The sequence below is a fragment of the Magallana gigas genome, chromosome 10 (assembly GCF_963853765.1).
Source record: "Magallana gigas chromosome 10, xbMagGiga1.1, whole genome shotgun sequence".
In the NCBI taxonomy this organism is placed as follows: Eukaryota; Metazoa; Mollusca; class Bivalvia; order Ostreida; family Ostreidae; genus Magallana; species Magallana gigas.
In genome coordinates, this window is record NC_088862.1 from 33,221,913 (window position 1) to 33,274,800 (window position 52,888).

The window sequence follows — 52,888 nt, forward strand, 5'->3', positions numbered from 1 at the left end:
GTAAGGATTTTAAGGAAGTTGTTCTTTTTTCTCCCCTCAAGGTCAGGTAAATTTGGCCCATCTACAGGAAACAGATAACTAATGAATGATGTAGTTAATGATCAACACAACATGATATCACTCAAATGAGGACAGTATCAGCAAAACAAGATATCTGTGAGTCAATGCTCATTAGTAATACCCCCGCTCTGATGTCAATATACAAAATAAGCAAAGTTGACTTTAACAGGAAGTTGACGTCTTATTGGTACAAAAATAGATCCCAACGTATGGCATGCCTAAAAAAAGAGTGTGTAAAATATCAAGCATTTGCGATGAATAGTTGCTGAGAAATCTTTTACGAAAATTTGTTTGAAAATTTAGGCTATATATAAACACTCACCATTAAACAGGAAATCAATGTCCGCAAAAATAGATTCCATATGCCTTAACAAAGAGTGTATTAATATTTCAAGCACCTGCAATGAATAGTTGCTGAGAAAAATGTGACAAATTTTTGATACAAACAGACAGAATGACGGCCAGACAGACAGAAACACAAGGGTAAAACAGTATACCCCCCTCTCCTTCAGAACGCCGGTATGATAACCAAATGTTCAAATTGATAAAGATCTATTACAATATTTAATTATTCTGTTTTTCCCCCCCTTTTTTTATTATTCAGTTATTATAGACTTCATATGAATATCTCTTTTGTGTTTATGTTAATCCATATTCAGCAAAGTAAAATTTGTATAACATATTTCTCACTCAGCAACAGACAGCCATGTTTGGATGATCACAAAGTGTGAAATAAACAGGAGTCAGTATTACAGTCCATGTGAATTATACACAGCTCAATTTCAGCTGCAGATGTTGAACAAAGTGACATTTTAAACAACATGTGTGGTTTTGAGAACAGACTAGATTTGTACAGAAACATTTACAACCTGTCAATATCCAAGCTATCTCCATTCTACGGCTGATGTTGAGCTGGACAAGACCTCCCCATCAGGATGGAGTGTGTGTTCATCTACAACAAGTCATTAATTAACCGTTAATTAATTAACATCATACAGGTTATGTAATGATAGAGCTACATCAGTCTAAAAATTAAAAGTTTAACTGATTACATTGACACATGTATATGCTTTAATATTTACAGGCATCTAATTAATTAAACCAATTCAATTGACTTGTAACAAACTAACTAATTACAAGTACATGCCTCATCATATTAATTACAATGATTTTTTATTCTAATTAACTACAGACAATAAAATGTAACTGTACATCTAATAAATGAAATAGATACAGCTAACCCTGTAATTATAACAATGAGCTGTTCATATTGACAAACTATCACACAGATAAACATGTCTTACATGTATCTTATTGACTGATACATGTAATTAACACGGACTGTGTGTCTTAGTTAGCTATATCTAATTAATGTGAATGATAATGACTTAGACTTACCTGTCAGAGCGTCCTGTCTGGTGATATACCTGTATATAACCACCCTGTTGTTGTCCTGTGATCCGACCCAGAGACGGTGAGTGTTGACATCATAACTCAGGCTGTATGGTGAGAATATCCCTGATGGTCTTATCAGTAGATGTGATAGGAACTGACCATCCCTGTCTATCATCTGTACTGTGTCGGTTTTACCATCACACACCAGGATGTGTGACAGCGCGTCAGTACAGATTCCACATTGCCCTAGTCCTGATCCTGATGGATGTCCTGTGTAGGAGAAACGATGTCTTCCTCCACGCTCTGTCACCACTACAGCACCAGACTGAGAGAGAAAGGCATAGTCAGACACCACGACATCCCCATTGTTGTTCTCTGTTATATAGATAGGTTTACTATACAGTCCCAGTCCTGTGTTGTCATGTTCTATGGTTTGTGTCAGTTGTCCACTCTGGTTGTACCGGGCTACCTTGCCTGTCATATAGTTATACATCCCGATCAGTAGATCCCCAGTGGACAGGGACCAGTACACACACCATGGTTTCCATGTAGAGTCTGTTCTCTCTATAAATGTGGTGGTTGTTTTCATATCCTTTGACAGTTTGTTGATGTTATAATACCAATCTATATAAATCAGTTCACTCTCACTGTTCACTGTGTGTAATCCAAATAAATAATCACTACCTGAATCATCCACACGATGTAGAGGGACACCTGTTGCGTCCATCAAGACGAGATTGTATCTATTACTGACCCAGACCCGGTCTGATGTCACACAAGAAATGTGTAAACAACCATCAACACCTGTCACTGTGAGAGAGTGAAGTAACTCAGGGGGAGACATCAGTTTCAGCAGACACTGGTTTCCTTGCTGTGGTTTTTCTGTCCCTGTGGTTGCGATTTCACTCAGTGACTCCATCACATCAGCAGTGGCTGGATTCAGATCTACAAACATCAGACACAAACAGTCAGATGGAACAGATTGATTACAAACATCACGTCTTGTATAATGATTGATACAGCAATGTTTGTCTGTTATAATGTATCAATACAGACTCTTTATTAATTAATAACAAACATAAACTGGTAAAGGTACCTAATTAATCTATTAATTAAGAAATTGTCAACATATTCATGTATCTAAGTAATTGATCTATTACAGACAAGTAATGTATTTGCATCTCATTAAATGCATGTGATGTTGACTGTCTATACACAAATATGTACTTACACTTTATTGACAAATGATAAAGATCTCATCCTATATATGTCTGACTTGTAACTACATATCATATAATTTACAATGATAATGACTAAGACTTACCTGTCAGAGCGTCCTGTCTGGTGATATACCTGTATATAACCACCGTGTTGTTGTCCTGTGATCCGACCCAGAGACGGTGAGTGTTGACATCATAACTCAGGCTTTGTGGTGAGAATATCCCTGATGGTCTTATCAGTAGATGTGATAGGAACTGACCGTCCTTATTTATCATCTGTACTGTGTCGGTTTTACCATCACACACCAGGATGTGTGACAGCGCGTCAGTACAGATTTCATGTGGCCGTAGTCCTGATCCTGATGGATGTCCTGTGTAGGAGAAACGATGTCTTCCTCCACGCTCTGTCACCACTACAGCACCAGACATAAAAGATATACAGACAGACACCACGACATCCCCATTGTTGTTCTCTGTTATATAGTAAGGTCTACTATACAGTTCCCGTCCTGTGTTGTCATGTTGTATGGTTTGTGTGAGTTGTCCACTCTGGTTGTGCCGGTTTACCTTGCCTGTCTTTGTATGTATATAACACATCCCGACCAGTAGATCCCCAGTGGACGGGGACCAGTACACACACCTTGGTCTCCATGTAGAGTCTGTTCTCTCTATAAATGTGGTGGTTGTTTTCATATCCTTTGACAGTTTGTTGATGTCATCATTCCTATGTATATAAATCAGTTCACTCTCACTGTTCACTGTGTGTGATCCATCACCACTCGATGAATCCTCCACACGATGTAGAAGGACACCTGTTGCGTCTGTCAAGATGAGATTGCGTTGATCATCACTGACCCAAACCCGGTCTGATGTCACACAGGAAATGTGATAACAATGATAAAAACCTTTCACTGTGAGAGATTGATGGAGCTCAGCACCAGACGTCAGTTTCAGCAGACACTGGTTTCCTACGCATCGGTTTCCTCTCTCTTTGATTTGGATTGCACTCAGTGACTCCATCACATCCTCCTTGTTGAGTGACTCAGTCATGGAGAGCTGGCTGGTGTGGAGTGTAAGATGTATCTGGGGGAGGGTTGTCTTTATGGAGGAGAGGAATTGTAGTGCACTGAATGTGAATGCTGGCTGTACATATCTGTGTTCATATTCCTGAAGGCTGACAATATGTCTGCTCATTTTTATCATCTGTTTTAAACATCTGTGTTTGAAGTCAAAGTCACAAAACACATTGTACATGAAATCTTTTCTCGCTTTATTTATGAGATGCTTCAGTGTCTGGGCCTTTGTTGATATCTCTGATTGAAAGAGGGAGAATTCTGTGTGACATGTTTTGACATCAGTTTTGATTCCTGTCAGGAGAACAGGTCTGTAAAAGAGAGCCTCACTTCTGATGGTGTGAATGGTTCCTCTATGTTGTTGTCGCTTTGTTTTATAGGCTGTTCTAACATCTATCTTCTTGTGTTTTTTATGTTGTTGGCATTTATTACAGGCAGGAACTTGACAAGGTTCACAGTACTTTGTATAAACATGGCCAGGATGTCTCACACAGATCTCTTGTGTTGGGATGTACCGGTAGTTGATTTTATCACGGTGTGACACAACATCATGGTCTATTGTTTGGAGATCTTTTACATGGTTCTCTTTACACTGGGGACACAGATCACAAGGACACGATACACAATGGTACTCTGTGTCCCCCGGACACTTAGAACACTGATGTACTTTACATGGGGAGCTTGCTCTGTCCATGTCTAATCTTTGAATCACAACCTGTTAAATAAAAATAAAGTGTTTTAGAATTTTGTCAACCACATTCTTTCAAAACTATTTAATGATATAATAAATTTATACAATATCATTATATAATATCATTTTGTGTGTAAGGAATATATCAATTTAAATCAGACTTTATTTTGAAATAATAACGTATTTTCATTCATAGACAAATAATGGTCTATTATCATTAGATAATAAAACCACTCGACCAGTAGATAATTTTTTGTTAAAACTCTAAAAAATCTCTTTCTGACATCCTTTGCCAAACATTGGTGACTTTCTCCCTCTCTCTTTTTTCTCCATCTGTATCATACATTCACTGCTAAGAATGCTCTCTCTCTCTCTCACAGTTTAACATGTACTCTTCCTCTTTCTCTCTATCTCTCTCTCTCTCCAAAATATGTACTTTCTCTTTCCCTTCTGTAATTCCCTTTCCTCAGCAACATGTACGGTACTCCTGCTGTATTTGTCTTTTTATCTTTGACATTCTACAATAAACATTATCTCTCCTCTTTCTCTCTCAAACATTATTTTCAGAAATTCTCTGCTAAGGAAATACAAGTGCTCTTTCTTCCAGTCTTTCCCACCAATGTATGCCAGCTTTCTGTGTCTATTTCTCTCTCATGCAGATTTATGCTCTCTCTCTCTCTCTCTCCTCAATATATACTTTCTCTTTGTTTCTCTCTTTCTCTCTCATTCAATTGTCTGAAAACTCTTACTCTCTTTGTCTCACTATCTCTGCCGTTCTTCATTAAACTCTCTCTTTCTCTCTCTAACATTCACTGTTTAATGTTCTCTTGCTCTTTCTCTCACTCTCTCTCTCTCCAAAATATGTACTTTATCTTTCTCTCATTCTTTCTCTAATTCCCTTTGCTGATCAACAGACACTCTTGCTCTTTTTGTCTCACTATCTCTGATATTCTTCAGTAATCTCTCTCTCCTCTCCTCTCTCTCTCTCTCTCTCTCTCTCTTAGACATTTACTATTTTCAGACATTCACTGCGAGGGAAATTCAAGTGCTTTTCATTCCAGTCTTTCCACCTAAGTATGCCAGCTTTCTGAGTCCATTTATCTCTTGTGCAGACTTATGTACTTCCTCTCTTTCTCTCTAACAACTTTCCCTACCTAACATTTATTTACCAAGTAATCGCTGCTAAATATGCACGCTCTTGCTCTTCTTTATTTCTTTCTTTCTCTCTTTCACTTTTTCCCACCATTTACTCTCTCTTTCAGTACCCTGTCTTCTTCTGCTTAACATGTACTCTTGCTACTCTCTTTTACTTCTTTGCTTCACCAGAACTTTTGCTCTTTTTCTATTTCACTTATTTTAGCAACATGTTCTCTTTATGTTTGTGATCTCTCTCTCTCTCTCTCTCTCTCTCTCAAACTTTTTCTGTTAAATATTTACTTTGCCTCTTCTACATATGTACTCTCTTTCTCTGTGTTACACCATCATTCTCTCTCCATACCTCTGTAAAACATGCACTTTTGTTTTTACACTCTCTATCTTTCTCTCTCTCTCTCTCTCTGCTAAACTCTTGTACTCTTGCTGCTCTGTCTTTTACTTCTTCAATATATTTAAAATGGGAACTTTCCAAATTATGTATGAGGTCATTAATATTAACTACTGGCTTTTGACATATGATTGGCTATCCCCCTTACCTTGGCTGATTATTCGAATCGCTCCCAGGAAGATAATCAGACAATATCCCAGGCCTGACATTACCACAAGAATATGTTTTTCTTGTTTACAGATTTATCATCAAATGGGGATGAGGGCAATAGTCAGTTCATTGGTAAGAAATTGATGCAGTCCTTGACCTAGGCCTTACCCCAGGACTAACACAATGACTACTGCCCTCATACCCATTTAAAAGATGAGTACTATATTGTCTATGAATGACACGACAACAAACTTGTGATAGCAAAAAGGTCTCCTGAGTGACTCAGGTGACCTAAAAATACAGAGTTTAGCTACATAATACATGTAATAGTAACAATACATGACTACTATACCACATATGTAGTCTTTCATTAATCAATTAGTTTACTGCATCCCATCACACCAGGAACCTGTAAAGAGACCACATAATATTACATACTGGTATATTTTAAATAAATATTTCAGTGGCAATATCATATTAATTTCCATTTTTTCAAACTCAGATATTGAGTAATAAAGGTCAACATTGAGTCATGAATGTATTTACATAAACATTTAAGTTGATATTGTCCTTAAGTTCAACCTCAATACTGTAGATTCCTAATTAATTGTGAGAAATTAATAGACCATCTCACAGATTTCAAAATCTTGCTTTTATTTTATGGACAGATGTAAATTAACTAAATGGAACTATGATAAAAATTTGGCGTTCACAATTCTATACTCTGACGATTTGATGCAAAACAGTTCAATCGTGAAATTAACTCCGTAAATACGGAATTTACAGTATAACATGAACACAGTGGTGTAATAGTCTATATAACTTTATGCTTTAGTGGTAATATAGTAATCATTTTCTATTTTTTTTTCAAACTGACATTAGTAAGGAAGGCCGACATTGATTCATGTATTTTCATAAACGTTTAGTCTGTCAACTTAAAGAATAAATAGTACTCATGATTTAGACTAATGAAATCCGACAACACATTGGCCAGTGACTTCGACAACATTTCCAAAAGGAGAATACTTTTTTTCCATATATATTTTTTAAACATCATTGCATGGAGGCAATCTTATATCAAGGGGTCTGGGGGTCACCCAAGGTCACAAGTAGGTCTGGGGCAGAGTGGTTCTGTCTGATGATTGGTCATTCTGAGATCAAGGAGATCTACATGTACCGGTATATGTTGTTTGTTGACATACATGTAATGATAAAACAACTTAACCCCTTCCCCTTAACACTTATTTTATCTGACACTAGCTACAGTACCGATCAGACCCGACATAACAGAAAGTAAACCCCAACTAAACCCTGGGTTTACTTTCTGGGTTTACTTTGGGTTTACTAGAGTGGACCCAGAGTAAACCCAAAGTAAACCCAGAGTGGACACAGAGAGTAAACCCAGTCAGACGTATACCCCTGAAAGCAGACGCTAACTGTGTATTCGGAATATACAAAGGGTAGGAATTACAGGCAGTAGGATGGTAAGATAAAATACTAGTCTGCTTCATACTTCAGTGCATACAGTTGACCTCCAAAGCAATTTCAAAGTAAACCCACACTAAACCCAGAGTAAACGAAAGTGGACCCAAATTTTCAAAAACTAAACCCAGAGTAAACCCCAAGTAAACCCAAAAAGTAAACCCAGGGTTTAGTTGGGGTTTACTCTGGTGTTAGGTTGGGTCTGACCGGTACTGTAGTATACATTAATTTACTTCAAAAATGATTTAAAACCAGAACACTGGCCCAAAGCTAACAGAAATTATGTAGCATGATGACTAAGTCTGTCTTTTTCTTCCACTCAACCACTGTATCTTTGTAAAACATGTACTGGTATTGTACCAGTTATCGGCTAAACTGAGAGTTCGGGTTTATAGAACACGACAATCCAAGATTTTTTAATTCAGTCGTCTGTTTCGAATAAAGAAAAGTAAGTTTCCTTGAACATTTCTTGAATTTGTTTCAAACATGAGCTGAAACGATCATTGTTTACCGCTGATTTACATCTTTGCACTCAGCAGTGGGGGAAGTGACGTAATAAGTTAAAAATAGAATGATACGTTATTATATCCCCTTTTTGATTTGGCACATAATATCAATACATATAACATATATATAAACAAAAGGAATAAACTAAATTCCGAGAGATTCATAGCGTTGATCGCCTGTTTGCACAATTAAGTATTGAATAGTGTACGATTTTGCGTATAACCGTATAATAATAAACGAATAATTTTATGTGTTTTGTTTATGTATCAAAACCCCTACGACCTTTAGTCTTATCCCACAACGGGCATAATTCAAAATACATTTAGCAGATTATAAAATCAACATGTACAGGGATTTTACTATGTTATTATCACGAAGCCGATAACTGGTACAGTAAATCGTAAAAACTCGGGACGTGCTAAAAAGCACAAAAACAAGATGACTCCAGAAATCAAGATAATCTCGAACATAACTTTCTAAGCATGAAGGCTTTAGTAATATAACCATAACTCCATGACTCAGTCGTTGTGTTGGAGCGTTAGGTCCCCCACAATAGGTCTAAATGTTAGATCTTCTGGTTTAATACAATTAATGTATGCCTTATTTTGCGTTTTGGTGGGATTCGTAATTGGTTTAGACTTCTTAGTATGTATCTTAGGAAGTCCATGAAAGACACTTTCCCGGAAATCAAAATCCGTTAAAAAATCCACTAATCGGGAAAAAACGGAAAAGTTTGTAGACAATTACTAGTATAATATGTAGTTTACATGCAGCAATTTTGTTTGCATATTGCATATCTATATGTTCTCTGTACATGTAGATTGTCCATGTATAACATAGTCATATAACACACGTTTAAAAAGAGTGTATGTTCATATATCAGATAGACATGTTAAAAAACAGTTTATTCACATGCAATACTAAATTTTCTTCACATTTCCTGTTTTATATTCAGCCACATATAGATTGTCTTTGGTGTCCACACTTAAACCCCATGGAGTCTGTAGATAACAGTTGTCAATGTAGCGGAGGAACTGTCCGTCCTGGTCTAGGATGTGGATACGGTGGTTGTTAATGTCTGCTGTCAGGATCCGACTCTGGCTGTCTGTTGTGATTCCGTAAGGTACAAATGATCCCTTGGTAGTAGACGGAGGACCACTGTAGGTAAATCGCAGTTTCCCGGCCTGATTGACCACTACTATTGCATGGGCTCCATTATCGGAAACACAGATATCTAGGTTCTTGTTCTCAGTGATGTATTTAGTGTCATTAGATGAATGGAGAGGTTTTCCTCTGTCATTGTATTGAATAATTTGTGTCTCTATAGAGCCAGAGTAACGCACAACTTTTGTTGGTTTATAATCATCACTGTTCATGATAACTAAGAGATCACCAAAGAAGGTGCTACAGACACCGAGAGGTTTCCACCCCTGTAGTGTGATCACTGTTTGTATCTGTGCATTCAACATCTTTACTTTATTTACAGTTTTATGTTCTTCCTCAGTATAAACAAGATCTCCATTCATTGTCACTGCTATGTCTAGTGGCCGCATCCTTGACTTGGTTTGGATGGACATAACTAGATACCCCCAGATGTTGTAGAGCTTTATCATGTTATCACCACCATGCGTCCATATCTCTGCATCATTTAGACACGTCACACCATATAATTCATAGTTATACCATCTCTTAAGACTTGTGATGAGCTGGGGTTCATCTATCAGTGACCGGTCTGGGGTAGAGGACTCCGCTCCCTGTATCGTCATTCTGTAGTCTTGCTCCACTGTTGTAAAAGATAATTCTGAGAGAGAACCAAACTGCTCAATCATCCGATCTGTATTGATTTCCTGAGGCCTAAAGTTTGGTAAGGACACTTTGAGTTTAGGAGGCAATCGTCTAAATTCGGCATTCCTGGATTTGTGTTCGGAGACACGACAAACATCTTTAGAGTCTAGTAACTTCTTCAGATCAGCAATGCTTTTTGTGATTTCAGAAATTGTGTGTGTGATTTCATCTTCCTCTTTAGTTAGGACAACCAGATGTTTGGACTCCATTTCCTCCACCTTAGATATTAAGTTTTTGATGATGGTGTCTACTTCTCTGTGCCAGAATTCTCCGTGTTTGTTGATGGCTGTTGACAATATCTTAGAGATTTTACCAAGATCATCTTTTTGCACTGAGATATTGGATGCCATCTCTTTGTATTTGGGATAAATTGATTTTTCTAATTCTTGCAACTCTCTGTGTAGAGCTTCTTTCTTGATTATACCCGCACTTTCTAAAGAAAGTTCGGGTATATTGTTGTTACCCTGTTCCGTCCGTCCGTCCGTCTGTCCGTCCGTCCGTCCGTCCGTCTGTCACGTTTTACTTTCTCAAACTGCTCTTACATCTTATAAACCAGCAAACTGAACTCTTGGAGTTTGATTTGGGGTATCATGTTGTTTTGTAAAAAGGTTTCAAAAATTCTCTGTTAGTCCTGGGGGTCAAATAATAAGTAAAAAATGACGTTTTTTCACAAAAAACCTTCTTCCTCGAACTCCTCCTACATTTTCAACAGTAGACAAATCATCTTTTGGAATATGTTTTAGGGTATCCTATAGATGCGCAATAAGGTTTCGGAATTTTCAATTTTGTCCTAGGGGTCATTTAATGGCTGAAAAATGACGTTTTTTTACAAAAATACTGGTTTCAAAAACGTCTTTTTTTTTGGCAGTAGCCAAATGATCTTCTAGAATATGATTGGGGGTGTCATATTGAGGCGTGATCAGGTTCTAGAATTTTTTTTTTAATTAAGGGGATCAGTGGGCAACAAAAAATGACGTTTTTTTGCAAATAAAATATGGTTCCCAGAACTCCTCTTACAACTTTTGGAGTAGCTACGTCATCTCTTGGGATATAATTGGGGCTGTCCTATAGATGTGCAATAAGGTTTTAAAAATTTAAATTTCATCCAGGGAGTCAAATAGTAGCAGAAAATTGACGTTTATCACTAAAAAAAAACCATAGATCCAAGAGCTCCTCTTATGATTTAATGGATAGACAATCATATCTTGGGATATGATAGGAACTGTTCTATAGATGTGCAGTAAAGTTTTAAAAATTTAAATTTCATCCAGGGAGTCAAAAAGTAGCAGAAAAATGACGTTTATCACTTCAAAAAAACATAGATCCTAGAACTCCTTTTATGATTAAATGGATAGACACATCATATCTTGGGATATGATAAGAACTGTTCCATAGATGTGCATTACGGTTTTGAAAAATTAAATTTAACCCTGAGGCCCATTACCTACCGGTACATACCTTTTGATGCCCTTTAAGGATCAAGAATATATATGGTTAAGGGGTGGGGATCTCAACCGTTTTCGAGATATTCGTGCACTTCCTGTTCAAGGGGGGTCATGACCACCCCAGGGGCCCATGACCTACTAGCATTTGATGCCCCTTGACACAAGGAACAAGAATATATATGGTTTAAGGGTGGGGATCTCAACTGTTTTGAAGATATTAAGGGACTTGCTGTTTGAGGGGGTCAGGACCACTCACAGGGCCCATGACCTACTAGCATTTGATGCCCCTTGACATCAGAAACATGAATATAAATGGTTTAGGGGTCATGATTATAACAGTTTCTGAGATATATGGTAATTTCAAATTCCTGGGGGGTGGGGATGACCCCAGGGGTCAGATCTAATAAACCCTATATATTGCCTGTAACAGCCAATATATGATTATGAAAACCCTATATTATTATCTTTGTCCGTTTTCAAGTTACCATTTACAATAGAGTCTACGATTCTTCCTACAAGGTTCAATGTTAGACCCCACACCCTTTTGACACCCCCCCCCTCCCCCGAAAAGTGGTTGTCTAACCCAAAATGAGAAAAATCAAACCAGGGTGCACAACTAGATTTGCAGGCCTAGAGTTTTGTACAATTATGTTCAGCCATCTCTGAGAAACAAGTTCAGAGCGGGAAAGAAGAAAAGTAAGATGAAGAATAATAATAATACATGTATTAAGAACCGTACAAAAAAATAAGTCTCCAAATTTTATTCAGGAGACTTAATAATTAATAAAGATTAAATAGAGATAGGATCATCAAACATCAATAATTTAAAGATAATTGACAATTACTGATTCTAAGGGGGTCAGGATGACCCCTTAGGGTCATGACTTACATGCCATAATGATCTGATGCGCCTGCATGACCTAAGGAGGAATAATATCTTTGGATTAAGGTGGGGATCTCAATGGTTTTTATGATATTTGATAATTTCAGGAAGAGCACTTGGGATCATGACCTACATACCATCTTAAATGCCTTGAACAAAGAAACAATAATATAATATGTACATGATATATGATTCAATTTAAGAACCCAGATATTATAGATCAATCATCTGTTTTGTAATACTTCCTATGTATATATACATGTACATGTATTAGTTTGTGTTTTGTTCTATAATACTATTCATGTCTGTAGTATGGCTTAGTCTTATTTTAAATTACATTAAAAAATTGTCAAATATATGACTTGGAACTCCCACCCCCAAACAAACTCAAATATAAACTGTTCTCCCCCCCCCCTTAATTGTCGAATGATCAGAATTAAAATCAAAATATAATTTGGGTGTCTAAAAACTTTTATAAACTGGTAAAAAATGTTATTCTTAAAAATCACCTTGCATAATTGACAAATGATCTATTGAGATACGATCAGAGGTCATATTTCTACCTTGGGATCAATAAGTAGTATTCATTGACAAGTTAAAATTAATTAATAACAATAAATGATTCAAATTATAAATGCTTATACTCCACATTCATCCCCCCCCCCCCCCAATCTAACCTGCTTATAAAGATTCAGTCTTCTTAATACATTCTTACATGTGTACAGTAGCAAATTTTAAATCATTTCTTGATTGCTTTTTCTCTCGTGATTCACATTAACATTTTGGAAATTGCTTAATTCAATTTTTTAAGATTTATAAACAAAATGTTATATGCATCACTGCCATGTGTATTCACCTATTTGGGGCAATTGTAAAGTCTCCTAAACAAAGCAGTGACATCATTAGGCTAGGAATTACCCACATGGATCAAACACTACTGTATAACATATGAATAAGATAAAAGACATTATCATTTCTAGTTCTAAAATGTCAGGGTGTCTCCAAGGGGGCATAATCTTACAATACAATTTTACGCGCAATGACACAAAGAGCAAAAATAAATTAAACGGTTTAGGGATGAGGATCTCAGATCTCAGAATTTAACAAAATATACAGTGTATCATATCATTTCCTATTTCATAAAGGCAGGGTGGGGGTGGGGGTGGGGGGAGGGGGGGGGGTTAAAGACAACACATGGGGGTCATTAATGTACTTTACACCAGTTGATGCATCATAATGACTTTAGAAGATATTTTGTATTTTCCTGTTTCGTGGGGTCAGAACAGTCCCATAAGGTCATGACCTACATTGTATTTGATGCATTATAATTATACATTAAGAAAGAAATACTCCTTCCTTCCTATTATAACTCATATAAAAAATATAAGTGTCTACACTTACTTACATATGTAATACACAAATTTAATAAGAAATTGTTTATACAGGGTCAATATGGGTCAACTCAACAGTGCATGCAGTCTGACAAATGAAAAAAATAACTTTTGCAACTAAAATGACAGAAACTTTACAAATGCGATAGGATAGGTAACGATGATAAGCTTATTTAAATATTAAAAGATGATGATACAGTATGCTGTCAAAGGGAGATTACATTTAGAAAGTGAAAGTAGAACTTATATACATGTGATGTGTATGTATGCTTGCAGGAATCCCATGCTGGCATCTCATTATATTGTGCTACTGCTACTACATGTATTATGCTTACCTAAATTGGTCAACATCATAATGATAATCCAATCAAAACACAACTAGATGCTGTCATTAGACAGTAATACCCGCACCATGTGTTTGCCCCTAAATAACACTGTTTTGTACCAGTTTAATTAAAAATGAAGGCTACATGCAAACTCCGGTAATACATCTAAAAATTATAATTTTCATAACTGCAGGATGAGATCCCTGCCCATATGATAATACACATCGTGACATGAGCAGCACTTTATGTGCAATTTAGGGTAGAACTGTTTGCAGTGAATTTTCAGTTAATCAATAATCTTAACATTTTATGTCATAGGAAGTATAATGGTCTATATAATTATTACAAACAAAATTAAAAATTAAATTATGCCCCCTCCCCGTGGCGGTTGCCGGTTTTAGATTTGCTTCTGTGTGCCTACATGAACAATCATCGTGTGCACAGATTTAGAGAAGGGGTGGGAGTGAGGGGTCCAGACCCCCCCCCCCCTCCCCATGAAAATTCGTAAATTACCAAAAATACACCTTGGACCCCAATGCTCTTACAGACATGTAAACGCTCTAACCCATTGCGCTTCAATGTTAGGTAACATTATTTGGGGGGTAAATATTTAATCAATATTCAACATACTTTATTGTTTATCTCAATAGGAAGTATACATGTACATCACAATATGCAGGTGTCCTGCACCACCTTAAAGCTGTTATTTACCTAATAAAATAGTGCAAGTGGATTTGAAGAATAGGTCATAAAAATACATGCATGTTACAAATGACTGATCTTTGTCTGAAGTTACGTACACAACACAGGTTTGCATGTCTCATTAGCGGGTACTAGTTTTACCCAGCTCTTCGATTAGATGGGTTCACGTGTATACATACATGGGTGTTGCTAAAACGCGGAACGGAAAACGGAACAGAAGGAAAACGGAAAATCTTATCTAATGTTATTTACCTCATAGATTTGTTAAGTATGCTAAAACGATATACTTTATGTACCTTTTTAATTTTTTTTAAAGATTAGCAATATTAGATTATTTATTCAAGAATGTTTATTTCCTCAAAATTAACAGTACATGCATTGACCACTATATTCTGTCCCAAAATATCCTCGATTCACTTTTTGCTGTATATTTATATATACCTCAGGGTTCAAGCGATTCTCTTTTAGAAGCATTAAACATTCTCATTATTCTTTCTTTAAAACATCCTCTCTAGCTTATCAGCTGGTATAAATACACGGCTAAAAATAAAGAAGTCTACGGGGTTTTGCATTTTAACAGACCCGGATGATAGTGTTGAAAAATTGTGCAAGGTCTTCTGAGTGACTTCCAAATGGAGAAAAGATGTCAACATTTTCCATTATAAATCGTCCAAATGTGCTGCATGAATATTTTGGGATCGACAGACTATAGTCCCAATATATAATCGGAAAATCAAACCAGGCAACGTCTAGAGCTCTCTATTCGGATCATATGTATATAGCTGCTGGAATAAACAACTGCATGCTTTGTAATGCAAACGTAAACAAAATTGCATTGCTAAAAATACTAGTTTCACAAATTACTAGTTTCACAAATTACCGGGTATTTTAATGTTTACTGTATTTTAATTTTTTAATGTCGTCAGTCCTACAGTTTTTTTCTTCCATCTCAATGATACTGTATTGTCTGTATGATAAAAGATCGTCTAGAACACCGAAAATTCAATTTTGATGTAAGTATATACATGTACATCATATTTGAAAATAATATAAAAATACTCAAAACACGCATAAAACGCTTTCACTAACTGCGTACGTTACGCTAATATGCCAGCAATACCATATAAGAGAAATAAGTAAAAAGGTATAGCTAATTTGCTCGTTTAATCATGTTAATGTTTCACAATTCGTATACATTTGATTTTTCCGTTTCGTACTCAACTAAAGCCGAATGAATACAATGCTATAATTGATAGACATTCATATGAATATTAATAAGATAGCAACATGTTGATAATCATTCATTAGATATAAATAAAAGATACAAAGTTAATCGTTTCTGGCCAGTCTAAGCGATAAACGTGATGATATTTTCCATTCCGTTCCGTTTTCCGTTCCGCGTTTTAGCAACACCAATACATACATGTCTGTGTTTTCCGTATGCAGAAAAGGATTACGGTAGTTAAGATCAGCTAAAGAAATTCATTATTGTGTTTTAATTGGATTATCATTATGATGTTGACCAATTTAGGTAAGCATAATACATGTAGTAGCAGTAGCACAATATAATAAGATGCCAGCATGGGATTCCTGCCAGCATACATACACATGTATATAAGTTCTACTTTCACTTTCTAAATGTAATCTCCCTTTGGCAGCATACTGTATCATCATCTTTTAATATTTGAATAAGCTATCATCGTTACCTATCCTATCGCATTTGTAAAGTTTCTGTCATTTTAGTTGCAAAAGTTATTTTTTTCATTTGTCAGACTGCATGCACTGTTGAGTTGACCCCATATTGACCCTGTATAAACAATTTCTTATTAAATTTGTGTATTACATATGTAAGTGAGTGTAGACACTTATATTTTTTATATGAGTAATAATAGGAAGGAAGGAGTATTTCTTTCTTAATGTATTATAATGCATCAAATACAATGTAGGTCATGACCTTATGGGACTGTTCTGACCCCACGAAACAGGAAAATACAAAATATCTTCTAAAGTCATTATGATGCATCAACTGGTGTAAAGTACATTAATGACCCCCAGGTGTTGTCTTTAAACCCCCCCCCCCCCCCCCATCCCCCCCGCCTTTATGAAATAGGAAATGATATGATACATTGTATATTTTGTTAACTTCTGAGATCTGAGATCCTCATCCTTAAACCGTTTAATTTATTTTTGCTCTTTGTGTCATTGCGCGTAAAATTGTATAGTAAGATTATGCCCCCTTGGAGACACCCTGACATTTTAGAACTAGAAATAATAATGTATTTTATCTTATTCATATGTTATACAGTAGTGTTTGATCCATGTGGGTAATTCCTAGCCTAATGATGTCACTGCTTTGTTTAGGAGACTTTACAATTGCCCCAAATAGGTGAATACACATGGCAGTGATGCATATAACATTTTGTTTATAAATCTTAAAAATTGAATTAAGCAATTTCCAAAATGTTAATGTGAATCACGAGAGAAAAAGCAATCAAGAAATGATTTAAAATTTGCTACTGTACACATGTAAGAATGTATTAAGAAGACTGAATCTTTATAAGCAGGTTAGATTGGGGGGGGGGGGATGAATGTGGAGTATAAACATTTATAATTTGAATCATTTATTGTTATTAATTAATTTTAACTTGTCAATGAATACTACTTATTGATCCCAAGGTAGAAATATGACCTCTGATCGTATCTCAATAGATCATTTGTCAATTATGCAAGGTGTAATGTAATTTTTTTTAAGAATAACATTTTTTACCAGTTTATAAAAGTTTTTAGACACCCAAATTATATTTTGATTTTAATAGATTATTCGACAAGGAAGGGGGGGAGAACAGTTTATATTTGAGTTTGTTTGGGAGTGGGGGTTCCAAGTCATATATTTGACAACTTTTTAATGTAATTTAAAATAAGACTAAGCCGTACTACAGTCATGAACATGAATAGTATAGAACAAAACACAAACTAATACATGTACATGTATATATACTTAGGAAGTATTACAAAACAGATGATTGATCTATATCTGGGTTTTTAAATTGAATCATATATCATGTACATATTATATTATTGTTTCTTTGTTCAAGGCATTTAAGATGGTATGTAGGTCATGATCCCAAGTGCTCTTCCTGAAATTATCAAATATCATAAAAACCATTGAGATCCCCACCTTAATCCAAAGATATTATTCCTCCTTAGGTCATGCAGGCGCATCAGATCATTATGGCATGTAAGTCATGACCCTAAGGGGTCATCCTGACCCCCTTAGAATCAGAAATTGTCAATTATCTTTAAATTATTGATGTTTGATGATCCTATCTCTATTTAATCTTTATTAATTATTAAGTCTCCTGAATGAAGTCTAGAATACATGTATATATTCTTCATCTTCTTTTTCTTCTTTCCCGCTCTGAACTTGTTTCTCAGAGATGGCTGAACATAATTGTACAAAACTCTAGGATATGATAGGCATGCAAATCTAGTTGTGCACCCTGGTTTGATTTTTCTCATTTTGGGTTAGACAACCACTTTTCGGGGGAGGGGGGGAGGGGGGTGTCAAAAGGGTGTGGGGTCTAACATTGAACCTTGTAGGAAGAATCATAGACTCTATTGTAAATGGTAACTTGAAAACGGACAAAGATAATAATATAGGGTTTTCATAATCATATATTGGCTGTTACTGGCAATATATAGGGTTTATTAGATCTGACCCCTGGGGTCATCCCCACCCCCCAGGAATTTGAAATTACCATATATCTCAGAAACTGTTTTAATCATGACCCCTAAACCATATATATTCATGTTTCTGATGTCAAGGGGCATCAAATGTTATGTAGGTCATGGGCCCTGTGGGTGGTCCTGACACCCTCAAACAGCAAGTCCCTTAATATCTTCAAAACAGTTGAGATCCCCACCCTTAAACCATATATATTCTTGTTCCTTGTGTCAAGGGGCATCAAACGGTATGTAGGTCATGGGCCACGGGGGTGGTCATGACCCCTCTTGAACAGGAAGTGCACGAATATCTCGAAAACGGTTGAGATCCCCACCCCTTAACCATATATATTCTTGATCCTTAAAGGGCATCAAAAGGTATGTACCGGTAGGTAATGGGCCTCAGGGTTAAATTTAATTTTTCAAAACCGTAATGCACATCTATGGAACAGTTCCTTTCATATCCCAAGATATGATGTGTCTATCCATTAAATCATAAAAGGAGTTCTAGGATCTATGGGTTTTTTTAAGTGATAAACGTCAATTTTCTGCTACATTTTGACTCCCTGGATGAAATTTAAATTTTGAAAACCTTACTGCACATCTATAGAACAGTCCCTATCATATCCCAAGATATGATTGTTTATCCATTAAATCATAAGAGGAGCTCTTGGATCAATGTTTGTTTTTTTAGTGATAAACGTCAATTTTCTGCTACTATTTGACTCCCAGGATGAAATTTAAATTTTTAAAACCTTATTGCACATCTATAGGACAGCCCCAATTATATCCCAAGAGATGACGTAGCTACTCCAAAAGTTGTAAGAGGAGTTCTGGGAACAATATTTTTTTGCCAAAAAACGTCATTTTTTGTTGCCCACTGATCCCCTTAATTAAAAAAAAAATTCTGGAACCTGATCATGCCTCAATATGACACCCCCAATCATATTCTAGAAGATCATTTGGCTACTGCTTAAAAAAAATGACGTTTTTTAAACCAGTTTTTTTGTTTAAAAAAACGTCATTTTTTAGCCATTAAATGACCCCCAGGACAAAATTGAAAATTCCGAAACCTTATTGCGCATCTATAGGATACCCTAAAACATATTCCAAAAGATGATTTGTCTACTTTTGAAAATGTAGGAGGAGTTCGAGGAAGAAGGTTTTTTGTGAAAAAACGTCATTTTTTACCAATTATTTGACCCCATGGACTAACAGAGAATTTTTGAAACCTTTTTACAAAACAACATGATACCCCAAATCAAACTCCAAGAGTTCAGTTTGCTGGTTTATAAGATGTAAGAGCAGTTTGAGAAAGTAAAACGTGACAGACGGACGGACGGACGGACGGACGGAACAGGGTAACAACAATATACCCGAACTTTCTTTAGAAAGGGCGGGTATAATAATGAATTCCTTTAGCTGATCTTAACTACCGTAATCCTTTTCTGCATACGGAAAACACAGACATGTATGTATGGGTGTTGCTAAAACGCGGAACGGAAAACGGAACGGAATGGAAAATATCATCACGTTTATCGCTTAAAAAGGGTATAGACTGGCCAGAAACGATTTACTTTGTATCTTTTATTTATATCTAATGAATGATTATCAACATGTTGCTATCTTATTAATATTCATATGAATGTCTATCAATTATAGCATTGTATTCATTCGGCTTTAGTTGAGTACGAAACGGAAAAATCAAATGTATACGAATTGTGAATCATTAACATGATTAAACGAGCAAATTAGCTATACCTTTTTACTTATTTCTCTTATATGGTATTGCTGGCATATTAGCGTAACGTACACAGTTAGTGAAAGCGTTTTATGCGTGTTTTGAGTATTTTTATATTATTTTCAAATATGATGTACATGTATATACTTACATCAAAATTGAATTTTCGGTGTTCTAGACGATCTTTTATCATACAGACGATACAGTATCATTGAGATGGAAGAAAAAAACCGTAGGACTGACGAAATTAAAAATTAAAATACAGTAAACATTAAAATACCCGGTAATTTGTGAAACTAGTAATTTGTGAAACTAGTATTTTTAGCAATGCAAATTTGTTTACGTTTGCATTACAAAGCATGCAGTTGTTTATTCAGCAGCTATATACATATGATCCGAATAGAGAGCTCTAGACGTTGCCTGGTTTGATTTTCCGATTATATATTGGGACTATAGTCTGTCGATCCCAAAATATTCATGCAGCACATTTGGACGATTTATAATGGAAAATGTTGACATCTTTTCTCCATTTGGAAGTCACTCAGAAGACCTTGCACAATTTTTCAACACTATCATTAGGGTCTGTTAAAATGCAAAACCCCGTAGACTTCTTTATTTTTAGCCGTGTATTTATACCAGCTGATAAGCTAGAGAGGACGTTTTAAAGAAAGAATAATGAGAATGTTTAATGCTTCTAAAAGAGAATCGCTTGAACCCTGAGGTATATATAAATATACAGCAAAAAGTGAATCGAGGATATTTTGGGACAGAATATAGTAGTCAATGCATGTACTGTTAATTTTGAAGAAATAAATATTCTTGAATAAATAACCTAATATTGCTAATCTTTCAAAAAAAATTAAAAAGGTACATAAAGTATATCGTTATAGCATACTTAACAAATATATGAGGTAAATAACATTAGATAAGATTTTCCGTTTTCCTTCCGTTCCGTTTTCCGTTCCGCGTTTTAGCAACACCCATGTATGTATACACGTGAACCCATCTAATCGAAGAGCTGGGTAAAACTAGTGCCCGCTAATGAGACATGCAAACCTGTGTTGTGTATGTCACTTCAGACAAAGATCAGTCATTTGTAACATGCATGTATTTTTATGACCTATTCTTCAAATCCACTTGCACTATTTTATTAGGTAAATAACAGCTTTAAGGTGGTGCAGGACACCTGCATATTGTGATGTACATGTATACTTCCTATTGAGATAAACAATAAAGTATGTTGAATATTGATTAAATATTTACCCCCCAAATAATGTTACCTAACATTGAAGCGCAATGGGTTAGAGCGTTTACATGTCTGTAAGAGCATTGGGGTCCAAGGTGTATTTTTGGTAATTTACGAATTTTCATGGGGAGGGGGGGGGGGGGGTCTGGACCCCTCACTCCCACCCCTTCTCTAAATCTGTGCACACGATGATGTTCATGTAGGCACACAGAAGCAAATCTAAAACCGGCAACCGCTACGGGGAGGGGGCATAATTTAATTTTTAATTTTGTTTGTAATAATTATATAGACCATTATACTTCCTATGACATAAAATGTTAAGATTATTGATTAACTGAAAATTCTCTGCAAACAGTTCTACCCCAAATTGCACATAAAGTGCTGCTCATGTCACGATGTGTATTATCATATGGGCAGGGATTTCATCCTTCAGTTATGAAAATTATGATTTTTAAATGTATTACCGGAGTTTGCATGTAGCCTTCATTTTTAATTAAACTGGTACAAAACAGTGTTATTTAGGGGCAAACACATGGTGCGGGTATTACTGTCTAATGACAGCATCTAGTTTCAATTGTTTTCAAAATACTAACTTGAGAGTGCCCTAAATGTTTCCTTGATAAAACACACAGTGTGCAAAAGGGAATGTCACATTGTTCACAGTGGAGTTCACACTGTTGGTCAGGGTGTATTATACACTTAGGATAACTCAGAGTGGTCAGATAATGTTGTAGTGACACCACTTTATGAACTATGGACGAATCAGAGAAATGTTTCTCTACACAGTCTTTACACAGATTTATATGACAAACTTCACAGTACATGGGGGCATCAGAAGTTTTACACAGGGTGCAGCGTACAACATCCTGGACGCTGTTTCAGGGGTCCATTATCAGGAAACCTTTTTTAATCGTTAAAGGAGGAATATTATAATTTCAATATACCTATATGTTTATGATGGATAGTTTTGTACACTGTTTATACTTACATGTATGCTCATTTTATCTTTGTCAGATAAACAGGTTTATTCATAGACCGTTTCTAGAGGTTCCGTTTTATTCATTACCATACATTTCTAGATTTACATCATCAATGTTAAATTTACAATGGCAGATTATAAAAATAAATTTTTGTTCAGATAATACTTTATTTTTTTTACCCGAATAATTAATTAAATCAGCCATAAAACTTACCTTATCCTATCCCAAGTGTAAACTGCAAAGCTTCAAATTCCAACATGGCCGATTCCAGTATTTAATCTTCCTGGTCCGGCTAACAGTGCAAGAGATAAGGTTATTGATTTATAGGACATATTCAAACTTTTATAAAAACCTAGTATACTGATATTACAGTCCTGAAATCAGGTTAACCAAAGTAATCAATCAAAATAGTTAGGCTGATCTCTGTTGAACAAAGTAATTTCAACATTTGATTTAAGTGTAAAACACACAAGGGCTATGTTTTAAAATTTTTTGAAGTTGTTTTGAATTTGTTTTTACGCCACATGACGTCATAATTCAAAATTACATAGCTTCAGGCAGATGATTGGCGTCGAATTAAAAAGTAACAAAACAATGCAGTTGAAAAGTGTAGAGTTGTAAAAGTAAAGCATTTGTTTACTGCTGTTTTATTTTTTTTTTTCATGAATTGATAAAAATATGATCGAAAATAAAATGTTTCTTAGTTTTGTTAATTTTTAAGGAACTTTTTTCCGTGTTGACGTCTTGTAGTAAATTTGTTGTGCGGCTCACAATTACAATTTTTATTGAAAATATTGAGGTTTTAAAAAAGACGTGGTAAAACATATAATAAAAAGAATCTCTCATGATTTGCGATAGTATATGACTTTTTAAAAAAACATATATACCATCGCAAATCATGGGAGATCATATATAAATCATGTGAAAACTGCCATGACTGCTTAAGAACACGACTGGTAATCGTGTAATTTACTGGTTTTGATTTATTTACGGTTAGTTTGTTTAACCTGAATTAAAACATTATTGTATCTAAAGGAAGTCTTACATAAAAACGATCTTTACAGACCAAAGTCAGCCACATTAAAAAAAAATGTGAACCATTATGGATATTCCTATGGAATTGTAGTCTACTCCAGGAAACAGGAGAGAAATACATTATTACAGCTAGCATTAGATAGTCCCTCCTTGTATACTTTTTAGAGTTTAAAATTACGTTAATGAAAGTGATATATTTGTATGCATGTATTGTGCTTCAGAAATATTAAATAACCCCTTAAAACACTCACAAAAAATGTCTGAAAATATAAAGAAATTTTATTTAAACCGCCTAGACCAAATTCAAATTCGGAGACTGAGTATGTCAAATGAAAATTAAAACAAGAAAATTCAAAACGTTCTAAATAAGTATGTAAAATCAACTAGTTTTTTCTTTTAGATTTAAAGGTAAATCTAATTTATTTAGTACAAATAATGCGTTTAATTTTAATAGATTTAATTCTGTACCTACCTGCACAGTTCCAAGTGATTAAAAAATGCATTGTTCTGTTCTTGAATGCATAATTTGCATACAAAACAAAACACGTAGAACCTCATAATTATTTACTAGTATTGTTTTTTCATGTATTGACTACAGTTTCGATCGATATTAGGTAGAAACAAGCCAGATCAAGAAATGTTAACATTTTTATTCTCAAATGTCCAAGATGGCCGCACATCCTCCTTAATGACAACAGATGATAGAGAGGTTGCCTGTTGTGTTTGGTACTCTGTCGAGTCATCTCTCTAGTCACGTACAACTTTTGTTTGCATCCCATCATTGTCAAACGGAGGTCACCAATGGAGGTGATACAAACACCTTCAGGCCTCCACCACGGCAATACTTTCTTCTTCTCCCTTTTTGTCACTGCTACATCCATTGGTCTGTTCCCTGACTTTGTTTTGATTAACTTCACTTCTTCTCCCTTTATGTCTCATTACGTTGCCATTACCACGCGTCAATTTTCTGTATCATTCAGACAAGTCATACCGTATAAACAATCTAATTGAAATTATATGTTTGATCCGCTCGCTTACTTTTTTATAAGTAAATACCATTTATCCTCTCATCAACTCGAGATTGAGTGTGGCAGATTTTATAATATCCATAGAAATGAGAGAGTTTGTAAACTATGTTCACTATTACAGATTGAAGATGAGTTTCATTTTATTTAGATATGTCCATTTTATAAAGAAATAAGAAAGTTGTATGTAAAAAAAATATTATTATGAAAAGCCTTCTGTCTTTAAACTTATTAAAATACTTTCAACAAAGAATATGAAAGAGTTATGCAATTTGGGAAAATACCTATATAAATGCTCAAAATACCAATAAAATTATAACTATTGTTTTTGTTTTGATAATATACTCTTCATTATCCTGTTTACTTTTGTCATGTACATTTCGCAGACTGCTATGTGCACACACAGTCTAATACAAGATTATGATGGTCTTTCTTTTTTGCTTTTTTTTGTTTTTTAATAAATGTTTACATATGTTTGTTCACTTTACATATGTATATTATGGTAAGCCTATGAATCGTATGGTTCTTGGTAATAAACAATACAATACTTGCTACACAATGGGTGCGTTCAGAGTATTTCAAGTGGTACCAATACCTGTTTGCAAATGGTAACAATATATACCATTGGTGCCATTGGACCCATATGAACGAGTTTTGGGGTACAAATAGTGGGAAATTTACCAATGTTACCAATGGTACCTTTGGTGTACCATTGTTTACACTGGCTGATTATTTAGCGGAAAATGTCAAACCAAGATGCAATATTTTTGCCTCTTTGATCATTTTGCACCAAAAGGATATATTCAGAAATATATTTTATATACTATAAAGTGTTTTTTCTTCTTAATTTTTTTCTTCTCCTGCAAAAGTTTTAAACGTGCGTAGATCTTTGAAAAACATGGCTATAGTAAGTCATTACTATGTGATTACTAAAATACCATCACATATACATCCGATGATTTTAATACATTTGAAAGCTATGTTAATGCCAACAACTATTCAAAGGACCCTACCCCTAATGTTGTTAAAAAACTGATCATGTTTTGTGGAAACTACGTTTGAGAGTTTCGATGTATGGCTGGTCGGTTTTAGAGCATCTTTAAAAGAATTTTTTTTATAGAGTACCGGTATATTCTCCATCTTAAGAAATATTAAGGCCGAATAGGTAGCTTACATTACAACCAAAGAAAACTCAATTTCGAAATATTTTTGTGCCTTAGATGGCGGTCATATGCATATTCCAACCAATGTCCCCCAAACACCTGCAACATGGCTACATGAACATATACGGAAAGAAATTTTATTCAGTTGTTCTTTTGGTATGCTACAGTGCTTATGAGAAATTGTTCCGCTACATCAAGAATTAAGGTGGGAAAAGCTGTGAAATTAATCTGTTGCCTTCAATGCATACACAATATCCGCCATTTTAGTGACGACATAAAAAGTTACCATCGCTAACAGAGCTCTAGATCGTCTGCAGAAATGTTTACCTATGGTAATTTTTGTCGGCAAACATTGGTACCGTTGGCATAACAATGGTAAAAAAAAATTTACCAGTGGTAAATTCTGTCTGCCAACGGCAATACTCTGAACGCACCCATTACCGAGTAGCGAGTAAGCGAGAGGATCAAGCATCTAATTTTTATTAGATTGACCGAATAAATCGACATATTTTAGCTGTGATAACCCGGGATACATCCATCAGTGATCAATCTGAGGGAGTGGACTCGGTTCTATGGGTCGAAGTGCAACACATTGTACAAATGGAATTGTCACATTGTCTACAATGGAGTTCACATTGTTTGATGGGGCGATTGCCACACTCAGTATAGTTCAGAGTGATATTAAATATTGTTTAAGTGACATCACTTTATGAACTTTTGAGGAATGAGATAAATGTTTCTCTATACAGTCTTTAAACAGATGTGTATGATAAACTTCACAGTACATGGGGCCACAGACTCCTGACACAGGGTGCAGCGTACAAAATCCTGGGCGCTGTTCCAGGGGTCCATGGTCTAGAAACCAATTTTAGGAGGTATATGAGAAAATCTTTATAATCAATATATTTCTCTGATACATAACAATGTACAGAGTATATACTGGTATATCTACTAGTATACATATGTTTTATCTTAGTTGATAAACATCTTAATTATTTTAAAATATGTTTCAGAGATGTTGTATTATGCATTACCATACATTTGAAGATTTGAAAGTCATGGCAGATTACAAAATACATTCTAATGCATATGGTGTTTTATTTTTATGACTTAAAAAGATAAATAATAAAATTATTTTAAAAAAAATTCTTAAAAACTTACCTTACCCTTTCCCTTGGGTAAACTACTAACTTCAAAATCCAACATGGTCATTTGCAGTGTTTGCTGTTCCTGGTCCGGATATTTGTTTAAGAAATAAAGTGATTGATTTAAATGTCAAGTACAATCTTGAACTTGGTTAAAGAAAAGTTTCAGAAAATTAAAGTCCTGAAATCAAGTAAACAAATATATGTTATTTAAAAACTGAGCTTATTCTCTATTAAACAAAGTAAAATCCAGTAGATATATATGAAAACATGCAAAGATTATGTTTTATGATTTTTTGAAATTTAAAAAAAAATTAACATGCTCAATTGCTGTAAAAAGCAAAATTTTTTCTCAAGGGCCGTTTGGTTAGAAAAGTTGAAACTTGTGTGGAAGCATCCTCGGGTAGTGTAGATTCAAGTTTGTTAAATCGTGACCCTAGGGGTAAGGTGGGGCCACTTATATAATTTTTAAAATATTGTAACGTGTTTCTCTAACTACAATACATATAAGGTTTTTTTAAAGGGATATATATACAATTTTCCTAAGATACTCTATCTGAGTATTTTGATTGATCCTATTATAAAAGATTTTTCTCTACTCTTCCTGAGTTCTATTATGGCCCAGTGGTTAGCACGGTGGCCGCTCACTGCTAGGAGAATGTGGGTTCACAATGTGGGGTAGAATTTTTGTTAAATCTCTATTCTAAAATATATCTGGCCAGAAAAGCTGAAAGCTGTGGGGAAGTATCTCCAGATAGCGCTGATACCAATTTGTTTAAAGCATGTTCAAATAATGATTCGGGGGTGGGGGCGGGGGGGGGGGGGGGGGGCAGGGAAGCACAAATGGAGATCAATTGTTACATAAAAGACATCGAGATCTTAAAAACTTTTCCCCCTGAACTTGTAGAGAAACATCCCTGAAAGTGCAGACTCGTTAAATCGTAAACACTGGAGGTAAGGGGAGGAAAGTTCAATTTTTTTTTACATAGGAACAAAAACAGAAAACTCGTCAGACCCATTTGGCCAGAAAAAATTAAACTTGCGTGTAAGCACTTCAAATGAGTATATTCAATTTTTTTTCTTCAAATCTTGCTCCTGGTAAGTAGAGGTGTGGGGGGGGGGGGGTAATTTTTTTTAAATTGGAATTCAGTTAAGAATCATCTTAATAAATCTTTTTAAAATCCATATGGCCTGAAAAAGAGAACTTGTGTGAAAGCATTCTAAGGTAGAGAATAGACTCAGGTTTGCTTAAAAACCATGTGGGGATGTTGGGGACACAATTGAGCGGAGAAATTAGGATGGAATAAATAAAGAAAAATCTTTAAAATCTTCTTCTTAAAAACTGAAACAACAGGTTTGATGAGAGTTTGATGAGACAAACTATTTTAAAATCCCAATGATATACTATTTGATCCGCGCCTTGAGTTAACTAATGGACAAACGGGGGATAACTCTAAGAAAATATAAAATATCACGGCATTCACACTTTGCCGTTTGTGAATAAAAATAGTACAAGTTTTATTTTCAATTTGCTGTTATCGTTAGTTCATAAATTATTTCTAAATGATTGATAGTCTTTAATCGAAACTTTTTTTTAGTGTTTTACGACATAGGCTATCATAAAGCGATTTCATTTCCGGTTGGAACCCCCGAAAAAAAGAAAGATGGCTGAGATATATTGCGGAAGAGAAAATTCGAAAATGAAAGTCACATGCACGGCTTTACAATATATTTTGGCGTAACGGGATATCAGAAATATGTTTCCATATCTTAAAATTATCGAATAATGTAAATTGATTGTATAGTTTGGTTCCGACACATTGTAAAAAGTTAGCTGTACTTTTTTTTCTGCTTGATAACACCCCATTTGTAATAATGAGCTCTACATCTGGGAGACAGCGTGCGTCCACTCGACAGTACTCGGCCGAGGAACAAGCCCTAAACCAAATATCTAAAGAGGTAAGTCTGAAAGTGAAACTACGTTTGAATGGTTGTTATTGTACTGAATGGTTATTTTACATCAAACACACCTGCATAGACTGAGGGAAAATGAGAGAAGCTGAATATATTGTTTTTAAACGACAATATCCTACCACATTAAAATCAGTGCCCAAACTGTAAACTAGATTTCTAAAGAGAGGAATTAAGTTGATGGTTGTTCAGGATGATTATTTTATGGTTCGTACTCGTGCAGACAGAGAAAATTGAGAGAGCTAAGCTTAATTTTAACATGTTGACATCATGATAACACTCAGCACTATTATCATTAATGAAGTGGACTATGTTCATATAGCTGATCAAAGTAGTACATTCGTCATGAAGTTTTTAGACTGCATCCCAATGATCTCAATGTCTTGAGAGAGAACACTCTGTCATTATTAAAATGCTGATGTCCTACGAGGTTGTCCAAAAGACAGAAATATTATTCTAACAACCGATTCATTAATACTATATTCATGATAAAGATAATAGAAAATTATTGTATGAAGTATCTTCATGATCTCATGAACTTTTTACGAAAAATCCAGATAACGCTCTGAAGTCTTTCATACCCCCTTGCCTGAAGAACATAATGAATTTAATGATTATGATCAGATGTCAGCTAAAACTGTGTATCCGCAGAATAAGTGGATCAAACCCATTTGTTATTGATATTTGACCACAAGATTTGACACAGGTACTTGGTATCCATACCATACCAAAGAGTTAGTTCATACTATACCAAAGACTTATTTAGAATAATAAAGTTTTATTTTATACCAAACAATTCCACTATCATGACTTCAAGATCTGCATTTATTATTATCGCTATTAAAGTCAAAAGGCATATAAGTTATTGTCACTTAGTATATTTAAATGTAAACTGACTCCTCAGACTTACCATTAAACTTTTTTTTACTGTTTAAGCAATGAGATATGATTGCAATATGTAGGTGAAATAACATCATTTCAATCAATTTCTATGACTACCAAAGTACAATGTACGTGTACTTGTCAATGATATGAATATTTCGTATTGCATTGTTTGATAGGTTCTAATTTTCTTTTTTAAATTAGTTTTAAATGTTGGTTAGGACTGATTACAAAAACTAATATAATTTTTCCTGACATGATAATGAACCAAACCTTTTTTTAAAAATGTATCAAACCGAAAATCGAAGCAGTGAATCGAAAATGGAATCGGACATAAGTATTAAGGGTATTCCACAAACCTGGGAAAAGTTCTGCCCATTCTTCTAAATTACCTAAATATATGGATTTTAGCATGTGTTCAACTTGAAAATGACCCCAAATATCTCACTTTTTGGGGAAAAAATCAACTTTTAAAATTGTACCGCTGTTCATGAAAATAAAAACCCCTGCAGTATTCGAACCCTGGACCTGAGAGTTGGTAGACTAAGGAACACCCACTGCGCCATAGAGATAGACAACAAATAATGGTGGTATAAACTGTTTCACAATGGGCTAAAATTGCCATGTTGTGACATACTGTCATAAAAAGTAGAAGTCGGGATGTCGAGAATCCTTAAACAGAATCAATGTCTCGGTGAATCATTTCAGCCCTAACAGTTAACAAGTGGTAAATACAATCTTCTCCTTATGTTGTGCTGCATAATATGTTACTTCTAAAAAAAATTACATGAATTAAATCAGGTCCACATTTATAACAAAGAATTTATCAGGAGTATGTTTATGGGATGAATGATTGTTTACTTTGATATTTGTATGAAAAATTCATCTTTTGAATAAGCTTCATCCTTACTTGGTTAGGAATGAATTCTAAAATAGCCCCCGCCATTTTTCATCTTGACTGTGTTTTGTGTGTGTTCTTTTTTTTTTTGAAGGCACATTAAATAGATGTTATTCTACTTTCAAGTATGATGGACAGTGTTGTCTCTCATTTTCAGTTGTTAACGTGTTGTTATTGATTTTGATCGTGTTGATCACATGCAATCAGAACATTAGGATCCTTGCCTTTCTGAAAGTATATTGTAGTCAATCATGTAAAAAATGAAAAGGAAGTGTGAATTTTTACAAGTCAATGATAATTTAACTATGTAAAAAGTGACTTCAACTGATTTTTATGGTAGCCATTTATTTAAAACAAGGAATCATTTAGTCATGTATTATTTGCACAGGGAGTAAGGGATCAAACACCCTTTCTTCAATTTTAGCATTTTCCCTCCATCCTTGCACTGAATATATTAAAAAAATCACTCCAACATTTTTTTTGACTGTACAAAATATTTTTAAAACATATCCTGGTTGATACTAGATGTATTCAAGTGTATGAAGTGTTCAGATTTAAAATTAAATCGAAAATACAAAATGAATTGTATGCATAAAATGCATGGTAAGATTCAAATTGGGTCAACATTGCCACCCCCCCCCCCCCCAATTAATTGTTAAACTGACTGATTTCAGACTTGATGTCTTTCTCATCTACTCATCTACTCCTTCTTTCTCTCCATCACTGCAACATGAAACCTCCTTTTTTTTGGATAAAATTTTAACTGATGTAAGAAAGTTTAAATCAAACATTAACTTCCTACCAGTACATGTGGTATAAATACAATTGTAGAAAATATATATTTTGAACATATTGAATATTTAAGTTGTTTATCTCTGCAGACATATAGGAGATATGCACCATGCATTTGAGTGCACCTTTATTTCCTTGATGTACTATGCAGATATGGATATTTTAGAGAGAGAGAGAGAGAGAGAGAGAGAGAGAATTCACTGATACTTGTACCTTTTCATTATTTCCCTGATTTTGAATATAAAAAGTTTGCAGTGCATTTTTTCTTGTAGTGATTAACGTTATGTACCGGTATATATATATATGTTGAATCTCTCTTTGGTCAAGACTTTCAATTTAAAATGTCGTTACCCATAAAGAACCTCATTATACTTAACCTGATAATGTCAAAATGAGTTTTTTGAGAGGTTGGAGGGGGGGGGGTGTTGAGAGGAGAGTAGATGTGTAAAGAAAGGGGGTGGGGTAGACTGTGTTAGAAAGCTACATGTATTACCGACATCGTGGAGCACGTACAACAGCATCTGATGAGCTCAGATGTTGCTGATTAAAAAATCTTATTTGATATAAAAAGTAAAATGTCTTGAATGATTTATTTTTAGAAATTTATCAGTGACTTTTATGAGAAAGTGCATAAGATTCCCACAGCTTAAGATGTGTGCTTTTGCTGTGATACTAGGGAGACAAAAACCATAGGAGTTAGATGTTGAATTGTCATGTATAAACTTAATTTTAGCTTACACCATCCAACACTCACCACCCTGAGAGAGAGAGAGAGAGAGAATAAATGTTGGCATTTACTATTTTAGTGTTTCATAACCAAGACATTGATTAAAAAAACTTCATTCATATCATCACTCAATCATAATGTTTTCCATCAATTGATCCAATGAATGATCACATGCTAATTTTGTTACAACATAGTGCAGTGCTCTGTGTACACAATATATACAGTCTACGGAGTGTGGAATTGGGCTGTTGAATCTAGATTAGAATTTATCAACCCCATGTTTACTTTGTCGTGCCAAGTATATACATATATACCGGTACTACAGCAATGAATAAATATCCCTAGTCTTGTCGAGGCCGGTATACTTTAGTATATATACGTATATATTGCCTGCATGGGCTGGTAATCTAGATCCACTAACAACTCCCCAGTCGGTGTTACACAGTGTCATTAATGTGATGCCAGACATCCAGCCAACATTATCACATGTATAAATACACCTGCACGGCCTAATCCAAGCTGTGTGCAATTAATTCATTCAGGAGAAAAACTAGCAGTAGGTTATGAGTGGCTTTTTGGGGTGTGGATCATACGATGGAGGGGATCTAGATTTTACCACTTTATGAGGAGTTTTGATGGGATCCTTAGGGGAGGGGATCTAGATTTTATCACTTTATGAGGAGTTTTGATGGGATCCTTTGGGGAGGGGATCTAGATTTTATCACTTTATGAGGAGTTGCGTTTTATTTGAGTAGTGTGGGCAGGGGCTTTATGTGCTGGAAATGAGTTTTTATCTGATTTTTTTACTGCAAGATAACTTGTGTTGTGGCGATGATAATTCATCAGCTGTTATCAGTAAGTCATAATCAGATCTAGAACATCTGTATACCGCCATTATACAAATCATTCTTTTATGCTTGTGCAATAAAGCAAAGATGTTGTGTTTTGATAAAGAGAAAGAGAACTGTTAAAACATTTAAAATATATATCACTTAGTTCATTTTATTTGAAAACAGAATACAGACTTTATCAAAGAGAAACAGAATATGCATGTCAAGAATCAGATTTCAGTTGAAGTGTAAAACATTAATTGCCAAAAAAATTGACAAATGATGTATGAATATTGTGATTTACATACCAGCAAGCAGGTTCTTTGGTATTACGTCATTCAAATTTACATACAATGTGTCAGATGTTTTATGGTTGTGTGTTGATGTAAACAAATGTCTGAATTTGTACCTTGATGAGTCATTCAACCTGTGTTATAGTATACATACATGTAACTATATATATACATGTATGTTTATCAATTGCATAGGTGGATCAGGAAAATTTTTATTCCAGAGAGTGTGGTGGAGGGGGGGTGGGGGTCCAAGAAATAATTGAGTTACAGAGTTTGCCAGTAGGCTTTTTTTTTTTTGGGGGGGGGGGGGTCCGAGGCCTGGCCTGTTTTCAGTAAATTTACTGTGTGAATTTAATAGATTTTAATTTTTTAAGGGGGTGAGTCTGGGTCTGGAACTCTGTGATAACATCCCCCCAAACCATGCTCTTGATCTTGATTTAGTCATCTCATAGAACAGGTGCTTGTAGCAATGGAAGAGATCAAGCACAACAGTACAATGTAGTTGTACGATATTGAACATGAAGTACATTAGAAATCTCGGCTAGATCATTTAACCATCAGTTCACTGTCTCATCTGGAAGCTCATGATTGCAATGAAGATTATTTACATGAATCTTAATTACCATTCCTAAGTGATAATTGTCAATTATACATATGAAAATGCCATGTATCTTAATGATTATTATTCATATGTGACAATTGTCGATTATAAATTAATATGAAAATGTCCTAAGTCTTGCCAATTGACATGTATTTTTATATCAATAATCTTAGCAAGCTGAAGAAATTAAAATGAAATAAGTACAAGCATCCCTATCATTTGATACCATAAAAGATGAAGGAGTATTCTGACATATTTCTGTTCTTTTTTAACAGGCAGAATCCAGACTAGCTGCCAAAAGAGCTGCCAGGGCTGAAGCCCGCGAAATCCGAATCAAAGAAATCGAGAAACAACAGAAATTAGTAAGTATTAACAATTTTAATGTCAGCAATATATTATAAGGAAAAAACATAAATCTTTCCTTGGGGAGGGGTCTATGGGATGATTTTAATTGCCAGGGTAAGGGGGGAGGTTGTGCATGGGGATTAATTTTTTTGTAATTTTATGATGTGAATTTACCGATAATTAGTTTGAACGGTTCTAGACCAACACCCACTCTGTCTCATAACTAGCTCAATTAAAGTTAACAAAAAATGGATCCCAACGTATTAAATTAAAGTTTCTGACAGAGTAAAGTACTGATGATTGCTAACAAAGAATTTTGATACTTTTACAGGAAGAAGAAAGACAGAAGTCGCATGATGTGTCCTCAGAGGGCCAGTCAAGTAGGGTAAGTATAAACAGAAAAACAGAAATGTCAAAAATATTCATTTGTGGTTACTTGTAGTATGTCATTTAGATTCACGATTAGCTGCTCACTGTAACCATGCTTTACTGTATGACGTGGGTTTTCTCTTGTAGGTTCGGTCTGACTACAATGATTCTCGCAGAGGAAGTGACGATTCCAGCTCGGCCACGGAAGATGCCGACACGTCACGCGACCATCAGAGAGAGATGCGGGTATGTGTTTCCCTAAATAATGAGAACTACCCGCCAACCATCGGGATTTATTGATGGATCAGTTGGTTGTATATTGAAAAGACCAATAACATGACATTTACAGTACAAAACACCACAACTTGACTTTACCTTTATAATAAAAGAAACATCAATGCTATATTTTGTTTGATTGTTAGTTAAATATAATGCTAGTGTACAAATTAAGGGTATTGCCACAGCTAGACTTGAACTAGAAACCTTTCAGTTTATAAACAAATGTTTCACCGACAGAGTTTAAGGGTTATCCCACTAGCTCTTTGAAACATGGCTGTACTAAGCGTGTTATACATACTATTACAATTTATTAAGAACACTGATGTTTACAATTGAATTCGTAAGTTTTGTGAAAATTTGTGGGCTTTATTTTGTCAGGCCAAATTGCGAGAGCTGGATGAGAAATACAAGAAGGCGATGATGATGAACGCCCAGCTAGACAATGAGAAGCACAGCCTGGTGTATAAAGTGGAGCTAATGAAGGATCAGGTGGAGGAGATGGAAGAATCCTTCACCCAGCTACAGCGGGAGTATAAGGACAAATGTAGGGTAAGAATCCCATGTAATAATCCCAAAAATCCCAGACAAAGGCTACAGTGGGAGTATAAAGACAAATGTAGGGTAAGAATCCCACAAAATAATCCCAAAAATCCCATACAAAGGCTACAGCGGGAGTATAAAGGCAAATGTAGGGTAAGGATCCCACATAATAATCCCAAAAAATCCCATACAAAGGCTACAGTGGGAGTATAAAGACAAATGTAGGGTAATAATCCCACATAATAATCCCAAAAAATTCCATACAAAGGCTACAGCGGGGGTTTAAGGACAAGTGTAGGGTAAGAATCCCACATAATAATCCCCAAAATCCCATACAAATGCTACAGTGGGAGTAAAAAGACAAATGTAGGGTAAGAATCCCATGTTATCCATAAAATCCCATACAAGGGCTACAGCACACATATAAGAACAAGTATAGGGTAAATATTTTATGTCATCCCAAAAATCCCATACAAAGGCTACAGCGGGAGCATAAGGACAAATGTAGGGTAAGAATCCCATTTAATCCCATATGCAGATTTGTATAATTATGGACTAGTGTAGGGAAGTATCCCAGGTACATGTAATCCCGAACACATCAGAAATGTACAGATAAATGCAGGGTAGGTATTCAAGTTAATCCCATACACAGATGGCATTTAGAGACAAATGTAGGAAAGTTATCCCATGTTAAAGATAACACATCCTACATAAACCCACACACATGGCAAAGTACATGTAATGCCATTAATCCCATACACATCAACAACATGAGTGTAAAGACAATTGTAGGGTAAGATTCCCAAGTAATCTCATACAGAAGGGATGTAAAGACAAATGTAGGGTAGGTATTACAGTAATCCAACACATAGAGGGTGGAAAAGGATGTACATGGTAGGTGTCATAATGGTCTGACTAATACTCAGTGGGAATGTAAACGAGGTTAGTGTCCCAAGTAATCCCAGTTCACCTCACAAAGATGTGAACATGTTATTACCAATTAGAAAATCAAAAAATAAAGGAATATAAAATTAAGAATATATTGTTGTTTAGATGTATTGCTGAGTTTAACAAGATGTGTTTTATCTCCAGGATTTAGAAATGCAGAAGAGGACAGTAAAAGACATGGAGTTTGACTATAATATAGCCAAAGAGCAACTAGCAATAAAGGAGAAGTTGATACAGGTGAGGAAGGATTATTAACTTACGAGGGCTGTATGGTTGTGGCCATTTTTTGCTTTCCTTTACTTTAGAAAAAGAGCTCTGTATTAGTTGTAGGGAAATATCCAAAATTAAAAGCTAAAATTTATGGAATTTTTATTTACTGATCAACTACTACAAACAAATATAATTCTTTTTAGCATAACAAATCATATGTAAAATTTGAAGGAAGATCTGATGTTAATTATTTTACCACCCAGCCTCCTTAAAAATTTTCTTATTTGACAGCTTTGTGTCAGGAGCTGCCGTTTGGTGGTTTTGAAAATAATATAATGTAGTAGGTTAAACTTACAAACATTCTAGAGATATGAATTTTGAGTTCAAAATGCTCATAGAAAATGAGTGTCATTATGGGGGGAAAAATGAACCTGTAACTTACTTACATGTATAACATGATTTCATAAGAGAGTTGAACTTAAACACTGCTAAAGTTAAAATTTCATATGCACATTAACATTTTTTTTAATTTCCTGTCTAGATTTATTAAAAAAATATTTTTTGTTTCAGGAAAGTGGTTTAGTTATTGTCTCTTCTGATGAGGGAGTTCTCTCCCTTGAGAAATGTCTTCCAAACGGACAGATTCCACAGGGAGGGAGTTTGTTGATATCTGCTGACTCCGCAGAATTGCTGGAGAAGGCAGGAGTAGGCTCCCTTGGTAAGATTAAGCAGTTCTGAGCAGGTTAACAATATTCACTTTTCCATATGGTGGGCATTTAACAGTGGTACTAACTCATAAATGTAATTTAAGAGATTTAGTTTCATTCTTTCTGAAATTGGACAAAAAATTATTTTAATTTGTAGAAAATACTGAATAATACCCAACGATTATTTATTATAATGGTTTTCTGTAAAATTTCTTGGCGTTTACACATACTTTAAGGCAGAAGATTTCTATAACATCTGAAGAGTGTAAAACAACAAAAAAATTAATTTTATCACATTTTATTTTTTTTCAGATGATCGATTACGATCCTTTTTAGATGAGAAGACTAATTTATTAAAAGAAGTAAGTGTCTCCATATTTTCTGGTATTGTTTTCATTTTATTATCATTTATTTATATGTTGAAAGAATTATTATCATAAATCATAATTATGAAAATGGATTAATGCCAATCGAAAAATTTAATCGTAGAATTGTTTATTCAGGATTTGTTTATTTATGCCACATACATGTATACCAAACATTAAATGAAAATGAGTCTTGAAGCATAATTCCTACTGGCATATTCCCCTTAGATAGACTGAGTCTATTGAATTCTTTGGCATTTTACCCTCTCAAGGTTATAAAATCACAATTTGTCAACAAAGTAATGTTACAATTTCAATGAAAGCACTATACAAAAGAAAGTTATAACTTTACACCTGTGGCTGCATGAAAATAAAAATATGTGCAAAGACGCGCACTTGAATTGTACTCGACCTTCTTAATGGAGCTCTTGTCACTTTAATTTAGTTTGTGTCAATGAAAAATCATAATTCTTAACATATTAAAAAATAATTGTGATATTCATTCAAGATTTATCAATGCTACTTGAAGACATAGCATAATTGGTATTAACCGATTCAGACTATATTGATTAAATATTTTCAGATAAAAGGTTTAAAAGATGAATTGGATGAGGAGAAGTCCAAGCGGGAACACAAGACGTCGTCAGTTCCCCAGATGAATGGCCCCGAAATGCAGCTTTATGAAGTTCAAAGTATGCTCGATACCGTATATCCAGTCTTTCTTTTCACTTGTCATAAAATTTGCAAAAATTGGGTTAATCTATAACCTTTTATATTGAAGCATTTTGTTATTAAATTTTAAAAGTTTCTTATACCATACATTACTATACATACAAACATTATGTCTGCATAACTATTTTTTTTTTGTAAAGTGAGAGTGATAATGTAAAAGGCGAAAATTTGATCATCATGAACTCGATATTTTTTAGGAGAGGCTAGTAAACAGATTCATGAATACAAACTAAAGTTACAGAAGGCTGAACAGGACATCACAAATTTGGAGGGAACAGTAAGTAGATTGAAGTCTAAAAAAAAGTCCTTGAATGGACAACTTTCGTGTCACATTTATACTTTTGCTGGCGTCTTGCTGATCAAGCTGGTGAATTTTCCTCTTTGAGCAACTAAACAATATGTTTGGGAAAATTTTGATATATTAACAATTACAAATAGAGGAGGCTTTAGCTAGTGTATATCTGTCAGAAAATGAATGTTAACTAGATCAAATGCCCTGTATGGCAGGTTATAATTGGTTGAGTACCAGATATGAAAGAATCTAAGCATGTTGACCTCCATATGGGGGCAAATGTAATTAAGCTGTAACTTTAACTCTCTTTATTGAGAACTGTTTATTTGAAAATCTTAGTCTTAAGATTGTTCCCACATTCTTATCTTTATTCTAAGGAGGGGATATTATTAATTTTATTTCATTATGTAGGTCAACAGGTTAGAGACGCAAGTCAAGCGGTACAGACAGGAGTCGGAGGATTCAGAAAAACTGGAAGACGAGTTAAAAACGGAAAAACGAAAACTCCAAAGAGAGGTTGGTCATATTTTGCTATCCACCTATGTAATGAATCATCTAAGATTTAACATTTTATTTGGTACATTTTGACCTTAAATGTTTATATATATATACTAATAGAAAATACTACAATGATAATGTTATTCCTTCTCATTCCAGCTTCGAGAAGCCCAAACACGACTAGAAGAACTAAGTAACCAAAATAAACACCTACAAAATAGAATAGACAAAATGAAACAAGCTCGCGCCTTAGCAAGTCAGTAACCCACAGTGATGAAAAATGACTTATTTTTTAACAAACTTCACAGTGTTTCTCGATGTGGCTAGCCTTGCTCCTAACAGGTTGCGTGTTACCCATGGAAGAATCGCTAGCCAGAGTTGCTTTTTGCCAGTCGTGTGATCTTGGTCATGTGGACTTTTTACTATATTGCCCTGTGATTGGATTGAAGGAAAGCGTCTCAGAGACCAGGATTGTTTTTAAAAACTGTTGTTCCAAAGTATACTTCCTACAGAAACCAGTTCCGCATTTTGAATATTTTCATCGAAGAATCATCCATTTAGTCTGTTTTAGTCCATTATGTCTGATATGGGAGAAAAAATATTCTGTTTCATATGGGTTTCACTTTAAAAGTGAAATGACTATTATTATTATTTCCTGTCATATGTATGTTTTTATTGTATTTATCATAACATATTAATAGCAATATCGGGAGAGAAATTGGACCCTTAGTTTTAGAGAGAAGGCGGTGTATAGATTTTACTGTGAATAACTGAAAGCTATTTAAATCATCTGTAACACTAAAGGTTGTTCATGCCTCATGTTAATCTGTCAGAGTACCTTTTACAGCATTTAAAAATATTTGGTAAAGAAGCTCAAAAAGTAAACACAGCACTGTTTTACATTGCAACTCTTATAGCAGAAGTTGGTTATTTTATTAATTCTGACACTTAATGCTTGTATTTTTGCACGGTTTTAAGTATTTGCTTCATAAGTACTGTAAAAGAATCTCAGTTAGAGAAAGTTAAGGAAGGTTCATCAGACCTCGGGTAAGAGCCATAAGTGTTGCTGCAATTAACGCGTTGTTATGATTCCTTAATGAAAATTTCAGGGCCAAGTTTTTTTTTAAAAATGCCCAAAAATTTAAATATGGTTTTTTGTGCATTTTCATCATGGGTAATTTTTTATTTTATTTTTATTGAAAATCATTATAGTTTTTTTTCTTTCTTTTAATGTTGATGAACCTTAATATAAATACACTCAAAAATGAAATTATCAATCATAAGCTTGAATTGCAAAAAAGGTTATAGTTTTAATCAGAACAAAAGAGAAATATTTCTGAGAAATGGACAGTCTGTTCACTATCCTAATATAACCTTGACATAGGTGTCCTCTAACCAATGACCTTGAGTAACTGCATGTATTTTTAGAAACACACCTGGAACCGTTTTAATTATCAACTTCTACTTACTTCAATCGCTATGGTACTTTTACAGACTGCAGATACTATACTATGATCTAGGTTACATTAAGACAAATAAAAATATTGAATCATTGGATTAAAAGTCTGTATGCATTGCAAGAGAGGTAGTTTTTGTGAAGCTAAATGAATACAAAATGAAACTTGTCTAAATCTGGAATAGAATATCTCCCTCCTTGTGGAATCTGTCAATTTGCTATCAAATCTATTATTATTGACTCAGAAATTGCATGGTTTAAAACTGATATGTACCTTCATGTATTTGGTGTGGTTAACATTTTCTGAAATGCAGAACATAACGTTAATAGGATATAAGAATGAAATAAGTATGTTGGAAATGTTTTCTTGGATTTTGGACGGAATTCAAAGTTGTCCAAAAGCTTTTCCAAAAGCCTCGAATTTGTTTTAGTACTTAAAGTGTGCCACAATATCTAATTGGTATTGTGTTGTGCAAGATGTGAAAATGTACAATTTCTGTTGTACTACAGATTTACTGCTTTTCTGAGGAGCGTTTGAATGCCTCTTATAATCCGTTGCAATAATTATTTTTTTCTGCTAGTCCAAATCATTGAAAGGCCCTATTCTGTAGAGTATTCAACAGTCATATTTTTGTGTCTTTAGGTGTAAAGGGTTTTGTTAAACGAAATTTATTTTTCAATGTCTCTGTCTTTAAAAATGTTATTAAAAAAATGGTGCATTTATGTAGAAAGTACAGGCCAGATTTGTTCACTGGATCTTGTAAGTCGATAATATTTCTTTAGATGGAGTTCTCTGTTTTGTTGTGTAGATGTTTTAAGGGAAGAAAGAAGTATATAGCTGTCAGTCAGAATTTGTCTCCTAATTTTCTTAACTGTCTTGACCTTTCATCTTACAGAGTAACTGTTATCTTAACAGTATGGACACTATCCAATGCGACGACCGATATATGGAGTTTTTAACAATGTATTCGTACAACAGAGTTTGTTGCCAATAAAAATCACTGCTTTACGACGAGTTTGTTGTTGACATTAATTTGTATTTAAATCTCAACACCATTTTAAAATGGTAGTTAACAAAGTTGATTATTACATGTGATGCTAACAAATAATTATTACAAAGAGCGTGAAAAATGTAATAACCGAGCATGGTTTCTTTTTAAACCCTCTTTGGTACCATGCATCTGTTAAAACCTTGATGATGTATGTGAGAAAATCGCTGTCTGCATTGCAAATATATATATTTTGAGTATGACTTGACTGTCACAATAGTTAAATGTTTTCACAACTTAAAAGAGCTCGATGATTTTTAGACTGTATTGATCGCCTTTATAAGAACAGCCTCATATAAATATAATTCAAAATCTATGAACTTTTTCTTAAGGTAATAGAAGTTTGTAGGTAAAAAAAATAGATATCTTGAATATAGAAAAGATCTTCTGGTACTGATCCTTCTTAAGTTTTGGGAACGCAACGCAAAGCTGAATGGTCAACAAATTACTCATTAGATATGCCTTAAAGAATGGAAATACTTGTATTTGCTTTAAAATTGTGAATATTTCTTTATATCTTTATACAGGAGTTTTCGTAAAGAATTTAATATGGTACATGTATAAAGAACCACGAGACGTTTCTGAATTTCGAATAAATATTACTGAAATTTGTCTAAGTACAAAAAAATAACCCTTCCGATGGAGAAAGAGTTGCCGGTATTGCTCAGTAGAAGAATGAGTGAATATAACAGTTTTGCAGTATACATATATATATATATAGTTTGTGGAGTTTTTGTATTGATATTATATTGTATTGTAGTGCACTGGTAAATATTGGTCATGTCTTTTAATCCTTGAAATATGTCCAATTATGAGTATTTGTGCACGCAAAAAGTACCTGTTTATTATATCAATGTGATATGAAAGGTATCTACAAATAATAAACCACAATGATTCGTCAACGCTTGCCCAATAAGGTGTTTATCAATAAACTTATCAATGATTATCTATGCAGTCACTGATTTCATTTGACACTTATCAAAGATTATATACCTGCTTTTAAGCGCTGCATACACTGGGTCGAGTGAAACTACGGAGGGTGGACGTGGACAGGTATTGGGGAAATATCAATTAAAACCTTCGTAACTTCTAACGAGATCCTAAATACTTGGCTGGAAGAATTTGCAATATGTTGGATTGAGGTTTGTAATCACTTGTATTAACTTCAAATGTATAAACGTTATTTCAAAAACAAAATATCAATATTGTCGATATTTGCAGCATTAAGTTTTTGTGTTGTTTAACAAGGACTTCAGCTGTTGCCCATTCGAATGCACTCAGGCGCATAGCATCGATTTCGAAAGGGACGCGGTGGGGGAGGGGGGCAGACTTATCCCAAAGTTATTTGGGTAGAGGTTGGCATGCAAATACCAACTATAACACCACCCTAGCCCCCGGGGTGTTGCGTGCCTGCTTTTTTGATGAACTTGATTTATACGGAACAAACAGCCTTAAAGCTGTCTCTATACGCATACTGTATACAGTCCCTTTTATACATGTTTATAAGTTCATTTTTGTTGCTTTAAAAACACGAGCGGACACTTTTTGTAAACGTTTACATGTGCAATTATTTTCAACAGGATATTGTTACTAAAATCTTGCATATCTTTTTATTTCCACAGAATGTCCTATACATATGGTTTACAAGGTTTCTGACCATGGACACCAAGCACAATGCACAGGATGCGTTACGGTGTCATCTCTGTGAGACATCTGTCCCCCCTTTGCACTGTGACATTTGTCACATACATTTATGTACAGCCTGTGTGGGGGAACATCTCTTAGATGAATCAACAGAACACAAAGTGGTACCATTTAAAAAGAGGGGATCCACTTCTAAATGTCCAACACATCCATCAAAATATTGCGATCTTTACTGTGAAGAATGTGACATTCCTATTTGTTTGCAGTGTATTTCCTCTGGTGAACATGAGCAGCATAAAAAGACGGACATTTCAGAAAACTTTGAAAGAAATCTTGAAATCTTACAGAGAGATTTACAAGAATTAGAAAAATCCATTTACCCCAAATATCAAGAGATTGTGTCTATCTTATCCGTCCAGAAAGCTGATCTTAAAGAAAAAGCAGAGAAATTGACAACAGCAATCAACAAATATGGAGAGGACCTACACAGGGAAATAGACACATTTATAGATAAACTAAAATCTGATCTTGATAAAATGGATTCCAAACTCTTATCTGTCCTCAATAAACAGGAAAATGAAATCACATGCACCATTACTGAAATCTCACAGAGCATTGCCAATTTAAAGAAGATACTAAACTCAAATGATGTCAGCTTTGTCTCTGCCTACATATCTAGAAATGCTGAATTCAGAAGACTGCCACATAAACTCAAAATTTCTTTGCCAAAATTTATCCCTAGGGAGTTCAACAAACAAAAGATTTACGTACAACTTGGTTCACTCTCAGTGATATCTATCAAAGCAGACAGGCACGGCTTCACAATGGATTTTCCAGGCGCTGAGTACTCTCCTCTGGACAAACCGCTAATTGATGAACCTTGGATCACCACAGAAATAAACACCGAATATGGAGGCTCTAATGGATTATTCAGAGTATCATGTCTGAATGATGTAGATATGTGGACTTGTGGTGTTGACAACATCATGAGGCTCTACAACCTCCGAAGTGAAATAATGAAGTCAACCCAAACCAAGTCAGGAAACAGGCCATGGGACATAGCAGTGACAAAAGGGGGAGATTTAGTTTATACTGACTACTTTGATGAAACTCTGAACATAGTGAAGAACTCCGAGATACAGACAGTGATCAGACTACAGGGGTGGAAACCTCGCAGTGTCTGTAGTACCTCCTTTGATGACCTCCTGGTTGTTATGGACAGTGATGATGGTCAACCAACAAAAGTTGTACGTTACTGTGGCTCCATAGAGACACAAATTATTCAAAACAGTGAAAAAGAAGAACCTCTTTATTCACCAGGTGGCACAAAATACATCAGTGAGAACAAGAACCTTGACATATGTGTGTCCGACTATTACGCCAGTGCCATAGTGGTGGTCAATCATGCTAGAAATCTTCGGTTTACCTATACTGGTCCTCCCTCTACTACCAAGGGATCATTTAGTCCACGTGGAATTACCACAGACAGCGAAAGTCGGATTCTTACAGTGGACTGGAACAACGACAGTATCCACATCCTGAATCAGGACGGACATTTCCTCCGCTACATTGACAACTGTCATTTACAGGGTCCATTTGGTATATGTGTTGACACAACAGACAATCTTTTTGTAGCTGAGTACTACACAGGTAAAGTAAAGGAAATCCAATATTGTATGTAAACACAATGATAACATTAGATAGATTGTATGTATAAATTATACTATTCAATAGCATACCTCTCCTATGCTTATATATTTTATTCTATGATTCTACAATAAATATTTCACGATGTCTACGCATTCTATGTTTAATTTCCAGTCGTAGGAAAATTGCATACATGTAAAAAAAAAAGTTACGTACATATAAGTTTTCATCTAGTTTTTCAGTTTGTGGTGTCTGCATTCTCACAACGTCAGGGGTGTTGAGGTCGCCGATGTCCCAGTTAACTCAGGATCCCTAAAGTTGTGAGAATGGGTTCTTTGTAAAGTGTAATATTATCTAAATTGGATAAAATGGTCATATTGAAGAGATATGAGAGATTGCCAACATCAGATTTAGTTTTTGTTTTGGTAACATCTTTGTTCACAATAAAAAAAAATAGAATATCATAAAAACAACTGCGGCTTTGTTGTCTTTATATCAAACAATAAGACTATGAGGTGAGGAAAATGGTTGACAACATCAAAGTATAATGGTTTTAAAATGGATTTTAACTTTGAATTGGTGTCTAAGTAAAATGATAAATCACACAAGATATCTGAACTTTTTCCATTTCTTTTTCTTTTGTTACTGCTAACTAAACTTGTACGACCTTTAAATACAGTCCATGTCTTACAATGTTAACAAAATGTACATCATTGAGATACAACCAGGAGTGAAAGCTAAATTCAATACATCGATATTGATACCAGTTTAGCAATTGGTAAACTTTTGGATTAATAGAATTAAAAAAGATTTATTAGTATTAAAGAAGTCACAGATTACCATAAAACACTACTTTTACGACGAACCAGAGAGAGGAAAGCCGTGTATCATTATCAAGTTCAATATCCATCACTCAGTCAAAATTATATTCTTTAGGTTTATTATTATTATTATAATAAAATAATGTTTTTTTTATAACAATTATTCGAAAGAAATGTTTTTTGAGAAAAACTGTAACCGGTTATCATCGTTCCGACCGAGTGACAGAAGTAAATGTAATTCATGTATTTGATTAATTTGAAATCAGTCATTTATATCACTCTCGTCTAACTTGGCTAACTAGCAACGATCATCTATCAAATGAGAATTATCTCTCTTGTCAAGCATTCATTACCTATTGCACCGATTACAACCGTAGAGTACCATACTACAACTATATGTTTATCAGGTATTTAAATATGTCATCTTTCGAATTGGTTGCTTTACGACTATAAAGTAGGAAAACCAAATTGCAATTTTCTGAAAATTAAAGCTATAACAATATAAATTCATTCTTGCAGTCTAGAAATTATTATTATAAAAGTATCATTCAGCGCGCACTTTAGAAAAAAAATAGTTTAAAAGTTTTGGACCAAGTACTTTGAATTTTTTTTTCAAAGTGCGTTGTGAGATTACATCAACATTTTTGTTGTCATCAAGACACAAAACGCTCTTAGAAAAAAAAAGTATGTACATGTATATGTATAAATCCTAAAATATTGACTTCGTTTTTAACTGATTTCGTTTTAGTCAGAATAAATTTCTTTGCAGACAGTTTACTATGGTATAGCATCATTGGGAGTGGGTACAATATCCAGTACTTAATGGAAAAGTGTGTATTTCAAACTGCTTATTTTTTCAGAGTGCGCTATAACACAGAGCTTTATCACGAAATTGCAATATTGTTTTTACGATGTATGGGATGCGAAATGAAATAATAAAAGATAATTGTAAATAAAAAGAAATATATACCATGTTTTCCGATAATTTTTGATAATTTTGTTATCGTTGAAACTCTTTATAATTAGGGTTACTGTGGAATCATTACAATTCGTGGTTGCTAAATTTACGTGGTATTCGTGGGTGCCCCTCGCCTACGAATTTACATTCTCGACGAAAACTTATTTATGAAGATTTAAATTTCCTACTGAAACTAAATAACCGACGCGTCCACGAAATTACATCCCCACGAATAAGAAAAAGATCCACAATCAACGAAAGTTGGCCTCCAAGAAATTACATGAGTCCACAGTATTCGTGCAATTAACAGGTAACCGTTAGGTATTTCAATAACAAAAATCTAATGAAATGTTCATCAATACACTGATTACGGATTATCTATCTTTTCTCTTGCCTTACATATTATACACACTGAGCGGAGCGAAACCATTCGGGGTGAATTAGTATCGGAGCAAAGCTATTTAGGACAACACCTGTTTAACTTGTCATTTTATCTTATACACTCGGCCATGCCTGAGGAATCTGGCAATATGTTTGACTGAGGTTTGTAGAAGCTATTAATATATGACACAATTTTCGACTTTTAAATGATTAAGATTCAAAACAATACATATATATGAATGCAGTTTCATTTTCTTAGATACTGTTGTATAAGGTTGGGCATGGACAATTTTGGCAAGTTTTAATTCGAATCATAGTTTGGTATCGATGACCTATTTCACCTACCTTAGAAAGTATTCAGTAGCCATCGATTTTGCATAAGAGTTTTATCTATGTCAACTCATTTGTGGGTCGGGCTTATCCACCACCTTCTCGTGAATTAATCAATTTTAACATTTCAAACTTTGTAAGGACTTTTTTAAATGTAAGAAACTAAAAAGTAAAAGGACACTGGACCTTCAAATTTAAGACCCGTAAGATAGATACATTAGAACGTATTCATTAAACATTGTTTTGATGATCGTCATAAGCGGCAAAATCGTGTATTCAAAATCACGTCACAGCAATCGAATATAAGATCAACTTGAGATGAATTGTGTAATTTTGTACGACGTTTATCAAATTCGAAGTCCTTGAAGCGAGTATTATCAAGGTGTTTTCAGGGCCTTATCAATGCACAATCGTTGATATCCTATGTAGGGCAGTGTCTTTACACAGGCAAAATAGTAGTTGCGTTTCAGAATAGAACTAGAATAGAATTTTTTTATGAATATGATAAGTATTGTTTAAACAATGGAGTATTTTAATTTCAAATAAAAATTTTGGAATGAAACATCTGATTCAAAACTCACCTTTGGTAGGAACGTAACCAATAAATCTAGGTCATATTAAAAACATTCGTATAAAGATTAGTTTTACAAGAATACACATAAAACTTAATCCAATAAATGACCAAAATACTTGTACATGGGTGATTTAAGGTTAATTTACATTTAATTTACGTACTGCATAAATACTTATGTGACAAATCTTATGTGATCAATATATAGAATTAAAAAATCCGAGGTTTTATTTGGGGGAAAGGGTGCAAATTAATTTTTCTTTCAAAAGTAGCTAGTTATTACCAATTTGATCTAACTCTATGGGATCACTGCACTTACACGAAAACTTATAAAATATATCATCTTAGCTTTAATTTTAATTGCGATTTTTTCTCTTCAGAATTCTCTAAGAAGCCTATTAACACTTACAATGGATCAAAGGACTTGGGCCCAGGATGTATTACGATGTAATCTCTGTGAGACCCCAGCTCCCCCTTTGTCTTGCGGCCTTTGTGATATACATTTGTGTAAGGCCTGTGTGGGGGAACATCTCTTAGATGAATCAACAGAACACAAAGTGGTGCTTTTCAAAAAGCAGGGATCTATTACTAAATGTAAAAAACATTCATCGACATGTTGTGATCTTTATTGTGAAGAATGTGACATTCCTATTTGCTTTCACTGTATTTCTTCTGGTGAACATGAACAGCATAAGAAAATCGAAATTTTGAAAACTTTTGAAAGCAAAAATGCAGTTCTGCAGAAAGATTTAGAAGAATTAGAGAAGTCGATTGTTCCTAATTATCAAAGGCTAATGTCTAACATCCTAGATCAGAAAGCTGATGTAAACAAAAACTCGCAGAAATTGACAACAGCGATTGATAAACATGGAGAAGAATTGCATAGAGAAATAGACGCAATTATAAAAAAAATGAAATTTGATCTTCAAATTATTCACTCAAAACACATGGATGTCCTAACTAAGAAGGAAAACGAAATCACAAACATAATTACTGAAATGACACAACGCATTGCCGATCTGAAGAAATTACTGGACTCCAAAGATGTCAGTCTTACCTTTGCCTACAAATCAAGGAATGCTGAATTCAAAAGGTCGCCTCCTAAATTCAAAGTTTCATTACCAGCATTTACTTCACATAAGATCAACAAAGAAGATATTTATAAACAGTTTGGTTTCCTGTCAACATCTTCAAACAAAAATAAAAAACACAACTGCTCAACTGATCTTTCGAAAACCAAATTATCTCCATCGGGCAGATCAATTATTGATAAACCACGTGTCATCAAGTATATATACGCGGAGAATAAATTTTTATACAGTGTTTCCTGTTTGTATGATGAAAACATATGGGTAGGTGGTGACGACAATACGATAAGGCTTTACAGTCTCTCTGGGAAACAAGTTAAGTCAATCACAACTACTTCAAGAAGAAAACCAGATGACATACATGTAGCAGTGACAAGGAGTGGGGATCTTATTTATACTGATAAAGTTGATAAAACTGTAAACCTAGAGAAAAATGGACTGATACAAACAGCGATCAGACTAAAGGGGTGGAAACCTCGAGGGGTCTGTTGCACTTCCTCTGGTGACCTCCTGGTTAGCATGGACAGTGATGATAAAAAAGAATCAAAAGTTGTGCGCTACGCTGATTTCACAGAAAAGCAAACTGTTCAGTACGATGACAAAGGAGAGCCTCTTTATTCATCAAGTGGAAATAAATACATCAGTGAAAACAGGAATCTAGACATATGTGTGTCTGACTCCGTAGTAGTAGTGGTGAACCAGACAGGAAACCGCCGTTTCACCTACAGTGGTCGTCCTTTTCATACAAAAAAACCATTTTGTTCATTCGGCATCGCTACAGACAGCCAGGGTCGGATCCTGATTGCAGATTTTAACAGCCACTGGATCCACATCCTGGATCAGGACGGACTGTTCCTCCGTTTTATTGACAACTGTCATTTAAGCGGTCCGTGTGGGTTATGTCTTGACAGCAGCGATAACCTCTTTGTGACAGGATTATTGACAAGGGGAGTGAAAAAAATTCAATATTCCGAATAAACAATTTGTTTCTTTACATGATACTATTACTAATATGTTTTATGATCAAAAGCAAATGAGATCAAGAGGTATGTCCAACCTCTTTTAACAAATATGTTAATCCGTGTTTGATTTTATATACATGTATTTACAAACTTTAGAAATATTCAAAACGCAAGACATATTTCACTGAATAAATACTTACATGCTATCATCATATGGACAGTTTGTTGTGTATGATTTCCCAAGTGATATATGTTATTGTTATAGCCATCATATATACAACATATACTGGAGCAGCATTCACCTATTCTTCTGTCTGTGTAACATTGCTTCGGATCTTAAAACAACCCTGTTGGAACAAAAATAAAATGTTATGAACATTTTCAAACTGCATATATACTCCTATAAATGAATTCAACGTGATATATTCATTGACAATATGCACAAAAATTATACATGTAGGCCGGATCTAGGAGGGGGAAGGGTCAAGGGGATCAAGACCCCCCCCCCCTTTAAAAAAACTTTCTTTAAATCTAATTATAAAATTTAAAATAATATGGCTTACTCCCCCCCCCCCCACCCACCCCCGACCTTGTTACTCAATCAACGTCGAACACCCCCCCCCCCCATTTTTTTTCTGGATCCGCGCTTGAAATCAGATTGCATCAGAGACATAAATATGTCTCTGATTGCATGCAACCGCATGTTTAAAATAATATCTGCAGGTTTATTTCTTAATCATTACGGTTATACTGTGTTCATTCATTCTTGAATAAGAAATACACGATGATAGATTTGTTAAAATGCACGGTAAAGATAGAAATTTATCCGAAGCTCTTCGGAGAAAATTGACAGACCCTATGTCAACCCGAATTTCCCCGTATACTGCATCTAACTTTAATAATAACAGTAGATTTTTTCAGTGTTTAAACACGTATCTGGTAACGTTAATTAACATATGAATATGCATACACTTGAAACATAGTTCTAGTGCATGTTGACGATCCGCTCCTCTCCTATCTAGGATCACGAACTTTCCAATCGCTGAATAAATAATCGTACGATAGATCGGACACATCTTGATGATGTTGATGTAAAGTGTCTGCTGGCTTGCATCACTGATCAACCAGTGCCGATGTACATAACTTTGCAGCTAGAGAAAATTCAGTCTGTCTGTATATGAGTTATCGCAGGAGATAACTCGAACGGGATTTCGGAAACGAATAAAATGTTTGCAAGGGCTTACAAAAAAGATGCACATCAACCTGTAGCGCTTTAAATTATTAATGATAATTATTCTAATCATATTTAAATTACAAAATCTGATCTGATCTATTGATTTTTGGTATATTGCTCTATGTAAAATCAAACAACATCCTGACGGTTCTCAGTACCAAAAATTTACGCAATATGTGACGTCAGCGGGAATGAGACTCGAGTACAAAGTGAATGACAGAGGTAAGAAACATAGGCCTAAATGAAATTTTTATGTATTATCGGAAGATCTCTGCCTCCCGTTTTGATAAATAAAAACCATCATTCGAAATTTTCGCAAATTATTATAAAGAATTCGTTACAATTATTTAATATGTTTTACGGTGCGACCGTTGGGGCGAGCGCAGCAGGTGATCAAAATGAATTATGATAAATCAATAAAAATAAAAGTAGTGAGGTAAAGTAAATGAATTTGAATGCAAAATAAAATAAATATACCTATTTTCCAGTACATTTTCATTATTCATAATTCATAAGATTTTTTATTTATTTATATACCAATCTGATTAAAATCAGATCTTTGTAACGCTCCGAAATTCTGATAGTCGCTAACCAAAGTGTAGCGACATCAGAATTTGTCGGAACAGATCAAAGATCTGATTTTAATCAGATTGTTTATATACTGGTCGCACGCCAATATAGAATTTATCACAGATAAAATGTTGTTGAATAATAAAGATTTTAACATAATGTACATTGCAGTTTATTTCCTCTTTTCTTGCACCAGACATTTTTATTAAACTTACAAATAAAAATTGACTCATCACAGGTTCCCCCCTCCCCGTTTAAAAAAAAAATCAAATTTACGTATAAAAAAAATTTGTTGATCACATAAGGAAAATGGATCCCCCGGGAGCATGTATTATCGTAAATAGTAGTGAAAATAAAGACACTTTTGAGCAGCTATTTAAGAGCTAAAGGCATACCACGCACTCCCCATTCCCCACCCCGATTAGAATTTTCCTGATTTTGAGAATTTTATTTTTCTTTTTGCTTATGAAGATTTTTTGAATGATGTTGCCACGCCCCATTTAAAAAACGTTCCTGGAAATTACCGTAAATATAGTGAATAACATAATTGTGAGCATTCATCCAAATGAGAGCAAGTTACAGCTGTTTCCTATCTCTGAAGAAATGTCCCCATTCGTTAGCTCTGCAAGATTTTGAGAAGATTTTGGTATTTATATTTCAGCAGATTTACAATAACTACTTAGAGTAGTTTCCCCTTATTGTGACGTCAAAGTTCACGTCAGTCAAGTGTAAAGTCTGTCCCAAGATATTTATGCTGCACATTTGGACGATTTTTAATAAAAATACACTTACCTGTGAAAGAGGTGCAATTGAAATAGTTGAAAGGGATATTTTCCAAGATAATTTTATTGACACATTATCATCTTTCACTCGGAAAAATTCACAGGAACGAAAACAGATTCCTTACGGAGATTTATAATGGGGAATGTTTACATCTTTTCTCCATTCGGAATACACTCGGAATACATCGCGCAATATTTCAACGTTATCATCCGGGCTTGCTGCAATGCAAAATCTCCGTAGACATCACATTTTTTAGCATTGTATTGAAACCTGATAAGCTAGCAGGGGCGTTTTGACTAAGAAATCTTGGAAATTTTGCATACTTTTGAATGAACATCGTTTGA

The 52,888-nt window shown here is 34.6% G+C and overlaps 3 protein-coding genes across 3 annotated transcripts in view; 2 read left to right on the top strand and 1 right to left on the bottom strand.

The window, feature by feature from the left end:
* Positions 1-4,485, bottom strand: part of LOC117683904 (uncharacterized) — a 6,157-nt gene extending 1,672 nt beyond the window's left edge. The window contains exons 1-4 of the mRNA XM_066073724.1: positions 2,780-4,485; positions 1,459-2,400; positions 930-1,012; positions 1-61 (exon numbers count right to left, since the gene is read on the bottom strand). The exon at positions 1-61 is cut by the window's left edge and continues 1,672 nt beyond it. Of these exons, the coding sequence (XP_065929796.1) occupies positions 945-1,012; positions 1,459-2,400; positions 2,780-4,442 (2,673 nt within the window). The 5' untranslated portion in view covers positions 4,443-4,485 and the 3' untranslated portion in view covers positions 1-61; positions 930-944. The remainder of the gene's footprint in view (positions 62-929; positions 1,013-1,458; positions 2,401-2,779) is intronic.
* Positions 4,486-28,403: 23,918 nt separating this feature from the next.
* Positions 28,404-41,515, top strand: LOC117683485 (leucine-rich repeat flightless-interacting protein 2). The gene is made up of 12 exons (XM_034452697.2): positions 28,404-28,730; positions 34,041-34,127; positions 34,442-34,495; positions 34,627-34,725; positions 35,137-35,307; positions 36,391-36,483; positions 37,027-37,174; positions 37,476-37,525; positions 38,112-38,220; positions 38,458-38,537; positions 38,964-39,068; positions 39,210-41,515. The coding sequence occupies exons 1-12, from the start codon at positions 28,647-28,649 to the stop codon at positions 39,312-39,314; spliced, it is 1,185 nt and encodes a 394-aa protein (XP_034308588.2). The 5' UTR covers positions 28,404-28,646; the 3' UTR covers positions 39,315-41,515.
* Positions 41,516-42,504: 989 nt separating this feature from the next.
* LOC136272423 (tripartite motif-containing protein 3-like) lies at positions 42,505-45,264 on the top strand. Its single transcript, XM_066073965.1, has 2 exons — positions 42,505-42,697; positions 43,178-45,264. Exon 2 carries the CDS (start codon positions 43,214-43,216, stop codon positions 44,879-44,881), a length of 1,668 nt encoding a protein of 555 aa, XP_065930037.1. The 5' UTR covers positions 42,505-42,697; positions 43,178-43,213; the 3' UTR covers positions 44,882-45,264.
* Positions 45,265-52,888: the final 7,624 nt, after the last annotated feature.

Coding starts and splice junctions, on each gene's coding strand:
- LOC117683485 (XM_034452697.2), top strand. CDS start 28,647: ATGAGCTCTACATCTGGGAGACAGCGTGCGTCCACTCGACAGTACTCG. Junction 28,731..34,040: donor TAAACCAAATATCTAAAGAG/GTAAGTCTGAAA, acceptor CTTTTTTAACAG/GCAGAATCCAGACTAGCTGC. Junction 34,496..34,626: donor CAGAGGGCCAGTCAAGTAGG/GTAAGTATAAAC, acceptor TTTCTCTTGTAG/GTTCGGTCTGACTACAATGA.
- LOC136272423 (XM_066073965.1), top strand. CDS start 43,214: ATGGACACCAAGCACAATGCACAGGATGCGTTACGGTGTCATCTCTGT.